This window comes from Hypomesus nipponensis, chromosome 14, assembly GCF_054491055.1.
Source record: "Hypomesus nipponensis isolate SF chromosome 14, ASM5449105v1, whole genome shotgun sequence".
Lineage (NCBI taxonomy): Eukaryota > Metazoa > Chordata > Actinopteri > Osmeriformes > Osmeridae > Hypomesus > Hypomesus nipponensis.
In genome coordinates, this window is record NC_140374.1 from 8,838,528 (window position 1) to 8,910,616 (window position 72,089).

Here is a 72,089-nt window from a genome sequence, read left to right on the forward strand (position 1 = left end):
AGAGACCTTTGTTCGGTCCGTCTTGAGTGGTTTGTATTGCCCCCCGTCTCACCCACATGTCCTTTTCCTGAGGACTGACTCTGTCCTGTGCTAACACTAGGGAAGACAACGTGGTAAGTGGGGCAGGGTCCTCAGCTACTTGTACGGGTCCCATTACTGCCCCTGTCCGTGTCGCTACCTGTCTGGCCGCCTCATCGGCTATATTGTTACCCTTGGCAATGAGAGTATCCGTCTTTTGGTGGGCCGGGCACTTAATAATGGCCAAGGCTGTCGGATTGTGCATAGCTTCTAATAGGTGCGAAATAGAGCTTCCGTGGCTGATGGTTGTTCCATCCGCTCGGCAGAAACCTCTCTGTTTCCATATGTTACCATACACGTGACACACACCATATGCATAAGCAGAGTCAGTATAAACATTGAGACTCTTACCCGACGCCAACTGACATGCAGCTGTAAGAGCCTTGATCTCAGCCAATTGGGCTGAACATGGTTGGTCCACCTTTACAGATTGGAGTATCTCAAACGTGGTGTCATCCTTAAGCTGCACCACGCTGTAACCTGCATGATTACCTACAGCATCCCTAAAGCAAGATCCATCCACAAACAACGTGAGGTCTGCTACGATGGGCTCATTGTGCAAGTCGTTGCGTGCACGCATGAATACATCAGTTACATGAACACAATCGTGTGGTGTCCCATCTACAGGTAATACCATCTTAGTCGCTGGGTTTACTATACCGCACCTTTGAATGGTAAGCTCTGGGGCAGACAGTATCACCTCGTAGCCAGTCCGTCTGGCCTGTGTTAACACAAACCGGGGACTTGTGAGTAAGGCATACAGTTGATGGGACGTATATAATGTGACTGGGTGTCCCATAGTTAGTGATGATGCCTTCTTGAAAGCAAAGACAGCAGCTGCCAGTCCCTGATAGCAGGGTGGAAGTCCTGCCTCCACATTATCCAGTTTTGTACTGTAATAGGCTAACGGTTGTTTCCCAATGGGCGTGTCCTGCAACAACACAGCAGTTGCATATCCAGACCGTTCTGCAACATATAGGTGAAATGGTTTCGAGTAATCCGGATTGCCAAGGGCGGGGGCGGATTGCATGTCACTTTTTAGGGCCAAGAAAGCGCCCTCCGCCTCTTCGGTCCCCTGCAGAGCCGCAGCATTACTGGTCTGCCCCGCAGCCCTAATAAGAGCCCTCAGAGGCGCTGATTTGAGGGCATAGTCGCAAATCCATGGTCTACTGTATCCCGCCATTCCCAACAAGGTGAGCATTTGCCCTACCGTCTGAGGTTTCGGAGCTTTGGCTATGGCTTCTATCTGTGACAGAGCTATCTGCCTCTTATCCCCACTAAGCCGTCTCCCCAGATAATCAACTGTCGTCTGACAGAACTGCAACTTATCTTTACTGACCTTATGACCTCCTTCTGCCAGCTGTTCTAACACCGTGACAGAGTCTCTCTCACACTGCTCTTTTGAACTACTGCAAATAAGGATATCATCTACATATTGCAAGACGGTACTAGTGACGTGCAGGTTCTGCAGGTCCTGGGCCAACACTCGATTAAACACAGCTGGGCTGTCCAGGAATCCCTGGGGTAACCGAGTATAAGTCATTTGTTTGCCTTCAAAGGTGAAAGCGAACAGGTACTGTGAATCAGCGTGTAGGGGGACTGAGAAAAAGGCAGAGCACAGATCGATGACAGTGTACCATTTGGTACCTGGGGGTATGTTAGAAAGTAGTGTATGTGGATCGGGAACAATAGCCTTTGGAACGTCCACAATGGAGTTAATAGCCCGCAGATCATGTACTAACCGATAATCATTAGAATGTGGCTTCTTTATTGGAAAGATGGGTGTATTACAGGAACTTTTTGTCTCTATTAAGACTCCCGCATCCACTAAACCCCTTATCGTGGGTCTAATCCCGTCTATGGCGTGTTGTCGGAGTGGGTACTGTCTCTGGTATGGTAATCTTGCTCCCTTCTTCACTTTTATGTGTATGGGGTCTGCTGCCTGTATAAAACCCACATCCGTCTTATGTTTTGACCACAGGGATGGGGGCACCTGTCCTAACACATCTTCATGTTCCGACAATGGGCATTGATGTGATGTTGTCTTTACATTCACAACCACCATCTCAGCTGTCCCTACGTTGTAATTTCTTGCTGAAATTCTATGGAACCGGGCATCAGGTGATATGTGTAAGTACTTATTATTGGTGGGCCTCCAGTCTAACACTTGTAAAGCTGCTTTTATCATTGGTCCTAACTCACTAGATCGATGTCCTTCGTTTGTCATCAATGGGACATGGGGGGCAGAGTCCTGTACATGATGCCATTCTCGTAATTCTGGTGGGAGTGTTATGGCTGCGGCTGCTCCTTCAGGGCCTACAAAGATATCCTGGCTGATGATGGAGTATTGTTTTTTATTGATCAGCTCCATCCAGCAGTCGGCATAGTCTGTGTAGTTTTGATGTTCGTCATATAGAAGAGTGCAGTGGAGCGGCATCTGTTGTGGTCTTGGTTTCCCTACTAATGCTTGGACCCACGGTTCCCATTCTTCCCATAATTGGATTAGTGAAGATTCTTGTGGGGCCAATTGTAGCCAGTACGCTAGCGGTGGAGTCCGGCTGTGGTGATCTTGTGCTGTTACATTCATTAATGGACTTAAACCATTTTGGAGTTCCTTTCCAACCATCACTGGCATCATCTGGTTTACTGAGGGACCTTCATGGAACTCTATTTGCAGGCCACGTTGAGTACACACAATGTTGGCTTTTAGTATGCAGAGAATGTCTCTTCCTAATAGATTGATGGGAGTGTGTGCGGAGTACAGTAGAGGCGCTACAATAGTTTTTCCTTCAATTTGCATTGTGAGTGGCTCCGTAAGTGGTATTACTTGTGTTTTCCCAGAAAAGCCTACAGTTCGGATGGATGAACTGGAGAGGGGGAGATTGAAGCCGTTTTTTCCAATGCATGAATACGTCGCTCCTGTGTCTACCATGAAGGCATGTTCTCGTCCTTGCACTGTAACTGGTATGGTGGGTTCTTCTCGTGGTTGTAGTGAGATAACTGGCGACATTATTGTTTCCCCCTCAGGCTTCTCCGGGCACCTCTATTGCCAGTCTGCTGCTGGCCCCCAAGACTGTGATGGACAGTCTCTTTTGATATGTCCTGGTTGTTTACATCCCCAGCACACATTAGCTTGTTGATTGTCAATGCGATTGGGGTAGGACTGCGCTTGTTCGTTCTGATTGGGGTTGGACTGCGCATGTCCGTACTGATTGGGGTTGGACTGTGCTAGTCCATACTGCTGTGGGGGTGGGCCTTGTCCATACTGCTGGGGATTGGACTGTGCTTGTCTATACTGGTTGGGGTTGGACTGAGCTTGTCCGTACTGCTGTGGGGGTGGGCCTTGTCCTCCTCCCCCCTGGGTGTTCCCACCTCGCTGCGTAGGTCCTCCTTTTCCCTTCCAGGATCGATAGTTGCCATCTGGGGGTCCAATATGCACATGGATTGGTGGCAGAGCTGTAGGGTTAACTGTTGCTGCCTGTACTGGTCCTGTTGGAGCAGCTGGCTTGGGTGGTGGATGGAACATCACTGGGGCCTGGAGGGTCGGGTTCTCGGGAGCCTGGGGTGGTGTTGTTATAACCGGGGCTTGTGTCTTGGCTTTGTCTTTTTTTAGTTTACACAGTTCTCCCAGCTGCAGTTGCGCTAGCTTGTTGACAAGTTGCTTGTTCTGTTCTTCCGCCTCCCGCTTATCTTTCCTGCTATTTTCAACGTGATGGACAATGTGTTCTGAGAACAGTGGCCAGTCCATTTTCATCAGACCCACCACACCGTCCAGACACTTCTGTACTTCCAGTGGCATTGCCTTCTTCACCATTAGCATAAACAGTCTCTGTGTGGTGTTGTTCGTGTTCCAGGCACTCCCTGTCTCATCTCTCCATCTGCGTTGGAAAACATGCAGAAACTTGGATGGACACTCGTCGTCTTTCAGCATTTCGCCATCCAGCTTGGAGGGATCCATCTTCTCTGGGTAGTGTTTCCTTAGCTCTGCCCATACTTGGTTGCGATGACCTCCGAACCCTACGCCGTCCACTTGGTTTCCGGACACCACTATTGGCAGTTGTGCACTCTGGAAGATTTCTTCTGTTATTTGTTTTCCGGCGGTATGCATCAGTAGAGCCTTTATATCTCCCAGAGCCAGAGTCACCCCTGCTGTGCTCTCTTCCAGTGCTGTTATCCATTTATTTGCTCCATCCGTGAGTGTGGGCAGTCTCCCTGCTAGGCCGATCATGTCCATGAATGACCATGGCACGTACATGGGATTTTGTCCAGCTCCTTTCACCACCAGAGGACACAGTGAGGTTGGCGCGTCTAGGTCTTCTATTCCCCCTTCGGCTGGGTGGTCCATTTGGCTGGATCTTCTCCCCAGTCTTCCTCCATCTCTCACCCAGCGCCGCTGTTGCTCTTCCTGTGGGCGTCGTCTGGGCAGTGGACTGTCGACTGAAGCCTTCTCCACTTCCGCAGCTCTTCTGTCTTGTGGAGTTATTGTCCCTTCCAGACTTAAGTGCATTGCCCCTCTGTCGCTGTTCTGTTGCCATGCACTGCGGGGATCCTTGTTTGGTCTGTCATACGGCGTTGGCCTGGGCGTGGGTGTTTTTTCTCCGTGGACTCGTAATTTTGTCGTCAGGTTGGTTATTTCGTCATCCATCCTACGTAGTGCCTGCTCCCAGTGTTCACATGTCCGTGTGAGGTGGGCCCACTCCTCCGATGGTTGCCCTTTGCTTTTTTGTTTGGGCCGTGCCCCTGATGAGAGATGTATTGATTCTATTTTTGGAGGTGTTTGATAAATTTCCTCGCCCTCCTCCTGTCGGATGTCTCGATGGTCACGTTGTCTCAGTGATTCAGCTCTCTTAAGTTGGCTCCATTTCCGCCCCTCTTGATCGGATTCTTTTATTGCCTCTTCCAGGTAATTCAGTTTATCAGCCAGGTGCGCCACTTCTGCTTTGGCTGCCGCTTTCTCTTGGTACTCCCGTCTGTCTCGACTGTCCTGGGACCGTTCGCTATCACATGTTGTTTTCCCCTCCTCTTGTCCCATGTCAGTTTTGACCAGCTGTCCTGACTTGACTGGTAGTTCAGGCGCTTTCCTAATGTGGATTTCAGGTGCTTTGTTCAGACTGAAAGTGAAATCTCCCTGTAGTTGCCCTGTTACTTTTCCTTCCTCAGGGCCCATGTTCAGGAGTGGATACTGTCCCATTCTGAATGGATTCATGTTGTCAGGATATGGGGGCGGCTCCGAAGGCCATGCTGGTGCGGTGGGGTCCTGACCCTGTACTCTCTCTGTCCCTGTCTCCTTTGCTGTAGCCAAGTCATCTGTTTTTTCTTTTTCATCACTTCGTATTTTCCACATTGTTCTGGCCATCTGCTGGCGCTTTTGTCCATGCATTTTAAACCAGCTTAACACCATTCTTTCCCTCGTCCTCCTGCCTAATCTCTTGTCACCGTGGTCTTCAGATTTATGGTGTTTGATGTTGACCTCCATCTCCTCACAACACGCCCAATCAAAGGATCCACCTTCCGGCCAAAGTGCGTTGCGAACATGCCATTTTTTCATTAGTTGTTGAATTAATTTTTTGTCCTCTGGGTGGCGCTTTATTATTATCTCCATTGGGACCTTCGACTGGCTGTCTAAGGCCCTCCCTCTACTTTTACCGTGAGTGATCCCCATGAAGATTTGTTGTGCTCTGTTGGCCAAGGACCCGGGAAACTCTGGTTGGTCGTCCGTTTCCCTGATTTTATTTATCTCTATCAAATAGCTCATTGGCTGTCCTAGTTGGTGTTCTGTGGCTCAGTTGGAATCTTACACCAGCTCCTCAGATATATCTTATCTTGGAGGTCTGGTAATATGATCCCTGTTCAACCTACTGGGAATAACAGTGATACTGAGTGATGGATGTGCGGCTAACTCGTCCCGTTGTTACCCTCCCGACACTGTAAAGCGGATATCACCAGTATAATTGCCCCTGTGGTCTGCTCTAAGAGCTGGGCCAGACTGTTACAGTCACACAAACAATGCAATGCTTGTTGCTCAAGACACGTCTGAGAAAAACCGTCTTCTGGGCCAAGATTTTATAATCAAGCTTTAAATGTATTTGGTGGGCTTTTCACCCCTTTTATGTTAATCAATCAATGTGTAAGAATGGAACGCCGTCTATATCCCGGAACTCCCGAGTCTTGGATGCTTTTAGTAATACTTCTTGCAAATGCTGTTCTGTGTAACTCACACCAGTCCCTCTGACTTCAGACTGACGTTAAAGTTTCACACAGACCTCTGGTGTTTCCTCCCAGCTTTATTATCTGAATGTGATTTATTTGCAAATGGCACACTGCTCTTCCTGCCACGCAGTAAATCAAATACAACTCAGTGTGAAACTTCAAAAAGCGGAAGGACGGGTAGCAAGAGTCTAAGTGTGTATCTGTGTGAGGGGTGTGTGTGTAGGTGTCTATGTATGAATATATATGTGAGTGTGTGAATACGAAAGGGTGTGTGTGTTGTATGCGTGTGTGTTGTGTGTGTGTGTGTGTGTATGTGAGAGAGCGAGAGAGTGTGAGTAGGTGTGTTGTGTGTGTGTGCGTGTGAGGGGTGTCTGGATGAGTATGTGTGTATGCGTATGTGTGTATGTGAGATCAAGAGAGTGTGAGTGTGTGTATCTGTGTGTGCGTGTGAGTGTGTGGGTGTGGATGTGTATGTGTGAGTGTATGAGGGAGGGAGAGGAGTGTGTGTGGTGAGGGGTGTGTGGACGTGCGTGTGAGTGTGTGTATTTGTGTGCGCGTGTGAGTGTGTGTGTGTGTGGATGTGTGTGTATGGGTGTGTGTGGTGAGGGGTGAGTGTGCGTGAGAGCGTGTGAATGTGTGTGGATGCGTGAGTGTGTATGTCGTGTGAGGGGTGTGTATGAGTGTATGCAGGGGAGGGGGTGGGAGAAGAGAGAGGTAAGAGGAGGGAGGAAAGAGGGAGAGGCTCAACTTGAGCTGGGGAGAGCAAAATGGGCGTTGCCACTTGCTTGGTGGCAAAAGAGAGGGAGAGAGACAGAGAGCGGAGGGGTCCCTTCGCAATGAGTGAAACTTACGCAGACGGGAGTTGTCCGTCGAAGTTCAGACAACCTTCCCACACAACTATCTCTGTTTTCAACTGTTCCAGAGAACCACCACTTATATGTCCCACAACTTAAACTCTCAAACTCATGAAACAGAGTTCTCCGTCGGCTCTCACAATCCCATTCCCTGTCTTTATCTATAACTTTGTGATGTTCAGTCTGGGGCAGAGATGGAGTGGCTTTTTAACCGATTTTCTCCCTGTAAACCCCACTCTGTCTCCTGTTTAGAGTGCCCTGGTGATTTGCAGTCTGCTTTCTTACTAGACGAACGGACTCCGCAGATCCACATAGATTGACAGGCTTTTCTCTCTAAATTACACTTCTTCGGGTTAACTAATTTAACCCGCGGGGCAGCTTGCAGTTTTAAACTAATATTTATACTTTGGGTCGGAAACAAACACTTGGAAAAAGATATCAGCCTATTTTCTACGTTTTCCGTGTTATAACACTTACATTCTAGCAGCAATATATAAGAAATATGCTGTTCCGTCTTTTAGTACAAATAACACTTTTATTTTAGTTTTCTGAAAATTCACCAAATGCTCTATGGTTTGCTGTTACTTTAAATAAATAAACTACAATTACTAAATCCTTACGGAATAACGTGGAGTATAAAACAATATTCAACTCAATTTACATAAATCTGTAATTTAGTCTGTTCACCCGCTGCCCCGTCCGAGAAAACGGACAGCGTCTGTCTACCGGTCGTGTCTCCTTCGGGGAGTCTTCGAGCGGTACTCTTGAGTTGCCCCTCGTCAGCTCCAATCAATTTAAAATCAAGCCTCTACCTTCCCTTTTCCTGACAGCGGTCTACCTATTATAATGCTGTGCAAAGCGCAGGTCACTTTGTCTTTTCTCTCTATTTCAACAACCTGCGATACAACACGTTATATGACTTTTTGTCTAAAATCTACTCATGCAGTATATACAAGCGAATTTACAAGCATTGGTTCTGGCCAGTTTTATTATCTGTCGCCCCTCCAGCGACCCACGCAGTTATTTATTATTATTTATTTATTTACAAAGTACTCTCGTTCCCCCCAAGGGAAACCGCCGGCTCACTCCCAACTTAGACCAGTTGGGAGTCTCTCCCCCAACTTAGACCAGCTGAAGGGAGTCGCTCTCTTGGCTTAGACCAGCCAGGAGCTCTGCCAACTTAAACCAGTTGGGCGTCGCTCTCCCAATTTAGACCAGCTGGGAGGCGCTCTCCCAACTTAAACCAGCTGGGAGTCTCTCCCCCAACTTAGACCAGCTGAAGGGAGTCGCTCTCTTGGCTTAGACCAGCCAGGAGCTCTGCCAACTTAAACCAGTTGGGCGTCGCTCTCCCAATTTAGACCAACTGGGAGGCGCTCTCCCAACTTAAACCAGCTGGGAGTCTCTCCCCCAACTTAGACCAGCTGAAGGGAGTCGCTCTCTCGACTTAGACCAGCCGGGAGCCGCTCTCTCGACTTAGACCAGCCGGGAGCCACTTGTATTTATTTATCCCCAAGGATAAATGCCTCGCTTACTAGCGCGGAGGACTTCACACATTCGTTATTTACTTATCCCCAAGGATAACTGCCTCGCTTACTTGCGCGGAGGACTTCACACATTCGTTATTTACTTATCCCCAAGGATAAGTGCCTCGCTTACTAGCGCGGAGGACTTCACTCGTACTACAGTTTTACTACTATTATTCTAAACACACTAAAACAGAAGATACAATTTATTTAGGGCGACACGGGGTTCTCTCTCAACAGAGTCTCAAAAAAAATAACTCACAGCGTAGCGATTAATGCCAACGTCTCGCCGTCAAAGCAAGCCAAAGCAAACATCCCGCAAATACTAAGCATGCAATCAGCCAGCAAATGATAGACGTACGTTTCATGTTAGTCATTCATTCTTTCCGCACCATAGCAAAACATATAAGCAACAATTATTACAATTATTAAAAATCACAAATTATTGAAATACATAAAAATACATGTACGTTTGCATCAAACTGTGGTTGCAGTGCACTAATATATTTTATAAATCCAATTTAAAAGCTAGGTTCTTTTGAAAAAATGACACTATACCAGTATCGGGCCTGGGCGGACACACTCGGACACACATTCAAATCTAGCAGAGTAAATGGTCTGCTTACCTTGTAAATTTTGTGGCCAAGCGTGTTCCGAAGTGCGTCCTCCCGGGACCCGTTAGCTTAGCGTCGGTAAATTCCCTCCTGGCTGGCTCGCCAATTGTCGTAAATGATTTTTGCAAGTTCCCGTGTATAGTGAAAATAAATCAGAGTGTCGAAGTGAAGAAAATCCTAAGTCCGTACAAGTCAAAAATAAACTAAGTCCAAAGGTTGAAAATGATTCTAAGTGTTGACAAGTGGAAAATAAACTAAGTCCAAACGATGAAAATTATTCCAAGTGTTGACCCGTCAAAAATCAGGCTAAGTCCCAACGTTGAAAATTATTCTAAGTCCAAACCAGTCAAAAATCAGGCTAAGTCCAAACAGATGCACTGAAACTCAGAGTATTGATGCAAAAGTTTATTCCAACACAGGGTAAAAAAGGTATCCTAGTGAGTAAGCTCCGAAGAGCAGACTGGCAAGTTCTCTCCAAACATCCTCTTATATACTGTATTTTCTGCCTATTATTTGTGTCATTTTTTGCTATTGGTACAATACTGTTGGTCACAGATACATTATGCATCCTCACATTATTGGTACCTTTCTGTTGATGACCATTTCTACGCTTTGTCACCCAATTGGCCCCTATACTAGGGTTTCTGATTACAGAAGCTGGGTCACGTTGGCATCTCTGTCCTTACATAAATCTGACCATGTCCAGGCTCGTGTTGGGTGCACACACATCTTAGGCTGTTTTCTAGTTGGTATGGGATGCTCGTGCTTTATAAACATAGGAAACCCCTAGACACAGACCTAGGCCTGACCTGGGTGACAGCTTCAGACTTGGTTGGTAGTTTTCCTGCAGCTTGGCCATATGTGTACGTTCTAATTTACGGCTAGGCCTCTGCATTCCATGGAGTGGTACTTCCCTACCCTCCTCTGCTAAAACCAACGTTTCACACTTCTATTTGGTTTTACTCAGTCACAGCTTAGCAACAAATTTCCCATAATACAACTTAGAGTATAATATAAGGAATAACTGAGACATTCACTTTTCAATCGGATAGTTCCATAAATGTAACCCATCTCCATCATTTTCAGCAGGGTGACGTAATTTTCTTCATCAACTTCCTGGAAGGCCTGAACAGGCGGAACCAGAACCGGGCAGCGACCTCCATCACCACCAAGCGCATGGCGCTGTTGACGTATGCGGGGGACATGCTGGAGTCCGTCAACAGCAACAGCCTGAAGGTGTTTGGAAGGAAGTATGTCCCCTCCTTCATCCCGCCAAGAAAGTACACTGGTAAATCTCAGGGCAAATATGAATACAAATAATGATGTTGTTGAGAGCTCAGTATTTATGCATTATGGTAAGTTCCATATATGTTTTTTTAATACTAATTAGCATTGCATTGTTGTTCATGTTCAGGAGAGTTGCTTGGGATGAACTACCTGCTTAGGCAGACAGGGCAGCCCTTGCAGGACATGGACCCCGACTCTGAGGAGACAGACCAGCTGCTGGAGGACTACGCCACAGAGGAGGAACAGGCGGATGAAGGGTTTGAGGATGACGAACAGGACCTCACCATTGGTAGTGTTTCGGAAGACCTCCCGTCCACCGCCTGTGGTCCCCACCCTGCCACTCACCTCCTCCACCTTGCCACTCACCTCCTCCACCCTGCCACTCAACTCCTCCACCCTGCCTGTTGTCCCCACCCTACCACTCACCTCCTCCACCCTGCCTTTCACCACCCTGCCACTCACCTCCTCCACCCTGCCTTCCACCACCTTGTCTGTAACCACCTCAATCCTACCTGTCACCACCACCACTCTGCCTGTCACCCCCATGCCTGTAGCTACCACCCTGCCTCCCCCATAACCCAGCCTTGTGTCCCAGGCGCCTCCTCTCAGGTGCCTGAAGAACAGCTGGTATGTTAACCAGTAAGTAACTGTCATTCATAGAAACCAACAAGTTCAGTAGATAGGAAAGTGTGTGAATACAAGTGCAATTGATTATTAGGAACAACACACAGTAATTGACAGCAAACAAATAAAACACACAGCAGTCAATATAACAAACCTTTGCCATAAGTTGTTCAGCACTAAATGTGAAATTGTTGAATGTTTCAGGCTGTGGACGAGCATGGCATGCCAGGCATGGATCGGGTGGATAGACTGGCAGAGTGCTTAGTGGAGCTGAGGCATCAGACCAACATGACCCTCCATAACCAGCAGGTCAGCAAGACATGCATTGTACAACAGATATTTGTTTGTATATTTATAATATATAAACATATAATGTGTTTTCTTTCCTTCTTAGGTCAGCAACATTGTGGGGCTGTGGCAAGACCTGCTGGATTATGACAAGCAGAGGGTGGTATTTGCTGCGCGGCACCTGGACAAGCTCATCAAGGGGCGGTTCCACCACAAAAAAAAGTTGGAGTTCACGCCAGGTGTGGAGATTGTGGAGAGGTGTGTCCTGGTTCACCTGCTCAGTGGCCAGACTGCTGCCGCCTTGTGGAGGCCATCTTTGTCTGGCTCTCGGACATCCACAAGAGTCCCAGGAAGCAGGGGAACAGCTGCATGTCCAGGTGGACTCTGATCCTGCAGGACTACCGCAAGGTCCGGCAGCTCATCCTGGGCAATGGGGCCATCATGCAGGGCACCACCCTGCAGCTGGTTGAGGTGAACCAGTCGACCCTCTTCCAGTGGTACAACTGCAGGGTGAAGAGGCAGGATCTGGCTGTGTTGTAGCAGGACATCAACTTGCCAGGTCCTCTGTCTGTGGCTGCCGAGCCTCTCCTGCCTGCCAACAGGGTAGGCAAAGACCAAGAGGCGGGCAACATGTGCAGCCCCAGCACCACCTCCAGCGGTCCGACCCAGGCTGGCAGCCCAGAAGCAACTCTTCCCTGTGCCTTCAGCCACCCTTGGAGCCCCCACTCCCATCCCTATCATGCCCCGCCCTACCACCATTGTCCCTCGCCCTGCTGCCCACCCTACTGTGCTGTTTGTCTCCCGAGCCCCTGGTATGAGGCCACCCTCTGCCCCCTCTCCATTGATAGTCCCCCAATCCCTGCGTTTTGTCCTACCCTCTTCCTGCACCACCCACCTTCCCCAGCTTCGTCCTGCTCCTGGTCCAGCTCCCCGTGCCCACCAGAGGAGAGTGGAGGCCAACAAATGCTGGAGGTGGGGCCAGAACAGAACGGCAGAGACTGGCCACAGCCAGTATAAGGGGACTGTTTACCGCCCCTCTGCAGAGACTCTTTCCAGAGAGCAGTGGCTGGAGGAGCAAAAAAATAAATAATTCTTTGGGCCTTTGTATATAGTTTTCATTGTTTAGATATAGTTAATGCTTAGATTTCCCGTGTGTATATAGTTTTCATTGTTTAGATATAGTTTATGCTTAGATTTCCATTGTGTATATAGTTTTCATTGTGTAAATATTGTAATTTAGCATATCATTTGCCTGTATATATATAGTTTCAATTTATTGTTGTTGTTGTTCATTTTTCTATCTTTACAATTGTGGATAAATGTTTCTATTTATCAACTACTTGTTGCTCAGTCCGTCGTTATTTCCCAATCACTACTCTTTCTAACCATATACGGCAAGTCTACAAAAAGTAAGAGCAGCAAAAAGTGATTAACTTTACGCTTGCTTGTGCACATTGTTTTAAAATATTTAATATACGGATCATGCAAGTGTTGATATGGTAAGTGCAGAAACTAAAAACACAGAGCTTCAGATAAGAGCACACAAAACTCAGAAGCCACACAGTTTGAGAGATAGATAGATGGATGGATAGAGAGATAGATCTAATTAAAACTAACTAAAAAGAGAACTCCTGTGTAGAGTGAATAAAAATAAAGGCAAATAGTGTACAATAGATAACCATGTAAAATATAAATAATGCACTCCCTAGTGGATACAAATGTTTTTCAGATTACACTAAATTAGCAACGTATCCATCTATCTTAAATTGTTACATTTTGATAACATAAACACACTTCGAGACTCAAGTGGTTGTTTATTAGAAATAGTCAAAAGGTGCCGCAGACCTTTGTTTCCATTCAACGTCTTCCCCAAACACTGTAAAATTCGTAATTTCTGGTGTTTTTTCAAATTATCTTAAACCATAACGGGTTAAAAATGTTTTAACTATGAATGGGGACTTTCCACTTAACCCCTTTTCTCTCTTTTTCCTCTTTTTCTCCCTTTTTTCTCCCTTTTTCCTCAGTTTTTCTTCCCCCTCCCTTCTCCCCCTTCATCCCCCCTCAAACAGGCGATTGTTCCCCAGCTTTAGCGGAAAGAGTTGAAACAGTATCCTGCAAAGTGCGAGGTCACAGGTTCGAATCCAGGCACAGTCTGGTAAGCTGTTTCTTCTGTGGTAAGAGTTGTTAGATTCAGCCAAAGTTTAAACTACTCAAATTCAATCATATTTTGACATACCAAGATGAATTGTTGATGGTACTTCGTGATGTCCTCTTGAACCCAATAAGGTTTGAAAACCATCATTCAAAATGATATTTGATTTATTGACACAAAGATATCTAGGCAATGTGGACATTTACATAAATACACAAATTTCAGACATTTTGTATTCCATTTCTCATTCCATTTCACCCTATATAAAAATACACCTGCCCGCACACTATCCAAATCCATGTTGTTTACCTCCCTCCCAGCGCAAGTCACGCCAAAGCATGATTGCTGTAGCGGACGCATGAGGTTTAGATGTCGACCAAAAATTGCCGCCCTCAATCAAAACACATTGATCACAACACTCTTTCCAGAATTTTTGAAGACCACATTCCAGAACCACAGCCAATTTACAATCAAGTCAATCCTCATTGACAATAGGTCTAATGCATAGCCCATGATCAACTCCTTGCAAGCGTTAATGCACAATGGCCGACTAATTTCCCATTAAAGCACACAACATGCACTCTCAGGGTATCCAACAAGAATATTTTAAACAACAATATTACAAACATCTAACTGAACGAACGCAACAACTGAAATACCTTGCATAGCTGTTGTAACAAACTATTTTCCACAAGTCTTGACGTTTTTTGACATGCCGCACTGCATGCTGGGTACCCAAGAGCGCTGACGCTGATTATCCAGCTGTGCTCCGACTGCGTGATGTGACGAGATGCTAGTGACGCGCTAAGGTCTCGGAGTCTCCTGAAATGGAACGCGTCTTTCTGCCTTGAAGCTGCGTGCGCATCATCATCAAGACCCCATGTATATGTCAAGATAACATCCAAGCCAACAATTTCGCCTAATCTGACTGCAGCTTTGTATACCATATGTACCGTGTTATGGTTGTTTGAGTTAAACAACTTGCTTAATGAATTAAATGGCTGTTAAATGACAAATCCAACTATAAATGTATAAAAGAGAGAGTTCCAATCAAATCTGAATTATTTTTTAAACCAGGAGGTTTAAAAGACAACCCTTGCCAAAACTGACATGCACCAACTCAGAAAACTGAGTTTCAACATCCATTTACACATTTAGTCTCTATTTTTTACCCTACTCTTAAGGCATAACTATGTTTAACTTAATGTCTGCACCTCTCTGTCACCAGCTGTCTCTGGAGTGGGGGGTGGGGGTTTCACATGGTGTCTACACGTGTAAACAAGTTAAATGTTAGACTTTTTAAGACCTTTTAATACCACTGATGTCTGTTCAATATGAACAGTATGGTAAATTGACAACAATCGGTTAAGTTTAAGAACATTGACTAAATGTGTGTAATGCGAAAAGATAACACAAAAATGGAATTGCTGTCCTAAATTATTTTTTATTTCACAATGGTGGAGCAGAAACTAGCAATTCCATGAATCCCATGGAAACAAAGGCAAATGTGTGAGATGAACTGATGTGGAGCACAAATCATCCAAGAAGCAGTACTTCTCGAGTGTTTTTTATTCAGAGGACTAATCATTGGATTCAGGTCAAAAGTCTAAAACTTGAACTGGCTTTATTACTTAAGACACTAAAAGTCAGCAGCTTGGCATGCTGGGACATGGAAAGGCTTTAACATTTAGACTTTCATCAAAGTAAAAAATGCTGGTTTGTCCTTTTTCATCAATGTCCTCAAGAAAGCAGTGTGCAGAGATACTGTGTCTGTGGGGTGACTGTCTCTGGAGGGGCAAGCAGGGCCTGCAGGCAGGGGCAAGCAGGGCCTGCAGGCAGGGGCAAGCAGGGCCTGCAGGCAGGGGCAAGCAGGGCCTGCAGGCAGGGGCAAGCAGGGCCTGCAGGCAGGGGCAAGCAGGGCCTGCAGGCAGGGGCAAGCAGGGCCTGCAGGCAGGGGCAAGCAGGGCCTGCAGGCAGGGGCAAGCAGGGCCTGCAGGCAGGGGCAAGCAGGGCCTGCAGGCAGGGGCAAGCAGGGCCTGCAGGCAGGGCCTGCATGCAGGGGCAAGCAGGGCCTGCAGGCAGTCAGTCAGGGCAGGGCAGCTGGATGAAGCTGTCCTGGGGTCAGGGCTGAAGAAAAGCTGTCCTGATTCTGATTCTGTCCAGCTAGAGGGGGGTAGTCCAGCAAGGGATCAGTTTTTCTCTCAGCACCCTCTGTTGAACTCTGTTGAGCAGGCCTCTGCATGACCCTCCAGACCTGTAAAAGTGAAGAAAGGATCCATGTCAGTTGTGAAAAATGAAGCTTTTTACATATACACTTGACATAAACTACAGTTTTGACTGTGAAATGCAGTGGCATTACTTGAGCTTGAATCCAAATGTGTTGAACTGATGGAGACCCGGCCATGCAAAGTCACACCAAACATTTGGCTCGATTCCAGGCTCTGGCAAGAGTATTTAGCTCTAAACAGGTCAATATACACATCTGACCAAAGACCAGCTCAACCTTTACCTGTAAACAGTGATTCTGACTGTCAGAGACCTTTAAATAGGCTGACCGAGTGAAACTAGCCTGGCTAACATAGGTCGCTTTCTCAGGAAAATGACAAATGAAATAGGCTTGTTGTGAAGGATCCTATATACTGGCTATCTTCAGTAGACTCTTCTTCGTCTACAAAAAGCAGCCCTCCCTGACGTTTTAGGACTAGAATTTAGTGAATTACGATAAAAATTACAAGTCGATTGGATCTATGGTTCATGAGGAGAAGGGTTTTGAAGGTTGTACCAATTTGGACAGTACAGCAACATCTATCAAGGCGGACCTTATGGGTTCTTGAGGCTTTTTTGTTCCCCATGAGAAATAAGGCATGTATACCAATTTTCAGGCATTTTGGAATAATGGGGCGCTGGGGAAATCACGTAGACTTTGGGCGTGTTTTATAGCGCCACCTATGGGTGCACAAGGGCGACTAGCCGTGTGGGAGTAGTGAGGGACCTGTTGTATCATTGGGCCAAATTGTAAAAAATCGGGTCCCGGACTTTTTTAGCTATTGGGCCATTTAGCGGAGAAATATAATAATAATAGGAATACTAACAAAAACAATAGGTTCCCTCCTACTGGAGGAACCCTAACTAACAAAAACAATAGGTTTCCTCCTACCGGAGGAACCCTAATTACAATAGGTGCCAAAAGTGTTTCTGTAAAAAAAAAGAAGCTGTATCTCCTATAGCATGGCTTGTTCGATTCGGCCAAAGTTTAAACAGCTGTAATTCAATGATCTTTTGACATATAAAGGTGAAATTGCGCATTGGAACTTCAGAACGATGTTATCCTGTTTAACTAAACATATATGCAAATTTAAGACGGATTAAATGTAGCTGGATTCGAACCTACGACCTTATACTTTGCAGGTCACCGCTCCAGCTCATTGAACTATTCAGTTAACATGTTCAGTTACTGTGCAAAAAAGTAAGCTGTTTCTCCTGTGGTAAGTATTGTCAGATTCAGCCAAAGTTGAAACAGCTCTCATTCGATCATATTAACATACCAAGGTGAAATTGTTTATGGTACTTCAGAGATATGTCATCTTGAACCCTATTAAGTTTGAAAAACCATCAGTCAAAATTATATTTGATTTATTGACACAAAGAAATTGAGGTAAAGTGTACATTTACATAAATACACCTCTTTCAGCCATTTTTTATTCGATTCAATTGCCAATTGAGCCATTCCCAGGCATGGAATACACAAAGTTCAGTAACTGGATAATACAAAAAGCTGTTTCTCCAATGGCGAGCATTGTCAGATTTGGTCCAAGTTCAAATAGCTGTAATTCAGTCATATTTTGACATACATTTTGTCACCTTAAAGCCTATTAGGTTTGAAAACCCATCATTCAAAATGACATTTGATTTAGTGACAAAAAAATATTGAGGCAATGTGGACATTTACATAAATACACCCCTTTCAGCCATTTTGTATTTTAATCAATTGCTATACGTAACATTTTTAAATACGTCAATGATACATATCTGTAAACAAATTCTAGTTAATTAGACTTTTGGTTCAAGAGAAGAGGAATTTTGAAGGTTTTCCCAAATTATCACTGTACAAGAAAATCCATCAGGCGGACTGTTGTAAGTTTAGAGAAAAGCCTACCTGCATTAATCCCCTAGGGGGAGGTAACGTTGGGGTTAAAGGTATTAGACACGGTGTTAGAGAGACAAAGGGCAGAGAAGAAGTTTAGGCCGTGGCTATGCTATGTTGGTGGGCAGTGGACAATAAAGTAACGTTTAATCAAACCATCGTGTGGTCGTGAGGATATTACAATTGGCGACGAGGATCAAAGCGGGAATTGGTGGTGTTTCTGGGACACAAATTAGATGCCAGCGGTTTGCGTCCGCTGACAGACAAGATGGAGGCTGTCGCTGGAGCCCCTCAACCACAAAATGTCAGTGAGTTGAAAGCTTACCTGGGGTTGTTGAATTATTACCACAGATTCCTACCAAAACTCTCCATGCTGCTGGCCCCGCTACACACCTTGTTACGGAAAAGGGAAAATTGGTAATGGGGTTCGAGGGAGCAGAAGGTATTTGAGGAGTCAAAAGTGCTGCTGCAGTCCTGTAGTGTGTTAGTACATTATGATGGAAACAAACCTCTCATCTTGGCATGTGATGCCTCGCCCTACGGGGTGGGGGCAGTACTTTCCCATCAAATGACGGATGGTTCGGACAGACCCATAGGATTCGTGTCAAGGACCCTCAAACCTGCTGAGAAAATCTTGTGACGGATCATGAGCCGCTAATCTCACTATTCAGTGAGATGCGAGCCATACCACAGATGGCGTCGCCCTAGTTACAGAGATGGGCAGTCACACTGGCAGCGTATGAGTACACCATTGTGCCGAGGTGGAGGAGCAGGTGACGGCCTGTGGGACATGTCAGGAAAGTAGAAACATTCCGCCAGTGGCCCCATTACATCCGTGGGAAGTGCCAGACAAGCCATGGGAAAGAATCCATGTTGATTATGCAGGTCCGTGGAAAGGGAAAATGTTTCTGATTCAGGTGGACGCATACTCAAAGTGGATTGAAGGGCATGCGGTGAGTAGGTCCACATCGGCTGTCACGATTGAGTGCCTGAGACAGAGTTTTAGTCGACACGGCATACCCGAGGTTATGGTGTCGGATAATGGCAGTTGTTTCACCAGTGAAGAGTTCCAAGAATTCAAAGAGAAGAATGGGATAAGGCACATCACTACGGTACCATATCACCCCTCTTCTAATGGCTTGGCGGAGAGGGCAGTGCAAACCTTTAAGTCACTGGTTGAGAAGAGCACAGGGGACTCAATGGACACCAAAATCGCACGAGCACTGTTCAACTACCGTATAACCCCTCAATCCACCACGGGAAAATCACCAGCTGAGTTATTGTGGGGTATGAAGTTGAGGTCAACGCTAGACCTAATACACCCAGATTTCCAAGGCAAAGTGCACGGGAAGCAGGAGAAACAAAAGTATTACCATGACAGGCATGCCAGAGCAAGGATGCTTGAGGAAGGGGACTTGGTCTTCACACGTAACTACAGCTCAGGACCCACATGGATACCTGGTGCCGTAACAGAAAAGACTGGTCCTGTATCCTGCAAAGTCACACTCGGGAACAGACAAGTGGTGAGACGACACATTGACCAGGTGCGTGGCAGAAGTTCCCCAGCACCAAGGAAACCGGAGGCCTTACCTGAGGTTTCACAAGTGGAACCACCAATCGGACCTGAGACACCTTTCTGCGCTGATGATGATGGCATGGCTGCCGAAACAGCCGATGAACTGACAGAGCCATTTCCGGCAGAGGAACAACCAGCAGTGAGAAAGTCTCAGCGAGCAAGAAAGGCTCCTGATTACTTCTCTGCAAGCTGGTAAAAACAGACGTTGAATGGTTGGCATGGCTGTGATCAGTTTAGTAGTGAGTTCCACATACACAGGACAAGAATGCGTCCTGGAATCTCACTGGGATGAGGTAGTCCACCCAAATCCCTATCTGAAGCATGTTCTTTGTATGTATTATGTATTTGTTATGATATGATTATGATATGTATTTATTTGTATTTATGAGGATGGGGGTAACAGAAAATGATGTGTTCAGTTTGGGAGTTAGCTTCTACTAGTTCTCTGAGGGGAGGGAATGTTGTAAGTTAAGAGAAAAGCCTACCTGCATTAATCCCCTAGGGGAGGTAACGTTGGGGTTAAAGGTATAAGACACTGTGTTAGATAGACAAAGGGCAGAGAAGAAATTTAGGCCGTGGCTATGCTATGTTGGTGGGTAGTAGACAATAAAGAAACGTTAAATCAAACCATCGTGTGGTCGTGAGGATATTACACGGACCTTATGGGTCCTCAAGGCTTTTTTGTTCCCCATGAGAAACCTCCTGACGGAGGAACCCTAATAAAGATGTCAATAAATATTTCTTAATATTCTCTGTATGCATCTATACTATATGTGGAATGGAAAATTAACAAAGTAAAAATGGTTTTGTCTTTATATATTTAATTGTCCAAGTAAATATGACTTGTTTATCAAACTGCATTAATCAGAAATAAGTTAGAGTTAAATTGATCATAATTTAAGTGAACTGAAGTGAATTAAAACAGAAAATTGGAAAGAAAGAAGAAAACCCTTTCTGCAAAAGCCATTGGGTTTCCCCAAAGATCCCACAACATAGACACTTTGGCCAACCATAAGGAATCTGAACATTGGGCCCTTTGTTTGATATTTATGAATACATATGTTAGAATTTCAATAGTTTACAATATTGTTCATTTCATACAATCAAAGGCTTTTCACATTGTTTTCAGACCTAGGTTAATACTCACAGAAGTTCAAGACTTCAAGGACCAGTAGCCCTGGGTCCTGTACTCCGAATCAAGATTTGGCGTTAGCGAGGTAACTTCAGGTTCAACCCAAGGTTTTCTGTACTACGACGGTGGATTACTTGTTACTGGGTGTAGTAACTCCCGGAGGCTTCTTGTTACACATTTAAGGAACTTTATTTCTTTGTTGCCGAACACAGTATGCAGCACACTCAACATGGCCAACCGAGGCACATTTCTCACTGAACTTGTTCTGTGCTTAGTATAGGTTAACTCAACCATAACAACAGAGGGTTGCTGCCACCTAGTGGACCAGCGGATTAACATGTTTTAATTACTCAGCCCAGTTATCACATCCCTCCCTCCTTAAGCAGGTTATACAAACATTTGTTTTTAGGAACATTCTAACAACACAAACATCAGTTTAATTTCCTGTTTGATTAGGTGTCCATATTAAGGGCCACTTATCAACGAGTCTCTTTCTCTTAGTTCAATTTGAAGTCTTTAAGATAACTGGGCAACTTAGTTTCCCTTTTTGCCAGTCTCCTCACTGGAGTTTGGTTTGCCACAGCACTTTGGTCTGAACTTCCTACAACTTCTGTTGCTGCTGGCTCTTCCAACTGGTCACCACTGAGCGCAACCTCCTCAGCATCCAGCCATGCTTCACCTTTTGTGTTAGGCTGAGTTGACACAGTTTGTTGTTTTTCATTTCCTCTTCCTGGTCTCTGGTGGTGAGCATGGATCTGATCCACATGTCTCCTCACTATTCTCTCATCACCCAACATCACCTTGTATGACACTGGTCCCGTCTAGGGATGGGTATCGTTCATGTTTATCGATATCGATACCATTTTTGAGACTGCTTAACGATTCGAGTCTTTATCGATACCACTATCGATACTTTTCTATTTCTTAAGTAAAACAGATGTAAAATAGAACAAGGGGAACGTGATGCTCTCAGGAGGAGGCTGGCTAAAAGGAGCAAATAGGCACAATGGATCCTGACTGGCTATATCTAAATCTGTCCACAACCTGTGAGTAACTAGACCGTGATTGGTTGGTTGACGAAGTGACATTGTCAAGCTCATTGACTTTATGAAAAGTTGAACACGTTTCAACAAAATGCACCTGATATAGCTAAATGACCAGTTAACGAAACCCAAATAACATTACTTTTTTCTCGATACATAAGTCAACGTTACATTATATTACTTGGTCTCGATAGCGGTATCGATAAGCTTGGACCTTATTGATATTCGGGTTTTGAGAAATGTAGAACCGGGTCCTTACAGAACCGGTTCTCGATACCCATCCCTAGTCCCGTCACTGACTCAATGATTCCTGGCATCCACTTGGGTCCAAAACTGAAGTTCTGGGTCAGCACTGAATCTCCTGTTTAAAACCAGCGTTCTTTTGCCTTTTTGTCATGATCTTTTATTTGTCTTTCCTGTTTATTCTGCACTCTATTGTTTAGGTCTGGGTGTATGGAATCCAAAGTGCAACGTAGTTTCCTCACAAGAAGCAGCTCTGCTGGAGAAAGGCCTGTTGTAGTGTGAGGTGTCACTCTGTAGCTGAATAACACTCTGGCTACTTTAGCTGTCAGCGTGCCTTCTGGAAATTTTTTCATCATTCTCTTAAATGTTTGTACCCCTCTCTCTGCTAACCCGTTACTGGAGGCATGGTAGGGTGCAGAGGTCACATGACGGATTCCATTTTTACTTAGAAACACGTTGAACTTTGTGCTGATGAAACAAGTGCCATTATCAGACACCAACAACTCAGGCAGTCCATGGTTACTGAAACTGGTTCGCAGGCACTCAATTGTGGTGGCTGAAGTGGCAGAGTTCACTGGATACACGTCCATCCATTTTGAATGTGCATCTATGAGCACAAAAAACATTTTCCCCATGAACGGTCCGGCATAATCCACGTGAATACGACTCCAGGGCTTGTCAGGCCAATCCCAGGGGTGTAACGGAGCTGGTGCCGGGACGTTGCGATGCTCCTGACATGTTGTACAGGCCTTTACCGTATCCTCCACTTCTTCGTCCAGCTTCGGCCACCATACGTAACTCCTAGCCAATGCTCTCATCCTGGACACTCCCGGGTGGCATTGATTAAGTTGTCTCATGACACTTCCTTGGCCTGGTTTTGGCATAACCACTCTCGACCCCCATATCACACAGCCATTTTGAATACTAAGTTCAAGTTTCCTCACCTCATAAGGGGCAAACTCCTCCCCTCTGTCTTTTGCTGACCAGCCGTTGTGAACCATTTCTCGCACCTTCGACAGTACTGGATCTTTGTCTGTCCATGCTTTCACTTGATCAGCTGTCACCAGCGTGATGTCAGAGCTCTCCAGCATGAGAACCCTTCTCTTCCGACGTCTCCACTTGTATCTAGCAAAGGAAGGCGGCTGAGAGCGTCAGCATTGCTGTGATGTTTTCCTTCTTTATACACTATTGTGTATTCGTAGGCTCTCAGTGTTACAGCCCACCTTTGGATCCTGGGCGAGGCCATTTGTGGCACTGCTTTCATCTCATTGAACAGCGGCTTGTGATCTGCCACTATAGTGAATTTCCGTCCATAAATGTACTCGTGGAAGCGTTGTATTCCAAACATCACTGACAGACCTTCCTTATCCAGTTGTGACTAGTTCCTCTCTGCTGTGTTTAGTGTTCGTGAGGTAAAACCAATGGGTCTTTCAGTTCCATCTGGCATGTGGTGTGACAGAACGGCACCTACCCCGTATGGTGACGTGTCACATGACAGCACAATGTCCTTCTCTGGATCGTAATGCACAAGCACCTGAGCTGACTGCATGAGGTCTTTTGATGTGTTAAAGGCTGCTTGTTGCGCATCTCCCCACTGCCACTTTGTGTCTTTTTGTAACAGTTTGTGCACCGGAGCAAGGACGGTAAACAGATTTGGAAGGAACTTGTTGTAATAGTTAAATAGTCCCAGATATGCCTTTAACTTTGTCACATTTGAAGGTGAGGGTGCCTCTTTGATCGCTTCCACCTTCTCATGCATTGGGTGCAGTCCTGTTGCATCCACTTTGTGACCCAAAAATATCACTTCCTCACTCATGAACACACACTTGGTCCCCTTAAGCCGTAGACCAGCCTCCTGTAGCCGTTTCAGCACCATGGTCAGAGTCTGCAGGTGCTCTTTGTCGTCTTTTCCCGTCAGCAGAATGTCATCCAGGAAGATTGCCACACGAGGGATGCCCTGCAGTAGTCCCTCCATGGTACGTTGGAAAATAGCCGGACATGATGAAACTCCAAAAGGTAACACTTTGTATGTGAACAAGCCTTTGTGTGTATTTATAGTTACATACTTTTTTGCTTCCTCATCCAATGGAATCTGGTGGTAGGCGTGACTCAGATCTAACTGTGAATTTCTTTCCACCTGAAAGGATGGCAAACAAGTCCTCAATTCTGGGAATTGGATACTGCTCCAGTTTTGAGATCTGGTTCACTGTCAGTTTGTTGTCTCCGCATAGTCTTGCTGTGTCATCTGGTTTCAACACAGGGACCACCGGCGCTGCCCACTCAGCATATTTTACTGGTTCAATTATCTTCTCTGCAAGGAGACGGTCGAGTTCAGCCTCAACTCTCCCTTTCATGGCGTATGGGACGGGTCTGGCTTTAAAAAACCTGGGGGCTGCTTCCTTGTCCACGTATATTTTTGTTGGGGGGCCTCTGAATCTCCCTAGTTCGTCTTTGAAAACCTCCCCAAATTCCCCCAGTACCTCCTCCAAGGTCTCCTCTTTAACCTGGAGTATCTGTGGCTCTGGTCTCCACTGTGCCTTCTCTGGGATCTCTGTCTGAACATGGTGGATCTGGGGTTCTGGTCTCCACTGTAACCCTAGCCTCCTAATCCAGTACCTGCCTACTAGACTGGGGCCTGAACCTGCCACCACTACCAATGGTAAGTTCTCTACTAGCTGTTTATGCTGTACTTTAGCCACTGCTTCCCCCACAACATTTACTTTATGTCCGGTGTATGTTTTTAGCCTCACTCTACATGAGCGTAGCTCTGGCACCTCCTTCCCCCATAAGGTTTTGTACACAGAGTGGTTCACTACTGTTACCCCACACCCCGAGTCCATTTCAAATTGCTGTTTATCCCCATTAACAGTCAATGTCTGTATAAATGGCTCCTCTGCTGGTATGTCTAGTCCATCTATTTTGTACAGTGTGAACATGACTTCATCTTCGTCTATGTCGCCCTCCCCCTGGCTGACATAATGTGTTCCCTGGGTTTTCCCATACTTCCCTGCTGGTACTCCACCCCCTCTAGCCTGTGAAGTGCTAACAGAGCCTCCTGACCTACACACTTTTTGAATGTGGCCAATTTTACCACACGTATGACAGGTTTCCTTAATAAACCTACATTCCCAAGCCCTGTGCTGCTCACCTCCACATCTGTAACAAGCGTTATACTGGTGCTGCTGCTTAATGGGGAACTGCTTTGTAGACATTTTGTGCACTGCTAGAGGTGTCCTCATGTGTGAGGGTGTAGACTCCAGCGACTGTAAATCCTTAACATCCTTGCTGGCTGTCTCAATGGCTTGTGCCAGCTTCAGTGCTTTCTCAAATGTCAAATCCGGTTCTGACAGTCTGTCGCGTAGCATCTCCAACAACTTGTCTCCATAGCTGCAGTCCAGTGCTAACTTCCTTAACACAGCGATGTATTCCATTACTGTTTCCTCAAGTTTCCTCTGTCTGGAATTAAACTTGAACCGCTGCACAATCTCGCTGGTTTTGGGGTTGAAATGTTCCTTAAAAATGTTGACCAGTTCTGCAAACGTCTTGTCTCCTGGTTTGGCGGGACTGACAAGGTTCCTCACGAGGCTGTACGTCTGACTTCCCACTGAACTGAGAAATATAGCTTTCTGCCAACTTGCATCTGTGATTTCGTTAGCTTCAAAAAAATGGTGAAGAACCTCACAATATTCTTCCCACGTCTGTGTCTCATTGTCGGACGGAGCGGTGCTCCCTACCAAGGCCGCCGCCATGATTATTCTCGGGGTAATGTCTGACTTGGATTTGGATCCGCTCATGCTAACGTAGCAACTTTATAAAGTCTTACTGTTTCGCTTGCGTCCGTTGCATCCCCACGAGGCATCGGCTTTAGTTTATCCTCGTCGCCATTTATGTAGTAACTCCCGGAGGCTTCTTGTTACACATTTAAGGAACTTTATTTCTTTGTTGGCAAACACAGTATGCAGCACACCCAACATGGCCAACTGAGGCACATTTCTCACTGAACTTCTGTGCTTAGTATTCTGTTCTGTGCTTAGTATAGGTTAACTCAACCGTAACAACATAGGGTTGCTGCCACCTAGTGGACCAGCGGATTAACATGTTTTAATTACTCTGCCCAGTTATCACACCGGGGTAGATCGCCATGGTAACATATGCTGAACGGCTAACCTGGGGCCTGTACTACGAATCAAGATTTGGCGTTAGCGAGGTAACTTCAGGTTCAACCCAGGGTTTTCTGTACTACGACAGTGGATCACTTGTTAACGGGGTAGATCGCCATGGTAACACATGCTGAACGGCTAACCTGGTCGGGAGCAGGTTAAGTTGGAGATCAGAGATCAACCGGTATAAAAACCCCGCCCACTAACTCATTCTTGACGATAATGTTGTCACCGTTCATAGTAGATCCTGTGCAGCTTGGTGCGCTGATAGTGAGAGGTGCGTTCAGAAGAGCCAGAACATTTAGAGACCGACAAAACCCTTTTGCATTCCCTCATTAGTATCTTTCTGAAAGATATAGATTCTTAGCAGAGGGAATTACGTATATTGCCAGCTTCTTGAGCCGTATGTTGCCAATGCAACGCATTGGAGCTGTGCACTCAGTCCCACAGACTGAATGCATAGCGTTTCGGTGTTTCGCTATGGGTAGCTAGTTTTGTGTACTAGTAGCTAGTGTGGGTGATGCGGAGAACCTGAGCAAGAACACGGTCTGCCGCACAATTTTGAACGGATTTTATTTAATGGCTGTTGCCACTATATTCTGATTAATGGAGTGATGAAAAATAGATATCCAAAGTGCCCTTTGTAAAAACTTTGGACTCCTAATATGTTGACAAAATGAAAGATGGTTTTTCACTCAATGTTCTGATTTCTGTTCTGGAAATGTATGCAAAGAATATCATATTTTACAACGTCATCATTTGCTCATTTAAACATAGGCCTACATTTACAGGAAACTAGTAATGAAAACATTATTTGACCTACTATTAGTTATCAACTTGGGAGGTTTCATGTTGATACGTTATCCCTATTCAGTGTGTCTCCCCTTAACCCTTTTGTCCTTGGGTTGCTTTGACCCATTTTCTAATCATTTCCATATCAGAAATTGGGGTTTCTTTCAACCAAAACCTTTCAAACCAAAAAGAACAATGGCTATCTGTACAAAGCTCTTCACAAGTGATACATAAATGATCATTTCACTACTTTCATTGATTTTTGATGTTTCATTCACTTTTATAGCATTTTTCAAAAATAATAAATAGGACATTGAAAGAGAGAAGTGGTGAAACCCCCCACAAAAGATTCAAAAGGCACAACAAAAAAGCCACAAAAAGGTATAAAAATATCAAAACGTAGATAAAAGTTTGACAAATACATCCTCGTGTTTTCCCTCCCCTAGGAACAGGAAAAATATGTCAGTGTAACTAAGTTTAGTGTCGTTCATTCAGTCATGTACGATCTCTTCTCATATTCCAGTTTTTCTGTCTCCAGCCTTGTTTTTTTAATTAAAAGCCTCTTATAATCGAGCTCCAGGGTTCTTTTATACAGGGCCCTCACACTGTCTGCTCCAACCTGAAACAAATGAAGAACATTGTCCCTTTGCAAGGCACACTTGGAGAAAGTTGAAGGTGTCCATTTGACTACTGTGGTTTTTTGCTTATACCTTGTGTCTTTGTCTTGGCCTTGAAGTGGAGGCCCTAGGCTCAGGGGGAGGAAGAAGTTCCTCTTCCTGCAGAGTTCAACACCATAGAAATGTAATCAATTGAGTCATATTTGAAATGAGCACTTTAAGGACTTGTGTCTTATGTTGAGACCACCACAATTAGTAAGTCATTACAGACACTTCAATCACAGTCACACATTCACACACTCTCACCATCTGTGTTGCAAGTGGTAAATAAAACTCAAAGGTGTATCCCCAAAATGAGCAGGCAGACACAGTTTCCTGATCATCTAGGACCTCCACTTGAGAAAGTAAATGGTATATTTGATCCATATTCAGCAACCACATATGGCATACATACTGGCGTATGACTATTAGTTTCACTGTTACCTGTATGGCACAGTGGGACGACAGCGGGTGGTGGCGGCAACACCACTGTATTTCCTGTCACTGCAGAGAACAGTAATACATTTCACTCCTACAATATTCATAAATAATTCTTGAATGAACATGGTCACATAGATTACTTGAAACATACATATGCCTGGGCTTCCAACCTGCTGCCACCAGTTGCCTAATTTTTCTTCCTGTTGGCTGCAGGCAATTTCATTGTTCTATAGGCCTTTTGTAGCTATACAATATCCTACAAAAGGGACTAATTCAGGCAATTCAGCCTTGTACTTGTTGGCCTTAAAATATGTGCAAGTATTGCCTACTGCTACTTACCGTTTTGAATTATGGTTTTATATTTATTTAGCATTTGCTCCCACGATCGTTTGCCATTGCAGGGTTGCAACTAAAATAATACAGCAACGTTGTGGAATGCACCTGTAATTATGGTCACATCTTCAATAAGTCATGTAGCTTACGCATTTACAGCGTATGTTATTTTTTGCCAGCTTGGCAGCAGCGACTTTGTTGAATTTTGCCTGTATTATGTCTGTATTCCTGATATGCTTGTATTACAATATTTCACGCAGGAGGGGTAGACAAAGTTAGTAAGATTATTGTCTGCTTCTCCTGCGTGAAATATGCGGCTCTTGTTTTGTCCAAGTTTGCGATTGGACATACGATGCAAACACCGCCCCTTTATGTGAACGCGCACGTCTCTAGATTGGAAAGATCTGGGTTGAGTTAGAGAGTTAATAACCGCCGTCGTAGTACCGCTTAACGTGACTGCGATTGTTAGGCTTCGCGTAGCCGGGTAACTGAAAGTAATCCAGAGTATGTTGATCTTGATTCGTAGTACAGGCCCCTGGACTGACAGTCTTATCAACATTGTCATTTAAACTATACCGACATTAAGCTCAGTTTACTGAGGCTCACTGAAACACAGTTTTTTTTTTTACTTTGATGGAACATTTGGTTAGAATCACTAGTTGACTCAAGTTTAGAAGACAATTTTCCAGTTGAATCCTTAGACAAGGCTCTTTGAACCAAGTGATTTTTTAGCCAATCTGAAGATAATACATTTATCTTGTATTTCACAGTCTTACAATTTAACACTTGAATATTCGTATTTTCATTAGAGTTTGGGTTACTCCAAGTTACACATGTGAAAAACCCAGCTGAAACCCCATACTAATGACTCATAATGATACAAATATGTAATTTCTTCAAAGTTAATTAGTTCATATTCACCTTCTTAATAAAGTGACCAAAACTGCTTTCTTTCACCTGAGGAATATAGCAAAGGTACGACCATTCATAAACCAAAATGATGCAGAGAAGTTAATTCATGCTTTTATATCCAGCCGACTGGACTACTGTAACGCACTTTTTGCTGGTCTTCCCAAAAAAACACTGAAAGACTACAGCTCATTCAAAATTCTGCAGCTAGATTATTAAACCAAAACTAAAAGGAGAGAACACATTAGTCCTGTCCTAGCTACTTTACACTGGCTCCCTGTTACCTTCAGAATTTACTTTAAGGTCCTATTCCTCACATACAAAGCTCTACACGGACAAGGACCTGGATACGTTGCTAACTCTCTTATAAACTACACACCAGCTAGAACACTGCGATCATCAAATGCTATTATATTAGGGGTCGCCGGAAGCAGCCATAAGAAGATTGGTGATGCTGCCTTTGCCAATTACGCCCCAAAACTATGGAACAAATTACCCATAAATATCAGAGAAGCAAATACGCTAGACATTTTTAAAAGACAGCTTAAAACCTACCTTTTTACCAAAGCATTTAACTAATTTTTTATCTCAGAAGGGCTTTACAACTCGTAGTAGTTATATTATTGTTTTTATAGATTTGCTTTGTATTCCCGCAAAAATTGCGGCTTGTGTTTGACTTGTACTATTGCTTATGTGTTACATTTTATCCATTTTGTTGAGTTATTGTATTTTGTTATTCTGTAGTTTTTATTATTATTATTATAATTTTACTTCAGTTTAGTTTTTTTATTTTATTTCTATTTTTATTTTAATTGAGAAACCACAAAGACTGCAAGAGTCCATGTGTTTTGTTATATGTTTGGAAACTGCAAGTGCAGCTCAGATCTAAGACGGATTCGAGAGACCGCAGATAGAGTGCGGCTTGTCTGGGTTGTGATATGTGTGGAAACTGCAAGTGGCAGCTCGGATCTAAGACGGGTTCGAGAGCCCGCAGATAGAGTGCGGCTTGTCTGGGCTGTTTTGTGTGTGGAAACTGAACGAGGCAGCTCGGATCCAAGACGGATTAGAGAGACCGCAGATAGAGTGCGGCTTGTCTGGGTTGTTATGTGTGTGGAAACTGCAAGTGGCAGCTCGGATCTAAGACGGATTCGAGAGACCGCAGATAGAGTGCGGCTTGTCTGGGCTGTTATATGTTTGGAAACTGCAAGAGGCAGCTCGGATCCAAGACGGATTTGAGAAACCGCAGATAGAGTGCGGCTTGTCTGGGTTGTTTTGTGTGTGGAAACTGAACGAGGCAGCTCGGATCCAAGACGGATTCGAGAGACCGCAGATAGAGTACGGCTAGTCTGGTTTGTTATATGTTTTAGATCTATTACTTTTATCACTTGTATTATTGTTTTTGTTGATTTTATGTAAAGCACCTTGAGCTGCAATTCCTGTATGAAATGTGCTATATAAATAAAGTCTGACTTACTCACTTACTTCTGTTGATCCGTTGCGCCTAGAGATGGCTGCGTTGACGAGAGCTCCGCAAAAACCTAGCTTTTTGTCATTTTAGTGTTTGTTCATTGTTTTGTCAATGTTATATTGTTGTTTATTCAGTACGACCGGCAGACACTTCTGGACATTAAGTTGTCACTTGGCAAGGACTATTTGACAAACTTTAATTCCACTTTTTGGAGTGCGAGCTCGGACTGCAGCTGGCCCTTTGTTGTTCCGCCGCTAACTGTAAAAATCAGACCCTTCTATCTGCCTCGGGAATTCACTGCGGTTATCATAAGTGCAGTCTACATCCCCCCCCAGGCTGACAAGGCCGCTGCTTTGGATGAACTGTATGGGATTATCAATGGACTGGAAAATGTGCACCCAGAGGCAGCCTTCATTGTTGTTGGTGATTTCAACAGAGCCAACATGAAGAAAGTCCTGCCGAAGTACTCTCAGCACATTGACTTCTTCACACGTGGAGACCAGATTCTTGATCATTGTTATACAGCATTCAAGGGCAGTTACAAACCCCTCCCCCGCCCTGCTTTTGGGAAGGCTGATCACACCTCACATAAAAGCTTAAACAGGTCAGACCGGTTGAGAGGTCAGTTCACCTATGGAGTGACGAGAGTGTGGCGACCCTCCAGGCCTGCTTTGACACCACTGACTGGCTGATGTTCAAGGAGGCAGCTGATGGGGACATTAACGAATACACAGACACTGTTTCCAGCTACATCCAACACTTCATCGATGACGTTGTCCCCAAGAAGGTTGTCCGGTCTTTCCCCAATCAGAAGCCCTGGGTTGATGCCGCGGTCCGGGCCAAGCTGAGAGCCCGCACTGTCGCCTTTAACTCTGGGGACCCTGATGAGTACAGGAAGGCCAGATACGACCTTCTGAAGGCCATCAAAGCAGCGAAAAGGGCTTACAGGACCAAGGTGGAGTCCAGCTACCATGGCTCTGACCCCAGGCGCATGTGGAGTGGACTTAAAGCCATTACTGACTACAAAGGGAGAGGCTAATGAGACCCAGTCCTCTGTCCTGCTGCCAGACGAGCTGAATTCCTTCTACGCTCGCTTTGAGAGGGACAGTGACCCCCCTGCAGTGGAGCTACCTGAAGGCCAAGCCAGTGGTGTGCAGACAGTAACTGTAGCCGAGGTGAGGCTGTGCTTTAAGAAGATCAATCCTCGCAAGGCACCTGGCCCAGGCGGCATTTCAGGTAGGGCCCTCAGGGGCTACGCTGACCAGCTGGCTTCAGTAACATCTTCAACCTCTCCCTTAACATGTCTGTAATCCCCACCTGCCTCAAGAGGACCACCATTATCCCTGTGCCCAAGAACACCAAGGTCACATGTTTGAATGACTATCCCTCGATATCACTGACCTCTGTCATCATGAAGTGCTTCGAGCGGCTAGTCAAATCATTCATCTGCTCCTCGCTGCCCCCCACCCTGGACCCTATGCAGTTTGCATACCGGTCCAACAGGTCTACAGACGATGCCATCGCTCTGACTATGCACACCGCTCTCTCCCACCTGGATAAGGGGAATACGTATATGAGGATGCTGTTCATTGACTACAGCTCAGCATTCAACACCATCATCCCCTCCAGACTGGTCTCCACAAGCTTGTGGACCTGGGACTAAGCACCTCCCTCTGCAAGTGGATCTTCCACTTCCTGACGGGGAGGCCACAGGTGGTGAGAATCGGTGACCGCACCTCATCTGTACTGATCACCAACACAGGTACTCCCCAGGGCTGTGTGCTCAGCCCTCTCCTGTTCTCCTTGTTCACTCACGACTCTGCGGCAACGCACAGCTCCAACCTCCTTGTTAAGTTTGCTGACGACACAACCATTGTGGGCCTCATCTCTGACAGTGACGAGTCAACCTACAGAGAGGAGGTTGACACCCTGACATCATGGTGTCAGGACATAACCTCTCTCTCAACATCAGCAAGACGAAGGAGATGATTGTGGACTATAGGAGGTGGCAGGAGGAGGAGCATGCACCCCTACTCATCAATGGATCTGAAGTGGAGAAGGTCAGCTGCTTCAAGTTCCTCGGGGTGAATATCAGCAACGACCTGACCTGGTCTGGTCACACGGACAGGGTGGTCAAATAAGCCCGTAAGCGCCTCTTCTTCCTGAGGAGACTGAAGAAGTTTGGTATGGACTCAGTCATCCTCACTAACTTTTACAGATGCACTATAGAGAGCATTCTGGTTGTATTACAGTGTGGTATGGGAGCTGCACAGACAGGGACTGCAAGGCCCTACGAAGTGTGGTCCGTTCTGCTGAGTTCATCATCGGCAGAAAGCTCCCAGCCCTACAGGACACCTACCACACACGTTGCCTAAGGAAAGCCGGCAGGATTATAAGAGACTGTTCCCACCCATCCTTCAGTCTCTTTACCCCGTTGCCTTATGGCAGGCGTTACCGCAGCATCCGGTCGCGCACACGCAGACTGGACAACAGTTTCTAACCAAGGGCCATCAGGCTTCTGAATGGACACTGATATGGACATCGATTTACTGCACACTGGTCACTTATACACTGTCACTTTCAGCTACTGGATGCACTGTATATTTAGGAAGTTTCACTTATTTAAGCACAGCATAGATGTAAATTATGTCCTGTGTACTTTTATGTTATGTTATGCCAGGTGCTTGCGTTGTCTTGTCTTAAGAATTTCAGTGCCCAGTTTGACCTTGTGTTGTTCTGTGTACCTGACAAATAAAAGACTTGAACTTGAACTTCATGTAACAATTGACAAACAAAAACACATCTTCATCTTTCATATATCTGTTGAAACTGAGTGAAAAGGGCAGGATGACATGAATAAATAAATACAAGTAGTAAGACCAACAGTGATTTTTTTGTTGTGGTCAAAGAGAGATATTTTACAAAGGAGGTGATAACAATAGTTGCCTTTACAGCTGGTTTAGGGAGGAGCTTGATGCTGCACAAAGGTGGGGCTGTCACTGTGACAGTGATGACTGACTCATGACTGATATGCAGCAGTTTGTTTCCTTTCAGTTGTACAGCTGATCTCTCGCTTAAGAACCAACTGTAGTTAGTCTCTTCTGAACTGAACAATGCAAAGCAATGGATGCACAAATGGAGATGGGGGGGTAGGAGGACAGAGCTGGTCCTTACAAGAGAAAACAGGAAGTTATTGTTATAAAATGAAGTCTGACACTGCACTTGCTAAAAAGGTTTATAATTCACAATAATGAAATACCTTATTTTCTACTGCAGGGCAGATCAACATGTATGTCCAGTACAACTGAATACGGCTGCATGATGTTCTGCTTCTTTTATGTGTTTAGCCCTTTGCTGAGTGTCTTCACTGTGAAGTGGAACAAGTTAATATTACAATTTCATATACCACGGTCTAGGTGAATACTTGATTCTGATTGGCTGCAGGGGTGTCCATTATCGGGTGATAACGGACACCTACTGCGTCATTTCAGCAAAACTGTCTTTTCACCGTTCTAAATTATTCTGCTGGCAACATAATATATGAGCTTGTACAAAGTGTCTGAAATAAGTAACCATAACAACAGTGACTGAGTCAAAGCCTCCATTTACAACTTTGAAAGACTTTAAAGGGGCAATTGACTGCAAAACCGATTTTACCTTGTCATAGTTGAATAACGACAGTTCGGTGGGTAAAATGACCATACCGTGAATATCAAAGTCCATTGACACCTCTTTCCTATTCAAATCTCAAAAAAAAAATGTGGCTGTAAAATGCTAGCTTTTCAACAAAGCTACCGGTCCTACGTAGGACAGGGGACCGCCCTTTTTGGCTCTGGTCCGTATCTTTGTCACGCCCCCGAATTTACATCCAGACCAGCCCGAGGTAGCGTCTACAGCGTGAACAGTCCGACGCACAGCGGAGTCCATTATTAGGTGACATTGGACACCTCGTCGAGCATTATCCCTTACATATTAGATGTACTATTAGTGTTATTAAAACGATTGCATTGATACAACATTAATACATGAATGAAAACAAAATTAAAACAAAACATTGGGAATCACATATGAAATGAAATAAGAAAACAATACCTTATTATCTGTTGTGAAGAATCCTCGACACTGGCAGGGAGTCTCTGTGGTCCAGCAGTGATGTGTCCACTGTTGATGAACAGTTAAGATGGTGCTCCAGGCCAAGACCAGCACGGGTCCTTAAATATTACTCACAGGAGGACTGTGTCTCCTGTCCATCAGAAAGGAAACTTAACATTACAGAGGACACAGGAGAATTAAAATGAAATGAAGGGGGATGGTTGTTGTGTTAAAATATTGCTAAACATGGTTACCTGGAAAACTATATGGCCCATAATATAATCCAATACTGTGAACACTTAAAATGACAATAAAAATTCTTTTTTTTTTGCTGTTCTACTAACTAAATACAGTGCAACAGTATATTTTAACCAGATGATTAGGTTCTTTACATCAACAGTTACATGATCCCAGACTAACAACAATGTGGTATTGTTCAAAAATACATGATTCTCAGTGGATGTTGGTCTTACCTGACAATTCTAAGACCGTAGGTGACGAGTGGGGGTGTAAGGCTGCAGGAGAGACTTGATGTAGTCGGGTGCAGTCCCGTTCACTGCTCGATCCCAACACAAGCTCTTCTCCTGCCTGGCCCCCCAATGGTGGAACCAGCTCCCCACCTCCATCAGGGACACTGACTGTCTCCCCACCTTCAAGAAAAGGCTCAAGACGCACTTTTTCCGGGAGTACAACGGCACTTAAGAATGCTTGGCTGGGTCTGATGATAGTTTCCTCCAGGATCACAATGACTCTTATTGAGAGACTTGTTGCTCTTGTAGGTTAGTTGTCACAAAGTTAACTCTTGAACTCTTGTACTCACTGTGAAATATTTTACTGTTGATTGTTCTTCTACAGGTACAGTCTTGCACTTTTTGGGGTTCATGTTGTTTTAATTTGTAACTTGTATAACTGCATGCTCTTATGGGTCTTCCCTTTGGCACTTGTTTAGTTTTTCATTAGTATGCTTCATATTTTGGCTGCTTGCAATGTTTGGGACTACCTTGTTGCTATGATTAGTGACCTATGCTCTTTTGTAAAGCTCTCTCTTGGAATTTGCTTTAGATAAAAGCGTCTGCTAAATGCATAAATGTAAATGCATAAATGTAAGACCTGTTGGAGGAATGTTGACAGAAAACATGATTGTGACAAGTGATATTTTTTTAGTGTACTAGAATGAGACACATTGTAATTTGCACTACTTCACACATTTGTATCTGGTACTTATGTATTTTTGTATTGCATATTATGGCTCCTTTTCATTTTAATGGGGTGAGCTTGCCTTCGGCAAGCACAAACCATTGTTATCTCACATTGTGACAGTTTTAAATACATGAAAAATTTTGCTCCTTGATTTTTATGATTGAGCACTGTAAAAAAAAAAGTTGACATAACTCAAAATTCCAAGGCAACTGTCTTCACTACATTTTCGAGTTTGGAGTCAAACATAAACTATTGAGTTTTGAAATTAAACTAAAAAGTTTTGCCAACTTTTTGAGATAATTTACATTTCTTATTCAGAAAAACTTGAATTTCTGAGTTTTAGAAACAAAAAATTATGTTTTTTTAAAATTGTTGAGAAAACTCATTAAAGTGAATTACGATTAATAATTAAATATATTCAGTCGCAACCAAAAAAATTCATGCACCAAATGACGACAAATCGGGTCCACAGCTCACTTGAAATGTTTATTGTTTACCGTGAAACAGCATTAAACTTGACTAATAAGCCAAAAACAAGGCTACTTGAATGTAAAGCTGACATTGACCCTAGGCAAGATACAATGATGGCATAGTGAAAAACGGAATGCCAGATATCTGATTTTTTTCATATCAACTTACTCAATTATAAGATTTAGAAAACCTCCCAATGAACTACAATAAAATGTCTTAGTTGACTTAATCAAAGGGGACAGCCAAGTAGGGCTACTTGGAACACACATCAAATGGTGAAAAGCATGAACCCAGCTGTGCTTTAAAAGCAAGGTCTATCCAAAACCTGACTAAGATAACGTGAATGGAACAATACACTAAACATACCATAGATGGTAGTGGTCTTTCCAAAACCAGGCTTTAACATTATGAAAACATAACCAACATACACTTTGTATAGTATATAAGTATTCTGAATACACAGAGCAGATCACACTTAGGGCAGGTCTGGTTGATTGTTTTGGACCCTGGCCTTTTAAAACAACATCATTACTTTTAGCTCTGAGGGGTATTGTTCAGAAAAGGTGTATAACTGTTTAAATCTATTTAAACACTAGGCAGATTAAGGCAAGAATACTAAAGATTTACACTAAGAGCTACGTTTTGAGACTCCTGACACGCTGTGAGCAATCGATACACAGAACAAGTGCATAAATGTTCAAATATATGTTAACACTAGGCAGATTAAGACAAGAAAAGTGAAGAAGAAGATTTACAGTAAGAGCTTAGTTTTGAGACTCCTGACACGCTGTGAGCAATCAATAGAAAGTTCCATGAAGACTTTCTCGATCACTTCAAAAGTGTACTTTAGTTCTTTTGGGTACTTGATGTTCAGGGCATAGAGCAGGCTGAACAGGTAGGCAAATCCAGTGGGCAGGTCTGGAATATCTCTGAGAACAATGTTCTCTTCCAAGACAATGGAAATTCCCTGGACTCTGGGCAGTGAGGTGCCATTGTCTTCTAGAATCGTGAGGACAGCAACCTGGACACCTTTGGTCCGCCCATCTGGATCTGTTTCCTGGTGCGAAAATAGAGGTTGTGAATATTGAGCTACATTTGAGAGCAAAGTCATAAATGGTGACCCTCCCACTGTACTTACCAGGCATGTCTTGAAAATCATTTCTGAATCCTCTCGAAGAAACAGTGGTAGACCCTCCAGGGATGCACTCTTTCTGTGTAGCGCAATGTCAGACGTCTGAAAACCAGTAAACAAAAGAGCCATTTATGAGAAAATATGAGACATTCTGTGCATGAATCCTAATTCTTGGAGCAGGTAGACATCTCTATGGCGGACATATTTATGGATAAATATGTATTTCTTATTTTGGGACTGACAGCAGTGTTAAACACATCTGCATGGAATACAGAATAAGTCAAGTAATGCCCAAAGCAAAGCCGCAAACAGAATGAAAAGAGTTAACAAAACCTGTATCTTGCAAACAAGCTGTAGCACTCAGAAAACAATTAAAACGAAGATGAGTTAATTATCAGATAATTAAATGGAAGTGGAATATAGTCATTTGTGGATGATAAATATGTGAATTAACATTAGAGATTAATTTACCTGTTCATCAACCTTGTCCAGGAGGTTTTCCATCTTCAGACCAAAGGCTCCCTTCCTGGCACGGTACAGCTTCAGTAAACGAGGAGAGTACTTGTCTAAGGCTGCTCTGAAAGTCTCCAATAGGTCTTTGGTGGTGATGCGGTAGAACTCCTCACAAATCTGTTGATCACAAAAACAACTATGAAGACTTTGTCATTAATCTTGAGTACATATACTGCAAAAATCCTGCAATAAACAGGGTTCACATAATCCAATAACCTTGGAGTGAGCCTACATTTGCAAACAAAGCATAACTTCTGATGACACACAACTACCGGTAAGTACATTAAAACGTGAAATAAGGACACCATCCATAAAACATTATTCTTACTTGTTCTTCAGAAAAAAGAGCAGGCCATTTGTCCTGTATATCTGATAACATTGCCTGCACCTCGACGACCTCTTTTCTACTAAGGGAGAAAGTAAGGTCCATCTTCTGTCTGATGAATGTCATGTTTTTACTTCTCTTTTTCATTTCATCCACCAGGGCAAGTCTTAGGTCTTCAAGTGTATCATCATCTTGGTTTTCAGGATGATCAGGGACATAATTAACCTCCCCTCGCTTGGGTTTTTTAAGGAAAAGGTATGCTCTTCATCTTCTTCTCTCTGTCTTTTTTCGTTTACAGTGACCTCGCTGCAGCCAGCTTGACGCAGCTTTGATCTGTAGTTGCCAAGTTTGTACTTGATGCTTGTGGTCCACCCGGGGGCCAGGTTAAGGTCATCTGGGGCCCGGGGCAGAAGCCTCCCCGAGGACCCCCCCCCAAAAGTTTTTAAGTATATATTATTATTACTATCATTTGTATCAATACATATTAGAGAGAGAATGATTAGTGATTAAATTATGACAGACAAAAATATCAGTATGTGATACATTGTAATCAGTGGCAGCTGCTGGTCTTTCAAAGAGGGGAAGCTAATTTTCAGACTACATCCTAAAAATGTTTTATTGATTGGCTAGTTCACTGGCTAGTTCACCCCTACGACAAGCCTAGCCTACGAATTAATTAATGAACGAACGATCTAACAAAACAATATTAATCAAGGAGGAAATATGGAAATTAGGTTAAACAAGGAACGTGGTGTATAATTGTATGAAATGTATGATGAAAATTTGTTTGCAATTTCGCCAAGCAAATACCAGGAAATAGGTTGCTGCAGTTTGTCTTTCAACTACAGTTGCAAAATCCCCGATGGGTCTGAGCTTGAATAGCACGGCCCCAGATCACGGGCACTGTGCACTATATAGCGAAGGGAACAATGCTCATAAGACTTTATAAAGGATGCATGTATTAAAATTATGTATTGTGCTTATTAAATGTATGTCTTATGAACTTAGAAGTGTGCTGAGGCTTAAAACATTGTGTCTCACACATATTTTGTGTTGTTATCTCTCCATTTCAGAAGCAACCTTGAATGCGGGCTGAGAGAGAGCCCGAGCACGTGGGATGCATAAGGAAGAACAACTCCCTGATACACGAGAGAACAAGCTCAACCCTTTTTTGATATTTCTGTTTCAATTGCACTGTATAATATATGCTGGGGCAGGGACAGATAGCCAGTTGGACTTCGTGAACCAACCCTAACTCTGTTGCGGGTAGGGAAGCGTAGACAGCCCCAGAGCTCTGCACTTGTTGATTTCCAACTGCTGCATTAAAGCTGATATTATCGGACCTCTGGACTCCAGACCACTCTTTCTAGAACACAGACTTGTGTCATTGAATACCATCATTACATATTGGATTAGACACAAAGTTTTGAATCCTTCAACTGGTGACCCTGACGCTGAAAAGAGGGAGTCCGGAGGGTTCCGGCCCGACCGACAGATCGGGAGAGACCCATACACTGCGAGGAGGCAGACGTAATTGTCAGAGGCGCCTCAACATAAAAAAAGGTAAGCAGACACCTGTAATTCAAAGTACTGCTATTCGGAACTGAGAACCAAATTTAGACGATTACTATGTTCCATCGTACCTAGTCAAACCAACAGTGGTGGGAAATCAACGACTGTATGTTACTAAGGGTTGAGAGGCCTTGAGGTGAAATTCCTCAAAAAGGGTTAGAGTCCCACCGTTTTATGTGTTTTAAGGGTTTGAATCTGTGTACTGTTTTGTGTGCCAAAGGTGTTAGAGTCCCTAAACACTGTCTTTGTCAGGGGAGGTTAGAGTCCTCTCCCGGGGTTAAAGTCCCTAAACACTGTCTTTGTCAGGGGAGGTTAGAGTCCTCTCCCGGGGTTAGAGTCCATAAACACTGTCTTTGTCAGGGGAGGTTAGAGTCCTCTCCCGGGGTTAGAGTCCCTGAACGTGTAATATTTGTGTGGAGTCAGATTGTGTTGAACAAAAATAGAGAGGAGTGTGGTGTGTGTTATTTCTTTGACCAAGAAGTTAAAGAAATCCGAGGAGAGATGGAGAAAGGTGGGGGCTAAAGTCCCGTTACTTGAGATCTTACAAAGGTGATCCCAGAGGGTAGTTCTGCATAATTATGTGAGTATTAATGCTGAGAGATGTGTTTGTTTATATGAATTCCAAGTTTGGTGGTTAACAAATGCGTGATCAACATTTGTTCCTATTCCTAGCCAAACAGGGAGGTTTTTTGAAACCTTTCCGACCAGAACTTGTATTTATAAGCGGAGAAGCTGTGATGTGTGATGGTATTCAGTAAAAATGCAGATATTAAACCCCTGGTTTTTAAATTGGTTCTAATTTCACTAGAGTGAAATTAAGTGAAGAGATGGTAAACGCTAAACAGCTGTGTTGTTCAAAGAAAAAGGTTGTGCCAGCGCGCGTGGTTTGTTTGATTCTAGTTTGAGACGCACGCTAATAGATAGGTTGTCTATTTGAGTTGATTCATTGAGTAAAAACTCAGAGTAATTGAGAAAGTGAGAAGAGTATTACATTCAACCATATAGTAACTACAAAATATGAAAATTTAATATTTTCATTAGGGATCTATGGGTCCGCAAATGTCAATTCGAGATCCGTGCATTACGCATGCTGAGGGCAAAGGAGTATTCTATATTACATGCTTTGATAAGACTTTTGAGAAGTTAAGGACTAAGGTTTTGTGTCTTACGGGTTACATTGTTAAATTGCAGGTTTGAAAAAGACAAAGGGAGCATTTTGAGTTATATTTTCTTTTTGTCTTAAGGGCATTGTTTGGCTGACATGATTACAGAGCGTAATACTGACATGAGGGACGTAGGTCTAGGAGCAGTTTTTATCTAAACATCGATTTCATGAAACAAAATTATGATATAGTGTAAAGTAAAAACATTTTTAAGTTAACATTATTTTATTTTGGTTTGAGGAAATGTGAAAGATTGAGGAAGTGATAAGATGGTTACATTAAAGATTGGTTTAGACAGGATCATGGAAGGTTATGAAACAAGAACGTTTTGTGGATGTGAAGAGATGATTGGTTTAAACACTGATGTTTTGAAGAGGATATTATGAATATACTTTAAAGGTATATGGGAAAACATTTTCAGTAAAAATTGTAAAAATACATTTTTTAAGAGTTTTGATAAAGGTATTAGATGTAATTTGGTTGAAAATGAGCAAGAGAAAACACTAAATGTATTTTTATTTGGATTGTAATTGTAATTTGGTTTTAAGTTTTATTTGAGAGTTTTATCAGAACCTGGCATACTGGTTGGGATAAACAGTTAGGCTGTGATAATGTTGTATTAATAAATGGCATTAGTGCATGAAGAGGGTTATTATAACATTCAGTTCTGAACTAATTTGGGAAGACTCATGAAGTCTGATGAATTGTGGTTATGATGGTTTGAGCTAATTGACTCGTTTTGAACTGCAGCAAAACGAGTTATGAAGTTCTACCTATCTGACCTTTATAGAAAATATAGTTGAGAAAAATGTTTGATTCATAGCTACATTAAGAACATTGTTTGGTCTATATTTCATTCAAGAAACATACAGATTCAAATCTGGTTTGGCATAATGAAAATTGCTTTTATCATACATTTAATGAAAAGAGGTGTGATTTGGTAAAATGGAGAATCTGAATCAATGTTGGTCTTAAACTTAACTTTTAAAAGAAAGAAAACATTTTTTGAAGTGAAAGAAACAAGACTAAGTTGATTTTGTTTATATAAGGAAACAAAGAAACAAATGGTAAATTCTGGTAGGTTATGTAAATTCACAGGAGGAATTTATGTTACTAAGGAATCTGTTTCATTATGTGCTGATTTGAGCCATGGGATGAATCATGTCTCAAACAGGAGGGATGGAGATAACGAAAGGATGTTCATAGTATATTTACTACTATATATATATAGTATTTTTTTTTTTGCATACCCTATTTGAGCAAACATGATATGCATGACCTTTATTGAACTAAAGAAATGTGAAGGGGAAAATACTCCCAGCGTCCAAGGCCAGCACACTCCTCCATTCACCCCCAGAGACGCTGAGCATCCAGGGCGAGACATAATCGCAGCATTTGTCCAATGACCGTATCCAATCACCGTCATGCGAAGCCATTGCTGTCTTGCATGCTTTGATACCGACAACAATACGTGACGCTAAGAGAACGTGCACTTCATTACCGGTGGGTAAATGCATAACAAACAAAAACAATTTGTTCTGTTTTTTTTATCTTCCGTGCCGGGGGCCCCCTAGTGGCCGGGGCCCGGGGCAGCAGCCCCTCCTGCCCATTGCACAAACGCGGCCCTGGGTCCACCCACCATAACCTGCGCCAGTGCCAGGCTCCTTAAGACATGGGTGTTTTTTTCAGGGTAGGCTTTCAAGGCATACATAGTCTGTGCAAGCTTGTCCAGAATGTCCATCTTTACCTGCCTTGTTACATCGAGACTTTTCTCTGTCTTCTCATACACCTCATTACCCTTACGCAACTTTAACTCAACATCATATGAGAAAGATGGGATGGGAAAAGGAGAAGGCCACCGTGAGGTGCTTCGCATATGGCTGCTCATATATGCTGAAGGGCTGTACGAAGACCCTGGAGAGCTCATACTGGCTGTGTCTAGAGAGGAAATGGAAGAATTGGACTGGACGTCTGGTTGATCAAATTCAGGCATATCATGTTCCCGCAGAATGTGCAAGACAACTCGTTCTTCTGGCAATTCTGCCATGTCAACCAAGTTACAAAGTGCATTTCCAAAATCTAGATCTTCATATTGCAAGGAGAATCCACCTTCAAGTTGGAGCTTCTTTTGGAGTTCAGTTTGCAGATTCTCCACGGATTCTGGTCGCTGTGTTAGCTGGACTTTTCAAATGAGTTTTGGAGTTATCTGTACTCGCAATAACAAAGCCTGTGAAGACAGTGTAAAAAAACATCCTTACACTTCCAGAAAATACTTAAAATATATAATATATAATAATAATTCAACTTATACTCCAAAGGCCGTCAAAATATCAACATACTCCTGTTGACATACAAATGGAGCTTATCATTCAAATTTAAATGATACAGTGACAGGGTTTACCAACCATTTCAAGTCCTTTCAATGCAGCAGACAGGTCTTCGGGGTCACCAGCACCTTTCCTCCTACTGTGTTTGCAGTCAACGGGTGGTAATCATTCAAGGCCTCTGGATCCAGGATTTCTATATCTGTGTAGCTGCTTTCAACAAGTTCGTAAGACCTGTAATGTTCCATTGACCAGGATGAGAGCTTTCTACAGACAAATTACACTTTATCAAGGTTAACCACAATGCTCATTATCCTGTAGAAATCTGGTAGCCCACTGCAGTGACCAGCAGATATTATCATTCCCTTTACATACTGGGTGCCATATAATTAACTGTCTTTGGCCAGTGACAGTGTCTTGGTCCAGATATTTTGTCTTGATTGCTGTCCTCAGCCTTTCATCCAATGATGATGTTTTAACTATGTCGACATTGCCAGTGTATAGCTTTGGTTTAACTTGTTTGAGGTGTGGATTCTAGCTTAATTTCTGTTATTCTCTGCCCTCAGCGTGTTGGCAATCATAGCTGCACCATCATCGTGGCTTCCACACTGCCTCTTTTGTGGGACTCACACATTTTAAAATTTATTTCAGCTTTTAGTTTGCGGGTATTTTCTCATTTCTGTATTTTCAGCAATAAAAAAAAAAAGGTATTTCAAAAAACGTTCATCTCCTTAAGGAGATGTGTGTGTGGTTTTTGTTTGGGTAATTCTCACTTTTATACTTTTTTAAATATTAAGGTTTTTGTGCAAATTATTCTCCTTTTAAAAGTAATGGTCAATCCTTTCAAATCAATAAAAAAGCTTCCTCCACTTTCAAACTTAACTACTTCAGCATACTTTCAGCTAGAGACACCATTCAACCTTTAAAATGTTCACAAGACATTCAGCTTAAAACTTTCTACTAAATGTTCACTATTTTCAGCTTTTTTAGCATGGTCAGCTATCCCCATTCAGGTTTTCAGCATTCTCACTGCTGTTTCGCAGGAACAGCCTTTTCTAGTTATTATTATTGTTTATTTTCGCGCCCCTAAGGCTCAGTCAATATTTGGACTACATAGACAACGTCGATGTCAAAAGGTTCGTCTTGGTCTCGATTGCGTTGCTTCTATTTGGATTTACATTCCGTTGCACAGTTTAGTAGGTAACAAAGTTTTTGTGGGGACAAAGTGCCTTTTGTCGACGAAGGGTAAGCTGTGCTAGCTACGTCACCACGTCAACACATGTTAGCAACGACGCATGGATACAACGTGATAGACTTTCTATCTCGCAAATTGGAGCTTGGATTAGAGTGAAAAATACCACCCCCAAAAAATCACAACCATTTGGCTTTGTAGAGAAAGCGATTTTGAGTGGAACTGCAATCTCGCATTTTTGATTTAGGTTGTGACAGTCTTTGAAATTTGAGCGAGTGCAGGTCGCCCATGAGATCGCCTCGTCTTTTAGGCGGCAGCCATGCTAGAAAGCCTCTTAGTAGTATTTTAGTAGCTAATTTTATAGTTCAAATTTACACAAAAAAACTGAAAGAGGGAAATGTTATGACAATATGATTATTGTGAAAACAGCCAGGTGGTGACATTTCAATATAGATTGCTGTAAAAACTTTGATTTGTTTGCTACGTGAGAGCCTGTCAGCGTCCATTGACGATTGCGGCAGCAGCAAACAGTGTTGTCAACAGTGTTGACACTCATTCAACTGCGTGTAGCAGTCGATCTGCGTCTGATGAGTATTTTCTTAATTTCGTACCAGGGTCAATTCTACATCTAAATGGACAGCAGTGTTATGGCGATTGCGAAGAAAGCCAGCGGGTCAGCATAGTTTGTTATTTGTGTAAAACTTGAATTTGAGTGAGACAGCGTCTTGTTTTGACGTTAGCCACAGAGTCACAGACTGTTGGAAAAATTGAAGATGTAACATATTTATCCTGTATAGGATTGATTCTGTGTTCAGTATTACTTGGGTGCAAAGAAAGGCCTAACCCCAAATCTGAGCTGTGAGTAAACATTCAAGACCCTTATCTTGGGGCTGAAGACTAGAAGAGGTTGGGGGTTTGTTGGTTTTAATGAGATGCTGTGTGACAAGGACCAAGGTGGAGACGCAAGGTCTGGAGACCATCTGCTTGACACCTTTTGTGAAGGAGCTTTTACGACATCAGGAGATCCTGTTGTTGTGTTTCAATCAGGGTTGATGTCGTAAACACGCACGCACTCAAACACGCACGCACACACGCGCACCAGGTCTATGCAAGGGAGCCAATGAAGAAGAGCCATGGAACATTTGCATGCCTTTGTCTTAACCAATGACTGTAAAGAGTGGTTCTGCTTAAATAGCTAGCTAGCGCAATATGCTAGCAGACAAACTTGTAGCACAATGGCGTGTGATGTTTTTGTCTCCTTGTGGGCCGGCCGCAAGCAATAAACTTTCTTAAACTTGTTCATCGACTGACTGTGCAATGCTTGATAGATTAATATTTCTGACACAGACTCGGCTTGCCCACTGGCAGTGTAGTAGGCTACAGTACTGTCTTCAATGCCACAGCTATAGCTAAACTTTATTATGTCTTATTACACGGCTGTTCTTAATGCTGTAGAATGCTCCATTCACTTGAATGGGGGGTGAACAATTTTCTCATATTTGACCGTTGCTATGCATATTTGACCGCTATCAAGGGAAGTGGCCTTTTTGCCTCGGATTCACGTCTTTCGTAGCACTCCGCAAGTAGTCAGGTAACTTTTCAACCCCAGCGTACCCTAACTCTGTTGCTTAGCGACGTCAGCTGATTTGAAGCCTAAATAATGCTCAAAGTCTATTAAGTTCAATGTCTTTAGCGAAGTTGAGAGTTGCTATCTCAAGAGTTGAGATAGCCAATCACAGAGTTTGCTACATTGATTGACCTTATAGAATGTCATTTGATCTTGAGTTGAGTTTATATAGGGCAGTGCATGTGTGATGGTTCTCTATCACTCTTGCGAACGATTTGTGGCTAACGCACCCTTCGTAATGACTGATCACAAAGTGCTTTGTTTAATCTTAAGTTTGTACAAGCTAAATGGGGGAGTCAGGTGGCTGAGCGGTTAGGGAAACAGGCTACTAATCAGAAGGTTGCCAGTTTGATTCCCTGCCGTGCAAAATGACATTGTGTCCTTGGGCAAGGCACTTCACCCTACTTGCCTCGGGGAAAATGTCTCTGGACTTACTGTAAGTCGCTTTGGATAAGAGCGTCTGCTAAATAATAATAATAAATTCGATTGAAACCACCATTTTGACTATGTTCAAATCAACACAGTCCAGCTAGAATTTTCTTTCACAATCGGCATATATTTTCTTTTATCAAAATCAGTGAGGCAGTTCTTTCAATGTACATCAAGTTCTCAGGTTCCCCAGGTATTTTATTGCGGTGTCTCTGCCCAGCGCCCGAATGGTCAAATTGTAAACCAATCATTTGTACAACAGTCTTGCCAATTTAGACACGGGTAACTATTCTACATATCTTGCCTAATGAGCCGTTCACCAATCCATCCCCCACATCTATGTTTCTGGTGGGCATTATACAAACACCAATTGCAGTTTGTATTGTGTCAGGAAGATATCCTTTGTGACTTTTAAATGGCAAAGCTTGTCTCTGCATCTGGCCTGTTTGTAATCCTCTGCATCAATGTTTACAATTTCAGTATATAGAGGAGAAAGGATGGCTGAATTGTGTTGGTCCACCTCCTTGTTGGTAGGAAACATATGCAGTACATCCTTTCCCTCTGATAAAGCCTCCTTCTTTTGTTTAGTACGGATTCTGTTCAACACTTCTGCGAAAGCAACATCCTCTCTCTGTCCCATAATTTCTGTAAGAGTGATCATCTGAAAGTGATCTTGCCAGAAGTCAAGGATGTGCTCCTCAAATACACACAAAGGTATAGCCTTTCCAAGAGGTGGCAGCTGATAGAAGTCTCCCACTGCTAGTACAGAAATACTGTGGAAGAAATTTAGATTTCCTGTCTGCTTACATTATTCACTAATCAAGAGAACTAGTCATTGGATACTAGTTAGTATGTTCTCATGTAAGCTTGCTATTAATAAGAGTAGATTGTGTCTATGTGTCAGGGTTAATAGATGTTTGAGATCAGGAGAAAGTACTGGCTAAATGGTCCTTGTCATGACTACAAGGAGAGCTCCAACTATGTGTTGGGAGCTGTGAATCTCTTTCTCTGAGACTGTTGTAACGTCATTTCTGCCTGACTGTCACTATCTATGTTTACATTCTTGTGCCCTATAAAAGATGGTCCTCTGTCCTTCAGAGCGGAGAGAGACTTGATTGAGACCTAAGCCTGGTGTTGTGTTGTCATTTATTGTCAGAGGTCTGGTTTTCTCTCCCAATCTGCAGATTGATAAATACTTATTAAAATCCAGAACTCAACTGAACTTAGTCACTCCGTTTATGAAGAGACGGACAAAACACTTTCTTCATCAATACCCCCAAAGGGTTTCTTTCTCCCTTTGATTTGCTGTAGCCTCCAATTCACATAGGCAAAAAGAGGTTTTGAAACCATTGACACCTCATCAATGATGATTATCTCTGCGTTTGACAGTGTTGCTCTCACTTCATCTAAGCCAGTGGTTCCCAACCCTGGTCCTCAGGGACCCCCTGCCCTGCATGTATTAAATGCTTCCCTGCTCCAACACACCTGATTCAAATGAATGGGTCAATAACAGGCTTCTGCAGAGCTGGATAACAACCCATTCATTTGAATCAGGTGTGTTGGAGCAGGGAAACATCTAAAATATGCAGGACAGGGGGTCTCGAGGACCAGGGTTGGGAACCACTGATCTAAGCAATTTCAAAGTCCTTGGTATGGAGGCTTTAAAGATCGAGGTAGTTTAAGGATAGATCGCAGAGTTTTGCCTGAAATGTTGAAGTCTGCGGTGCCAGTAAAAGCAGTCAACAGAACTGTGGGCATTGACAGGTCACTTTCCTTACGGACTCGGGGGAGTTTGCAAAAGTATCTTTGATGCCTCTGTGTGGATGCACTTGATAAGGTGTGATTTGACAGTGCCAGCGCTACCCGTTACAAACTGATCAGGATTTTGACCACAAACGCATTTTGTGCACCAGTCTCGGACTGTATAGTATACACTGGCTTGTGTCTGTTTCAGGCTTTGGTACATCTTTCGCATTACTGCTGGGTTTATTTGAGGAACTTCCATTGCTGAGGAATTACCTCCTCTATCTGTGGAATTAGCGCTATATTCGGGAACATCATATTGTTCGTTATGTTTGTCAGGGTGTACTTCCTCCCGTTTTGCAATGCTTTCTAACCAAATCAACTCTGTTGCTGGAGCCAGTGTTGTCCACGCATCTTCAATGGGTCAATTTTGTTCAAACTCATCAATGGCCTTGTCTATTGCCGTGTTGGGCCTTTCGTACTCGGCCCTGCTCATGTTGACTATATCAAACAAACACAGACTGTAGATACTCTGTTCCTGGAAGCTGCACAGAGGCGCCAGTTAAAAATGATTCATACGCTAGGAAACATTCCGCTTTCAGCTGCAAGTCTGAGCGATAGGGAAGGTATAGTTTGCCGTAAAACTTTTCTGGATATGCTGGTGCATATCTGATGATTGCGGGTTTCCAGGGTGTTAGTTTTTGAATGGCTCCCATGTCAATTAGAAGTAGGGTTGCCAACTTCCTCAACCCCAAATGCGGGACACTCCCCCCCCCCGCTAATGTATGCAAATTCTGTGCCTGATGTGATGCTAGTTAGGGACGTCCATGGTTAATGTGAGCGCGCGTCGTGCGCCAGCGAATTTCTGGGGCTGATATCAGCGAAAAATCGTTTTTGGAGCTTGAAACAAACAAACATAGCAATTTGTCCAATTGGTAAAACGTTGTCTAGTGAAGGTAATTACGTTTACGTTTCTTAGCCTGGTTTTCCATCTTTATATTGTCTCAAATTAGCTTTCGATCTGTCAGTGTCACTGTTGTGTGTAAGCGGCACTAAGGGCTGCATACGTTCATTTGGAATTTTCCACCGGAGCTTTAGCTAGCTGGCTAACGTTGCGTTGTCTCTCCTGTGTTCAATGACTCAATTCATCAAGCTGTAGCTAACGTTAGCTAAGTATATGTCAACAGAGCTCCTGGGTAACTTAACTTAGATATACCAGAAAATATTAAAATGATTGAAACCATCATTCACCAAATTCAGTCAGGTAAATCACCGAGGCCAGGAGTGCTTTCAGCTTCTGATGGTCGTCTGCACTGGTGATGCAAGGCCCTACGCGTTAATATTTCCATGCACTCGCGCTCCCTTCTGACACGCGCACCTGTTCGCAGTTCACTGAATATGAATACCGTCCGGCGAGGCTGTGATTGGAAAACGGGACTGGAGGTGTCCCGGACGGGACAAATCAAAATCACCCATAAATCGGGATGTCCCGGACAAATCAGGACGGTTGGCAACCCTATTTAGAAGGGACAATACATTTTTACCGTTCCTTTGTCTTGATTAGATAATCCTGTAGGTTAAAGCAAACTCTGCCATGCCCATGGTTTCAAATTCGATGCCTTCCGTCCTGGCTTTGTATTTATCTGTCAACCCCAACATCCACACATCCTCAGAATCAGGTGTTTTGTTATGTAGACTGGTCATCAAAAGACTCATTTTTAGCGCATTGTCATCTGTCGGTATGAACACAACACTTACACATCTTAAGCTTCAAACTGCATACGCAGGCAACGGCCTCTTGAGCACTGACCTCTCTGTTTTTCTCTCTGTATGCCTGCATTATCTGTTTCATTTCTTCACGGTCAGTTGTGTCGGCTTGACTAGTGTCTTTCATTATTGTTTTGAAGTATTCACTCATCTCATGTTCAGTCCTTGAAATGTAGGATAGAATGTACATGACACAGCAGTAGGGATTTAATATGTATTGGATGTCCATGTTGGCATTCCATGCTCTTAGCAAGTGTGGATTATATCCTTTGGATCACACTTCATGACAACCACGCTGGAGTTGGTCAGTGACTCTACACATTGTTCGTATTTGTCATATCTCAAGTTGCACTGTGCGAGCAGCTGTGCACTGTTTACAAATGATTCAGCAAATCCCACACTGGTTTTAACTTCATTTTGGCATTGTCTGGGGTCATGACCAATTCAGCTTCACCACTTGCTTCTCTGACATCCATTGACAACGGTCGGGTGATCATGGTTCTCTTCACAGGAAGTTTAGGAAATCCAAACCTACAGTGTTTATCTTTTTTACAAGACTTTGGAGTGATTTTGCTGTGAGTCTGTACTTCTGTAACCATTTTGTAAAGTTCTGGATCAGTGTTAGGGTTCGGCAGCTGACATGTTATGTGACTATTGACAAATTCACACACCTCCTGATCAGAGTTCTCCTCAAATACCGGTGCATTTTGGATCCATACCAACATATGAATATGAGGACTCCCTCTTGCTTGGTACTCAACATGGTAAAAATAATCAAACAAGTGTCCCAGGGGCTGTGCAGGTGACATGAGCAGGTCTCTCATTAAAGCCTCAACACATTTTTCAAAAATGCACATGTTTGTCACTGGGTTGCTTCTCAGTGTGTCGCATTTTGTGGCCCAGTCTAGTTCTGAAAAGTTAACTTGTTCACCTTGCTGTGCCTTTATTGCTGTTATCGCTTCTGGCCATCTCATTTCTGTTGCACTAAACGTACAGAAAAAGGTTGGCGTTCCCAGTTGCCTGAGCATAGCAAAAATATATTTGGGGGTTTTATCCCAATATGCTGGAGTCCTTCTCAGTGGCATCATGAATCTGGTTGCATCTTTGTTTTGCACCTATCTGAACCTCGCATTTGTCTTGCAGCAATCTGTTGCATATTCTGCGTCCATCTCTGCTTCTTACTCTCCCTTTGACGAGCTGTATGCTCATACTGAAAGAAGCCATGTTAATCTCTGTCACAAACTGTGCAAAAAAAAAGTTATTTGTGTTCCTGGTAAAACGATTAACACAGAAGTAATCCGAGCAAGACGAAGACGTGGGCCAAGGAGATGAGCTGAAAGGATTATTGCTACAAAGATCACAAAATGAACACAAAATTATTATGCGTTACTGGAATTTGTAATTTCGGTCTTGATGGCATTTTTTGTGTCGGTATGGAATTCCGGCCTTGTATAATATTTAAATTAGCTGTTACCTCATGAACAAACACATAAATTTTGTTATCACAAAATCTTTGTTTTCGCTGTTTGACTTTGGTGGCTGATCCACGATAGAAAGAGTGAAGGAGGCCCATTCAATTGCAGTTTAAATGCTCGCAATTTGCGGAAAGATGCTGATTACCCAATGAACTGCAAGTTTGGTAAATACAATTTGAACTGAAGTATCACAGTGTGCGCTTTCTGCGGGTTGGCCGTGGCGCTGATAACGATATGCTTGCAAATGTACATACATGAGGGTCTCAGTCATTTTTGAATTCGTCATTGTGGAGGCTTCAGGTAACAACCTGTGCTGAAGGTTTTGGGAGATTGACCTTATATAGGGGGCACCTGGCGGTGGATACATTTTGGCTTTCAGTGATTGGCTACGTGTACGCAACAGAGCCCCCTGGCTTCGCCAGCAACATTCTGTCTCCCATTCATTTTCAATGGACGTCCCGTGACAAGGCAATGCAAGTCAGGCAAACAGGTCACCTAGCAAGAGAAGCGACCCCTATTCTATGCGTTTATTATTAGGGCATTTGTAGACCAGCAACAACACTATGTTGCTGGTCAAAACTAAACTAGCAAGCATAACACAGTTAGCAAAACAAGGAAGCATATTCATGTGCTAGTCCCAGCTCCACACCCAGTCACAAGCAAGGAACGAATAGGCAAAAATGCATTTATTGTTGTTTTTTTTTTAGTTTTAGTGGTTTATAAGTTTGACAAACTTTATTAAAAAAAACTTTAAAATAACAATCAGTTAGAAAATATATTGATTAGTAAGTATAGGTCTTATCTATTTCCTTTTATTGCACCGAACAACACCCATTCAACAAAACACTTTAGAAACTAAAACATGAATGCAGAAAAAATGCAACACATTGTGGAAGCTATTAAACATATTGTTGGTCTAGTCTACGCCAACAAAAAATGAAATTACTTAGGCCTAAAAATGCAATGTTGAGGAACAGAAATAGGCATTGTAACGGCTCTAAATGTCCTGTCCTTGTAAGAAAGTGTGCACACATAACTTTATTTGCACACCTGCCTTTTTATTTATTTATATGAAAATACAAATTGTGACACTCCCATGATCAAAACTGTGACAACAATAAACAACACTTTGTTTTGTAGTGTCATTGTTTGTTACTGCCGACCACCGTTGATTTGATGAACTGGTGGCACCACTAAGCCATTTCTATGCCTTCGTCTTTTAAAGGTGCTTCAGATTGAAGTTCTTTGCTTTTCTTTGTAGCACTTTCAGATTTCTTCCTGTAAAAACAATTGTTATGACTGAACTTGATATGCTAGAGTAGAACAAATGGAAAAACTATATTTCATTATTAAATGTATTGTTTTGTCCTCTCTAAGAAATGAACTAAAACACACATTAAACAGTGTAGTGGTTCTTACTTGCTCTTCATAGTTAAGACAATCACAAAGAGGAGGATGATTGCGCCGACGAGACCAAACACAATTCCGAGAATCAATGCTGAAGAAATAACATTTTCTTTAACAAAACCATTAAAAAAATTAAAACCTTAATCCTAATAGGCCAGTAATCTTAAATCCCAACTCACCAATTGGTGTGTCCGTTTCTAAATCCTCATCAGTATCCCCGTAATCTTTTGACAGATAATGCAACACATGACAAATGACAAATGTACTAGTTAAGAAGATATTTTAATTGTATGAAGGTTGTTTGACCTTACCTTTGATACCAGCACATGTAGCGTTGCATCTGAACGGATCTAAGTATCTGTTTCCATTCCCAACACAGCCAGTATAAAAGAATGACTTGCATTTTTCATGGATGGGGTCATAGTAGAAACGCAAATAGCTGCCATAGCATTCACCAGTAGCCTTCGGAAAGTGACAAGATATTGTTTCTAAAGAAGGAATAATTAATGTAATATTAATGTTTTTTCTCTCTCAGAATTTCACGACTTGAGATGTTACATTTGTTCACCACATGGTGGCAGATTGTAATGCAAAAGTTTCCCAAAGGTAATAACACTAAAACATTTATTACAAGACATTGAATGTGGAAATAATACACACTAGCCTAGTACATGAATATGCCATACCAGTTGCTAATAAGGAACTGGGGGGAGGAACTATCTATCTAAACTGATACAATTGTTTCTGAGAATGTACTTTGAACTAGCTCTTCAGGAAAAATATGACACCCCCTCTGAGAGGTAAATTGCCCAAACTTCAACTCAGCATTTTTTACCCCTCTTTTGCTCTCTCAATTTTATTTGCTGAGCTGTGTTGTATTTTGTTATTTTTTAAAACAAGCCAACCTGTCACTGCAGCTAGGAGAACATACTATAAGTGTGTACTGCTATATAAGATGTATTGTCAGTCTTTGCCAGCCTCCCTTCATACATTCATGAGGCCATAAAACCTCATCCTGCGGATATAGGCCAAAGTCCTTGGTTTATGACTGTCATAAACGGACATTTCTGTGCTAAAATGATCTGAATAGCATGTCCACAGCACCTCCTTGTAGACATAGTTAATGGGGACAGGCCAATTTTGCTTTTGTATATTGCATGACTTTTCAGCATTAGTTTACTAATAATTTTGTTATCTCACCATCTATAGGGTACACACCCTCTGCGTTAGCAGAGCAGTTCCTCATGCACTCCCTCTCATTTCCAAATCGATTGCCATTCCCTCCTACTCCTGTGTATCTGAAAGGATAGCACTTGTCCCTGGTGGCATTATAATACAAAACAATCTGGATTTCTGTGTCTGTGCCTGTGCCCTCATCCTTGGGAATGGTACAGAAATCTGTTGGATCAAAGAAAGATACTGTCAAATCAGGGAGGAACATAACTTCACAGTATTGAATATACATACTGTATAATGGGAGATGTACTCTTTATACTATTTGTATCCTAAATAAATGCTACAGTTACAGCATGAGGACTCAACTCTACCTATATTAAAGACCAAAATATTTGTCAGAGGAACACACATTACAATACACAATGTTCTATGATTTTCTATGATGATCTAGCAGTATCTCTCCTTTAACTAATGTCTAACTAGCTCTGTCACCAAGAGGCCCACTCCCTTACTCTATACCTGTAGTAAACGTGTAATTCATGGCAAGGCTTCAGCACACACCCCTTTACAGATTTCAGTTGACATGTTTTCTTTTTCAAAATACATAAAATCCAGATCCCATAATTCCTGAAAACAAATTTCCCTTCCATGTTTGGGTATTTCTGTATTTTTATTCTGTGTTGGAGAGGCCACCCTGGATGTAGTTTAATTTCAGTTAAATAATGTTTAGCTAAAGATTGGTTATTGGGTCCTTTTAAGGAAATATCTCATAATAATACATTTTATATGATTTTGGCTTTGACAGTGCCTGTTTCATCTGTGTTCTGAACATCTGCATGTCAGCTGGAGAATTAAAAGCTTTAGGGAGTTTTAAATGCAGGTATCACATGACAATGTGTCAATTTGACTGTATTCTATTGAAAGAATCAGTTACAAAATATGATAAATAGATATGTCAGGGAAAATGTGTCACTCCCTATTTGATTCAGGTTTCAGGTCCACTTTCTACACCAAAATGATGTCCATGTTTTATCAGGCCCGACAATGTGAAACCTTTAACCGTCAATGAAACTGTCTTGTTGTCAGAGTGATACAAGGATCATAAAAGGTATGAACCTTTGCACTCTATTGAAATAATCACAATATAAATGATAATTACATATTGGGACAGTATTTATGTATTAAATATTAGATTTAAATATCAGTTTTTCAAGTTGAATTCCACCTCCCTCTTTGTAATGTAAATGCCAAGAAGGAAGACCCTGAGCATACATTTTTCCATATTCAGGCATGTGTCAAAATTTAAGAATGAAACATTAGAATTACTTTTTTTCCCTGCTACATTTAGAAATCATCCAAGCAGGTATATCTTAGAAGAATCTTAGAAATTAGCCAAGCATAGTTCTTAATGAAAAAAAGACAAATGTGACCATAAATTATAATTTTGTTTGCATGACAAAAATGTGGTGATATCTTTAAATAATATATGATTTCCACTTACCTGGCATACACTGAACAAAGAAGAATAAGGCAAAAGCAACACCAAAAACTAGAACTTGTCTCATCTTGCGTCTGTTGTCTGTGCTTCCTTCAGCAGAATGAATGAGGGGTTGTAAACTACAATAGGAGTGGGTGAGTCCTCATTGTTGACCTTTGTACTCATGTTTTCTGTACAATCAGGTTGGATACTAAAGTTATTCACAGTAACAGATTAAAGTACAGGCGAAAGACTGATGACAGCTGCTAAGGGGGTCAGATGGCTGAGCGGTTAGGGAGTTGGGCTGTTAATCAGAAGGTTTATGGTTTGATTCCCGGCCGTACAAAATGACGTTGTGTCCTTGGGCAAGGCACGTCACCCTACTTGCCTCCGGGAGAATGTCCCCTGTACTTACTGTAAGTCGCTCTGGATAAGAGCGTCTGCTAAATGACTAAAAGTAAATGTACTGAATCCATGTGGTAATTGTCAATTTTCTGCAAACTCTAAACTCGGTGCTAATTATTTTAAAGGATTTCTGATGTTGTCATACTCACATACTTTATCTCTTGTACCTAAAAGAACCAAACCTCTTGGAAAGTAAAACAATGTCCCTTCACACTTATAGAAGCAATTTCAATGCATTTACTATATTTGGCCTGTAACTTCTGGCTGAATGGTTTTCTTGATGTTTTAACTGTTATAACATGTTTCTGTGGCTGTTTATACATGGTAAAGGTGTTCTGTGAAGATGTTTAGCCATTGATTCCGTTTTTGAGACTTTCATTTTTTTAATGCTTTAAAAGACAACCTTTGCCTAAACTGACATGCACCAACTCAGAGAACTGAGTGTCTACATCCATTTACATCTATTTTTTTTTACATTTAGTCTCTATTTTTTACTCTAAACTTAAGGCATAACTATGTTTAACTTAATGTCTGCACCTCTCTATCACCAACTGTCTCTGGAGTGGGGGGGTGGGGGCTTCACAGGGTGTCTACAGGTGTAAACAAGTTAAATTTAAGACTTTTTAAGACCTTTTACTAACACTTCCAATTGAAATTAAAGACCAAATGTACGATGGAAATACAAATCAAAAGTGGAAATATACAGTAATCTTCCCAAACACTGATATCTGTTCAATATGAACAGTATGGTAAAATGACAACAATCGGTTGAGTTTAAGAACATTAACTAAATGTGTGTAATGTGAAAGGATAACACAAAAATGTAATTGCTGTCTGAAATTATATTTTTTATTACACAATGGTGGAGCAGAAACTAGCAATTCCATGAATCCCATGGAAACAAAGGCAAATGTGTGAGATGTACTGATGTGGAGCACAAATCATCCAAGAAGCAGTACTTCTCTTGAGTGGTTTTTATTCAGATGACTAATCATTGGATTCAGGTCAAAAGTCTATAACTTGAACTGGTTTCATTACTTAAGACACTTAAAGTCAGCAGCTTGGCATGCTGGGATATGGAAAGGATTAAACATTTAGACTTTCATCAAAGTAAAAAAATGCTGGTTTGCCCTTTTTCATCAATGTCCTCAAAAAAGCAGTCTGCAGAGCTACTGTGTCTGTGGGGTGACTGTGTCTCTGGAGGGGCAAGCAGGGCCTGCAGGCAGGGGCAAGCAGGGCCTGCAGGCAGGGGCAAGCAGGACCTGCAGGCAGGGGCAAGCAGGACCTGCAGGCAGGGGCAAGCAGGGCCTGCAGGCAGGGGCAAGCAGGGCCTGCAGGCAGGGGCAAGCAGGGTCTGCAGGCAGGCAGTCAGGGCAGGCCAGCTGGATGAAGCTGTCCTGGGGTCAGGGCTGTCCTGATTCTGATTCTGTCCAGCTAGAGGGGGGTAGTCCAGCAAGGGATCAGTTTTTCTCTCAGCATCCTCTGTTGAGCAGGCCTCTGCATGACCCTCCAGACCTGTAAAAGTGAGGAAAGGATCCATGTCAGTTGTGAAAAATTTAGCTTTTTACATCTACACTTGACATAAACTACAGTTTTGACTGTGAAATACAGTGGCATTACTTGAACTTGAATCCAAATGTGTTGAACTGATGGAGACCCAAAGTCACAAAGTCACTCAAAACATTTGGCTCGATTCCAGGCTCTGGCAAGAGTATTTAGCTCTAAACTGGTCAATATACACATAACCAAAGACCAGCTCGACCTCTGCCTGTAAACAATGATTCTGACTGTCAGAGACCTTTAAATAGGCTGACTGAGTGAAACTAGCCTGGCTAATGTAGGTCGCTTTCTCAGGAAAATGACAAATGAAATGTTTTGTTGAAGGATCCTATATACTGGCTATCTTCAGTAGACTCTTGTCTACAAAAAGCAGCCCTCCCTGAGGAGGACTAGAATTTAGGACTAGGACTAGAATTTAGTGAATTACGATATTGTTTACACACTGCCAGTGAGTGAGCGAGCCGAGTCTGTCATTGAGGCCAAGTCAAAACAATGTACCCTCGGGATGCAGTCTCACTCCACTTGCAAGTTTTCCACAAATCACAAAAATAATCGGAGCTTCTGGCTACAAGCACAATTCCTACATCTCCTAAAGGCTTCCCTCCTCGAGGTTTGGTAACAAACACATTTTTGGTGTCGACCGAACTGTAAAATGGTGAACTTATGAACATGACGCGACCAAAACATGGCCCGCCGCCTAAGCCTATGCGGTCCCCCTGGCGCATAGGCTTATTACAAAGACTTTCTCGCCCCAATTCTAAATTCTGAGCCGACAGGTCTGTGGGGAATTGCTTGTTCTCCTAAAAGTTGCCCTCCTCTACCGTTTTGATGAATTCACCGAGATGCTACATGACTCAGTAATTACACAGAGGGAAAAAGCTAGCTACTTTTCGAGTTCTGTTTTCCGTCACTTCAAACTCACAATCTAAAGGTCTCAAAGTGCTCAAACCTTCAACATAATTCAAGAGTAGTGTACTTTCACGAACCCAATCATTGATTCTAGCTTGAAATGTGTAAAAATAGGACTTACCGAACGTGGCTGCCTCCAACAAGGCTTTCAGGTGATTCCAGTTGATAACAACAATGGCCGCCAAAAAATAATTTATAAATGTAATGGCGAGCTGCGATTGGAAGCGAAATGAGGGTGAGGGTGGGGGTAGTCATATATTGACATACCAAGGTGAAGTTGTTTTTGTTTCTAGAGATTGATGTCGTCTTGAACCCTATTAGGTTTGAAATACTATCAGTCAAAATTATATTTGATTTATTAACAAAAGAAATATTGAGCCATTTTGTATTGCATTTCTTATTAAATTTGACCCTTTATAAAAACATGTATTATACACATCTGTAGCAAATTTCAAGTTGATAGGATCTATGGTTAATGAGGAGAAGGGTTTTGAAGGTTGTACCAAATTTGGACAGTACAGCAAAATCTATCATGGCGGACCTTATGGATTCTTGAGGCTTTTTTGTTCCCCATGAGAAATAAGGCATGTATACCAATCTTCAGGCATTTTGGAGTAATGGGGTGCTGGGGAAATCACGTAGACTTTGGGTGTGTTTTATGGCGCACATGGGCCACTAGCCGTGTGGGAGTAGTGAAGGACCTGTTGTATTATTGGGCCAAATTGTAAAAAATCGGGTCCCGGACTTTTTAAGCTGTTGGGCCATTTAGCGGAGAAATATAATAATAATAGGAATACTAACAAAAACAAAAGGTTTCCTCCTACCGGAGGAACCCTAATAAAACTAACAAAAACAATAGGTGCTTGGCCCCTAATAATAATAATACTACCAATTACAATAGGTACCTCGCAGCTTCGCTGCTTGGCCCCTAGTAATACTACCAATTACAATAGGTGCCTCGCTGCTTGGCCCCTAATAAATGGAGAGGGTACTTTGTAGGGAGAGGGGAAATTGTAGGGTGTGCTTGCTTGCGCTGGTTGCAGGGGTCCGTATTTAAATGACATTTTACAACTGATATTTCTGTATATTTTATCAAAAAATGCATAGCCTACTTATTGTTAATAAAGATTACATAGATAGGCTTGAGCCCCCCCAAAACTTTCATTAGACCCCCAAAATGTTTTATATATATATATATATATATTTACAAAAATCTTTTTACATTTTTTTTTTCTTTCATATTTTAAATCTAAATATGTTCATTTCTCTACCTAAAACCCACTAAAGGACACTATTTAAAAGGATATTTTCAAAAATAATCTTCTGGGGGCCCTAGTTTTGCTGGGTCACAGGACAAATAATAGGTTTTATCTAGGGGCTTAGCCCCCCAAAAGTGGGAACCTAGATTCGCCCCTGCAACTCGAAATACTAACAGTGCATTCGCACTGCAGCGACGCGATGCGCGCAACAGCATGTTTTCCATTCATTTTCTATGGAGCCCGGCGAATCACTTGCGTGGTGCATTGTGGGTAGCGACGCGATCGAGTTGAGATTTTCTAAACTTTATGCAAATGAGGAGCGATTTTGGCTAGCGATGGCCAATCACAGTGTTTTCTTGTTTCTTGTAACGTAGCAACCATGGTAAACATTTCTAGCTTTCAGTTTTTAAGATGGAGGAGAAGCTAATCGGCTGTGTGGCTGCATATCCAGTCCTGTATAATGTCCCTGTATTTGTACAAGACATTAATAAAAAGAATGAGTACAGTAGTAGCCCGGCTGTAACTCCCTGGTCGTATCGACAGATTAGCAGAGACGTTGAGTAATATAATACGTTTTTACCCATGTCACGTGTATGTTTATTAAACAGTTTTGTATTTTGTATATAAGTTGTATTTTGATTGATGTTGCGAGTACGTAAACCCAAGTCTGCACACTTGGCCATGACAACTACAACAGTGACTTAAGATAACTACATTCTACATTGATCTGTTTGAAACGCCCCCCAGCGTGGTGAACTGTGGGAAAGCGAGCGATGGCAAGCGATTTGCGTAGACGCAATGCGAGCAACAACATGTTTTCCAGTCATTTTCTATGGAGACAGGTGAATCTCTTGCGTGGTGCATTGTGGGTAGCAACGCGACGCGACAGAGTTGAGATTTTCTCAACTTTATGCAAATGAGGAGCGATTTTCGCTAGCCATGGCCAATCGGAGTGTTTTCTTGTTTCTCGTAACGTAGCAACCATGGTAAACATTTCAAGCTTTCTAGGTTTCAAGGTGGAGGAGAAACTAATCGTTTGTGTGGCTGGTAACCCATGTCCTGTTAGCCCGACGTTGTCATACTCATAATTCTAGTCAGAATATGAGTCTGAAAACTCTCCGTTGGGATGTGACTATGGGGCGTATTTCAACCGAACTCATAAAACAAAAACCTCTTCGCTCAATTGGATAGACCTACAACCAATCAGAGCAACGTAATATGTTGTTTGTTGAAAACGAATTCAACCCAAGGGCTCTTTTGTGACGTTGTTGATTACGTTACTGTTGATCATCTGTCCATCATCGTATAAAGCCCGCCCTGGCAATTTCATTGGTCCGCCCAGATCCTGGTTTTATATATATTATTGATCCCAATACGAGACCCTCCAGACCCAACTTCCCGACCAAATTTTTTTGTGGGCGGGGCGAAGTTGGGCTGGCAGCCAGGCTAATGTCCTGTACGATACATAGCTGTGTTCGTACAGAGATGTAAAACAATTTTAAACGATGCATGGCGCAAGGTTGCCAAACTTGTTGGTGCTTGTACTTTCTAATTCAGTCTAGTGACATTACGTAACTTCATTCTGTAGTAACTAGCTAGCTCGCTAGCCCAGCTGGAACTCCTTATCGTATCGACAGATTAGCAGAGACTTTGAGTAATATAATAAAACGTTTTTTACACATGTCAACGTGTATGTCTGCTAAACAGTTTTGTATTTTGTACACAAGTTGTATTTTGATCGATGTTGCGAGTACGTAAACCCAAGTCTGCACACTTGGCCATTACAACACACACTACAACAGTGACTTTAGAGAACTACATTCTACATGGATCTACATGAAAGGCGAGCGATGGCCAGCGATTCGCGTTGCTGCAGTGTGAACGCAGAGTGAAGAGTGGAATGAAATAGTTGTCTTCTCATCTCCCCTGCAAGTGGGAAAGGTACGGTGGCTCTGAAGTGCAAATCAAATCCCCTAATATGAGTACATCCCCCAAATGAAAACACTCCCCCTGAATACGAGTCAACTCCCCCTGTGTTGCCTTGTTAATCAGTTGTATGTTTCCTGTGTTGGCACCTCCTACTGGTGAGTTTGTGTAGTGGAGATTCAGGTCATGTGACCAGAAGTACATAAGCGACAGTGGCGACAAGTGCAAAGCCTGGCCGATACCTTTTGGGACAGATGGCGCAAACAGTACTTGTCTACCCTGCAAGCAAGAAGGAAATGGACGTCTGACAAACCGAACATCACTCCAGGTTCGGTGGTTCTCATGAGGGATAGCCAGTCTAAAAGAAACGATTGGCCTATGGGAGTCATATCTCAGGTGTTCTCCAGCAAGGACGGAAGAGTCCGTAAAGTCGAGGTGAAGATCTACAGACAAGATGGACCGAAGCTGTATCTCAGGCCTGTGACTGAAGTGGTTCTGCTGTTCTCTCCAGAGGAACAGGCTTGATCGATTTCCTCCCTTAGAGGTGGTTTGTGGAAATGTTATGGTATCTAGGGATACCAGACGGGGAGTGTGTTGCCTTGTTAATCAGTTGTATGTTTCCTGTGTTGGCACCTCCTACTGGTGAGTTTGTGTAGTGGAGATTCAGGTCATGTGACCAGAAGTTACATCATCAGTTACTATGAGGCAGTCCTCCTTCTTATATATGAGAGAGAGGAAGCACATGTTCATATCTGTTATCATCCAGGCGTTCACGTCCGAGAGAGAGAATCGTTGGTATGTGTTATCAATCTTTTGGGTCATCTGTTATTTATATTGAGTTATATTTTGTAGATCGAAGCATGTTTAAGGTGTTTATTAACGGACACGGGAGGTGGTGTTTTCACGTGTCACATTGTTTAGCAATATCTTAACACTTTGGATTTAATATAGATACAATTTATGTTTGGTGTATTACTACATATTATTTGTCACGTATTAGCATACATACGAACGTGTATGTGGACATATTTATTTACACTGTATTTTCTTTGTAGTTTTACTCCTATCAATGACTACAATAAAGAACTCCAACTGGAAGCCTCTGTTTACGTGGTGGTGATTGGGACAGAGTTATCCACCTGTATATCCATGCAAGGCATGTGGAGAGGACAGGATACCCCCCAAATCTGATGACTTGTTCACCTCCTCCTAATACAAAAACACTCCCCCAAATGGAAAACGACATTACATTAACTCAAAAACACATTACAGTAACTCTGAACGGAAAGGGTAGGTATTAAACTTCAGCGCTGATTGGATGCAGGCTAACTAACAAGAAATAAGAAATTGATCGACAGAAGTACAAAATGCAATAGCCTGACAGAGTTGCGTGCACCATGACATTTGTTTGGCTATCGAAGAATGTAGTAAATCGTAGGATAGCCTACTTATGAAAAAGTATTGCGTGTTAAATGTAAAAATCGATAGCCAAACAACTATCCTGGTCCACGTTACTCTGTCATTGTGGCATTTTGTTCTAGTTGTGGACAATTAGTTTTTTCTTCTGAAAAGTCCTGCTTCCCTCAACTGCGTTTTTAGCGTGCGCATAGTACTTATTTTAATATTGTGAAACGTTAAAAGCATATCTAAGATTATTTAATAGGAATGACCCTGATTAAAATAAAGAGTATAGTGTCATGACTCTGAATTGTTAACACAAATGTTTCTTCTTTCCTTCCAACTAAAACGACCAAGTTCATGATAATGAACTATCGATGTTTACACGCAATTTATGCTTTTGCACAAGTAGCCTATGCTACATGCTTCGATAACCAAACAAAAGTCTTAATGCACCTAACTCTGTCATTTTGTACTTCTGTCGATCAGTTTCTTATTTCTTGTTTGTTAGCCTACTGCATCCAATCAGCGCTGAAGTGTAGTACCTACCCTTTCCGTTCACAGTTAATGTAATGTGTTTTGAGTTATTGTAATGTTGTTTTCCATTTGGGGGAGCGTGTTTTTGTATTGGGGGGAGGTGAACAAGTCATCCGATTTGGGGGGAGTTGACTCAAATTCGGGGGGAGTGTTTTCATTTGGGGGATGTACTCATATTAGGGGGTTTGATTTGCACTTCAGGGCCACCGTAGAAAGGTGATCAGCAACCTCATAGTTGAATTAAAACAAAAACATTTGGCAGACCGATGTAAAAATTGACCTAATCTGTATGACTTAAATGTCATTGTAAGTTTTTCCCTTCTCGTGATATTTTCAGGCATTTAGCCTACTCATATTGCATTCATTAATAAAGAACCCCCTTTGAAGCTTATTTTAACAACGACGTTAACAGCAGTAGCCATCTCAGATGGAATCGCGATTCAAATAGTAGGCCTACCATCTGCGAACTGAAAATATGCCCCCAAAAACGTAAATAAGCTTTACATTTATTTAGGGGAAAATCACTCATTCATACAAATTTCAGTGGTAGCTATCATGGTCAGTAACAAGGCAAAATGCGATATAGACCTGCTGTGTGGAGAAGCAGCCCCGGTAAATTGTAGGCTACTACTACTACTAGACTTGTCTTGGTAGCGATTGCGTTGATTGAATTCGATTTAACGTTGTACGGTCTAGGCTGAAATGACTTATTTTCATGAACAGATTGACAAGGTTTGGGCTGTGGCAATGGAGTTCAGGTTAGTAGTAACTAGTCAGATAGGTTAACCTATTGAAAGACTTTTGATTGAAGTAAGGGGTAGTGCCGAACATGTGCCGCCGTTTGACATCCTACAAACTGTTAACAGCTGTGGAGATTTTAGCTAGTCTTCTAGACTAGGCTACAGTACAGCGTTGCAGTGAGTTACACTGGTTTGAAACCACAGGTAATGATAATTTCACCAACAAATTGTTTAGTTGTAATCTAATGTCATAATAAATCCTACAACGAAAATGTATTTGTGAGTAATGTTTATTTTAACGATCGAAAACAGATGCATCATAGAGGGCAGTAGTATGTGTTGCCTGGGCAACAGAGGCTAATGTCATGATGCTAATGCTTCAGTGAAATTGTAGACTACCGTTTCTGAAAGTAGATGTACTTCCTTAATAATATTACCTTATATTGTACATTACACATCACAATTGTGTGTCATATAACAAAGTAAAATGAGCAAATAGTTATCACTAGTGATGTTACGCTCGATACCGTGCTCACGAAGCGGTATCGACCTTTCAAAACAATTGGTACCGATACAAACGTGTCGAGCGTGGCTTCAAATGGGCAAAAAAGAGGGTGATCAGAGTCGAAGTGTTGAAGTGACGTCCGAAGCATCGGACGTCACACGAGCAGCTGAGACAAACGGCGTTTTATTCAAAGGCTTAAAAGACATCAAAAATCACTAATATTCGTAGGTTATAGAGAGGAGACATAGGCCTATCTACGGACGCTATAGAATACATTCATTGACAGAGCCAGAGATACAGATAGATTGCCAGAGCTAGATAGACAGAGATAGATACAGATGAGATCGTACACAAGCACATAGCCTACATATTTCCCTAGTTTTACCATCCTTTAAATGTGGCCATCCCTTTCCCAGTTGCAAAAACATGTTAAAAACCTTAACCGCTAGCTTACATTATCATATGATAATGTATTCATTTAGCATATACTTCGACTAAAACAGGGTGAGCGGATGCAATCTCACAATGTCTGAGTGAGAGACTGCGCACTTACCACGAAGCCATACTCAGTTGAACACTGTGTAATTCATGTTATAAGAACCTACAAATAAATGTAAAGTAGCAAAGACATTAAGTTGTTTATAATGAAACAGGATATATGATAACATTTTTGACACTTGCAAATCGAAACATTTGTCACACAACCTTTATTTATCAAGTTGTCAATGACTATTGTGAGACTGACGTCTCGAGGACTTGACGTCACTTGATTCCTTCCTTCGCTCGATACAGTCGCCATATCATAAACTGACCAGCAGATGTCCCTATGGAGAAGATGTATCGAACGCTTCAAAAAAGCGATACTTTTTGTATTGTGTCAAATAGCTCATTGCTTCGTTCAAAGCTTTGTTTCCCCCATCACTAGTTATCACCCAGGCCTCTTTGCTTGTGGCGTTTCTGCAGCTGCCTTGCTGTAAAGAAGTTAGCCTGGCCATCTCCCAGAAGTTAATGAGCTGCTAAACTTATGTTCTGCTAGAGGTAGTCACACGAGTTTTCGTGACGTTAGTGGCGTCAGTGACTGTGGCTAGCAAGTTAGCTTCACTTTTCACCACAAAAACGTAATTTCTACTAAACCGTGCAACGGAACGTAAATCCCAATACAAGCAACTAAATCCCTACCAAGACGAAACTTTTGACACCTAGGTTGCCTATGTAGTCCAAATATTGACAAAGTTTTAGGGGTGGGAAAAAAATAAAAAATAAATAATAATATATATGTGAGATAACAATGGTTGTGCCCTTGCCGAAGGCAAAGCATACCCAATAATAATAATACGACCAATTACAATAGGTCCCTCGCAGCTTCGCTGCTTGGCCCCTAATAATAATACTACCAATTACAATAGGTGCCTCGCAGCTTCGCTGCTTGGGCCCTAAATATAGCTGCAAACAGCGATGCGGGTTCCTCCGCAAAATGGCAAAATATTATAAACATGTACACTGCAGAAGATCGAGACTTGGACAACAAGAGAGCAAAACGACTTCATGTTTGGCCAATAACAATTCCAGACTCTCAGTCAATGCACAACTAACTAAAGTCATGTGGGCAACTGGGCTAGGGAAGCGTTCATATTCAGCTCCTTGCAAGAATAGCTGGTGACGGTTTAGCAGCCGATTCTCTGGTCCCATTAAACTCCACAACATACACAAACAGGGTGACCAACAAGATTATATTAACTAACCAACAATAACATTACAGATATCTAACTGAACGAACACAACAACTGAAATCCCTCGCAAGGCTGTTGTAACCAAACTATTTTCCACAAGTCTTTGCGTTTTTGGACATGCCACACTGCATGCTGGGTACCCAAGGGTGCTGACGCTGATTATCTAGCTGTGCTCCGACTGCGTGATATGAGTATTAGTTTTTTGTCAGCTTTGGGACAAAGTTTAAGAAACAGTTGACGGGGGAACAAGATGGCGCTGTAGAGTGAACAGCATTGTAACCCAGCTCGAGTGGCATTTATCAGAGTTTATATTTAATCTATCATGTCTGGACAGTAAGAGTACAGGGGAGGTACTCTAACATTATTTTCGCCAAAATTCAGAAAGCATGAAAAAAGCGTTGAAGAAAGTGGTAAAGACTACTCCTGAAGGAACTGGTGTTAGCGGTGAACTAGCTAGCCCAGGGATGGAGCCAAATATTATTCAAGCTTTGGACAACATCACTGACAAACTCACTATGGTGATCGACACAAAAGTTTCCAGTCTTAGAGGCCATTAAAGAGCAAGCAATTGCAGCACGCATAGGAGAAAAAAAAAAACTAATTTCTGATGTCGAGGACACAACTATAGCCTCAGAAGCTAGGATAGCATCCCTTGAAAAACAAGTGCGCGACATGTTTGAGCACATCAATGATCTTGACAACCAAGGTCGTAGATGCAATGTGCGTGTGGAAACGTGGATACCAGAACACCTCCAAATGACTGTGAAAGATGGTCGTTTAAAGCTTGACAGGGTCATTGGCACCGAAACCCAGTCAGAACCAGCGGCCAAGACCATTTATACTGAAGTTACACAACTTTCAAGACAAACAGCGGGTAATGGATTTGGCACGGAGGTTCAGATCTCGAGATCAAGATGATGCTACAGCCAGAAAGCCCAAAGTTTCCTTCTTCAATGACTCCTGTGGTTTGGCGGCGTAAGGCATTTGATGACAAGAAGACCCGACTAAGGAAAATGAACGTGACCTATGCATTGCTCTATCCGGCTACTTTAAGGGTGACAGTCGATGGTAAGCAGAAGAGATTCGACTCTCCGAAAGATGCCGCATTACTCGCACAGTCATTAGAAGAAGGATGCAAAGGTATGCCAGACTGAAGACTGGACTCTGATTTTTGAAGATTAATGCGGTATGTTACTTCCTGTTTGAAAATATTTCACACAGGCTAAGGCACTCTGTTCTATTTGTGAGGATTTAGGATTTGTTGATGTTTGGAGAACAATTCACACTTCTGATAAAGCTTATACTTTCTTTTCTGCACCTCATGGCTCTCACAGTAGGATTGACTACTTTTTCTTGTCAGGTCTCGCGATGCGCAGGGTTTTGTCTTGCTCTATTGGTAGTATTTTGATTTCGGATGTGTAAATAGTGAAGTGAAGTTCTGGAGACTGAACACATCAATCTTGAAAGATCATACATTTGTTACTCATTTTACCACTGAATTTCAGTACTTTATCTCCATTAACACTTGATCTACAGACAACCCGGCCTTACTATGGGAAACTGCTAAAGCATATGCTAGGGGTTGATTATTTCCTTTTCAGCAAGTAAAAAAAGAGAAAAGCAGAATCTGTTAATGGCTGAACTTTGTAACGGTGGCGACCCCAGGTAGTGAATGTTCGGGCGCCAGGCAGGCCCGGACTCCTGCCAATTAACTATGGGTGTGTTACCGCCGTCAGCAATTAAAGAAAACACAACGAATGCAAATACGGAAGAACAGCTCAGAAACTCAATGCAAATGTACGTGGTACTCTTTACTAAACGACAAGCACACAATCAAAATTATAATTCCCCCCTTGAACCCACGTCAAGGAAACGAAACAAACAAACATTATCAACTTAAACGCCTGTAACCACGACACTCAATCCCCGATAATAAAACAAACAAACGATGCAGTGAACAGTCAGTCTGTGGGGTGTAAGGGTGCGTGTGTGAGGGTGCGTTGATGGGGTGGCGGAGCGGCTTGAGAGTCGCACAGTAGTTGAGCAAGGTGTTACTCCAGTCTCCACTCACGGACACGCGTTAGACGCCACGGACTTGCCCTGGTCCCCAGAAAGGTAGGACGGCAGGTCGGCGATTCTGGTAGACGTTCACCGTTTGGTTCTCCGGCGGTTCACGTTCACGTTCACCATTTGGTTCTCCGTGTCGCGTCGGGTGGACTTCACCGGACCACGGACTCCAGCACTTTGGGTCGGTGAGCAACCGTCGAGATTTTGGTATCCTGCTTTTCTGGGTAACTCCTCTAGGCTCCGTCTGTGTTCATTTCTCTCACCCTGGCCGTTCATTCGGAGCACCCCCATATGCGCAGGGACACTCTCACGTTTACGTGATTGGAGAACGCATTCCTGACACTGCATCGGTACAGCTGTGGCATTAATTAGGCACTCTGCCACACTCCCTCTTCCATGGAAGGACAACCCATGGTTGGTAAAGCGCCACCTAATCCAACCCAAGGAAGTCCTCCTCATCAGAGTCCTCCCAGAAGATGTCGTACAGTTTTTGTTTTTCTTGCTTGTCTATCTCGGCTGCAGTTGGATAACAAGCCTTGATATTGTTCACATGTACATTGCACCGACCTTCTCCAGTGTCTTCTTTTACCACTTCGAAGTTCACCGGGCCCAGCTGCCGCAAAACCCTGTACGGTCCTTTCCACTTCGGAGCCAGCTTCGCAGAAAAGTGTTTTGCTTTGGAAGATTGAGGATGGTTGCGCACCCATACCCTGTCTTTCGGCAAGAATGTAACATCTTTTCGGTGTTTGTTATAGTTTCTCAGCTGTCTCGCCTTTGCTTTCTTACGCTGAGGTCTGCCTTACTTTGAAGATCATTGATGTGTTGTACTACATCATATCCGGCAGCATCGGGGGAAAGATTTTGACCCTTCAGTAGTTTATCCATGGGGCTCCGGAGTTTCCGCCCAAGGTGTAGCTCGGCTGGAGATACCCCCGTGGTCTCATGGACGGCTGAATTCAAGGCGAATCGGAATTCAGGTAAGTACTGATCCCATTTTCTGTGGTTTTCCTCAATGTAGGATGAAATCATGCATTTCAAGTTGCGGTTCACCCTCTCAGTGAGGTTCGTCTGAGGATGGTAGGCTGTTGTCAGTTTTGGGGTTACTGTCCAGTTCCTACAAAGTTCTGTGAACAAGTTGGAAACAAACTGGGATCCTCTGTCCGAAAGGATGAAGTCTGGGACTCCCCAGCGAGTGAGGATTTCTTTCCGGAACAAGCGAGCAATGACTGGTGCGGAAGCTGTGCGCATGGGGAAAATTTCCACCCAGCGAGTATAGTAATCCACAAGCACAAGAAGGTGTTCGTTTCTTTCTGGGCTGCAGGGCAAAGGCCCCATGATGTCGATCCCCAGCATTTCATTTGGATAGCTCACTTCTGTCTGTTGGAGCATTCCACTAGGTTTTTTGTTTTCTCCTTTGCAAGTCTGGCAAACCACGCACGCACGGACATAACTCCTCACTTCCTCCCACATTTTAGGCCAGAAAGCCACATCATGGATTCGTTTGTACGTCTTGAACATACCTTGATGGCCACACAAAGGGGAGTCATGATACGCTTGTAAGAGAGACGGTAAGAGCGTCTTAGGCACCCAAACTCGAAAATGGCATTTGTTGTCAGCCAGGGGAATTCTCCTGTACAGTATGTCTTCGATCACAGTGTACTTTTCTCCCGAGTCTTTGCAGCCTTCCGCCAGGTCTTGCATGGCCTTCTGTATTCCAGGGTCAGTGTGCTGTTCTTCCCACAAGGTGGTGTTTGAGAACGGAAAATCATCGGACTCCTTTTTACTTGTAGCCAGCATGCAGACCGACCCAGCAGGACTCCTTGAAAGAGCATCGGGTGCAACGTTGAGTTTTCCCTTCCGGTACTCAATCAAAAAGCTGAACTTCTGAAGGCGAAGTGCCCATCGTAGAAGACGGCTTGAAGTTTTTGTGCTGTTCAGCACCCACTGTAGAGAGGCGTGATCAGTCACTACAGTGAACAGTTTTGAGTCCAAGTAGTGCTGCCATTTTTCTAGCGCCCAGACAACTGCCAGAAATTATTTTTCAGTCGCCGAGTAGTTCCGTTCGGGTTTATTCAAGGTTCGGCTAGCAAAAGCGAGCACTTCCTCATGCCCGATTCCCTTCTTCTGGGCCAGGATTGCACCAAGTCCTACGTCACTGGCGTCAGTGTAGACGAAAAAGGGAAGGTTCAGATCAGGGTGTCCCAGGATGGGAGGAGAGGTGAGGTGTTTCTTCAAAACGTCAAAGGACTTCTGACACTCATCGCTCCACTGGAATTGCGTCCTTTTCTTTTAAGGGCATTCAGGGGGTCCGCCACTTGTGAAAACCCGGGTACGAATCGATGGTACCAGCCCGCTAAACCCAGGAAGCGCTGGACCTCTTTGATGTTGTTTGGGGTTGGGTAGGCTTTGATGGCGTCAACCTTCACTGGATCTGCGGCGATACCCTTGGCAGAGACCACGTGTCCCAGATATTTTATTTCGTGCAGACAGAACTTGGATTTTTTCAGGTTTACGGTGAGTCCAGCAGCACGAAGTTTTTCGAGCACCGCCTGTAGGTCTCGGAAATGGCGTTGCACAGAAGGTGAGTATACAACAATGTCGTCCAGGTAGACTAAACATACTTTCCCTCTCAGGTCAGCCAGGACTAGTTCCATCAAACGTTGAAAACTTGCAGGGGCGTTTTTAAGACCAAAAGGCATGACTTTAAAGTGGAAGAGACCAGCGTGTGTCACAAAAGCAGTTTTGGATATGCTGGAGGCATCCATGGTGACTTGCCAATAGCCACTATTGAGGTCTAAGGTTGAAAAAACAGAACAGCCCGCCAGTGACTCCAACAGCTCATTGATGTTCGGCAATGGATAAGCATCGGTTTCTGTTACAGCGTTAAGTTTCCTGTAGTCTACACAGAATCTGAGCCCTCCATCTTTTTTGGGTACCATAACGACTGGAGAGGCCCATCCGGAGTAAGATGGCTCTATTATTCCTCCATCAAGCATTTCCTTCAGATGTTGTTCTATAACACGCTGTTTCTCCCAAGACATCCTGTACGGTTTCTGCCTCAACGGTACTTCAGTGTTGGTGTGTATGTGGTGTTGCAAAACGCCGGTTCTCCCTGGAGTCAAACAGCACAGATCAGGTTTGGATTCCAAGAGTTGTCGAAGGCTTGCCTTTTCCCATTCTCCCACGTCAGCGTTTGCTACAGCCAGATCAATGTAACCTTGAGCCGTTAAGACAACAGGCTGAGGGGGTAAGTATGGGGGAGGAATAGAGGACAATAGTGTGAGTGTGGGCAGTACACTGTAGTTCAGTGTTTGGTCAACGCTCTGCTGGAACAGGAATGTCTCTGGTCTGCCCTTAAAACTGTACTGACCGTCGGCAGCATGAATCTGAAGTCCACTGCAAAACAGGTAGTCTAGACCAAGGACTACCCTGTAAGCCAGT

The 72,089-nt window shown here is 43.1% G+C and overlaps 2 protein-coding genes and 1 long non-coding RNA gene across 5 annotated transcripts; all 3 read right to left on the reverse strand.

The window, feature by feature from the left end:
* Nucleotides 1–13,779: 13,779 nt before the first annotated feature.
* Nucleotides 13,780–20,835, reverse strand: LOC146258501 (uncharacterized). The gene is made up of 2 exons (XR_014729811.1): nucleotides 20,498–20,835; nucleotides 13,780–15,884 (listed from the first exon to the last, which is right to left on the reverse strand). It is a non-coding gene; the product is annotated as an uncharacterized LOC146258501 (long non-coding RNA).
* Nucleotides 20,836–36,363: 15,528 nt separating this feature from the next.
* Nucleotides 36,364–38,700, reverse strand: LOC146258502 (uncharacterized). 2 transcript variants are annotated; one of them, XM_084672827.1, is made up of 4 exons: nucleotides 38,264–38,700; nucleotides 37,894–38,052; nucleotides 37,429–37,524; nucleotides 36,364–37,347 (listed from the first exon to the last, which is right to left on the reverse strand). In XM_084672827.1, exons 1-4 carry the CDS (start codon nucleotides 38,405–38,407, stop codon nucleotides 37,042–37,044), a joined length of 705 nt encoding a protein of 234 aa, XP_084528953.1. In that variant the 5' UTR covers nucleotides 38,408–38,700; the 3' UTR covers nucleotides 36,364–37,041. The 2 variants fall into 2 exon arrangements, with proteins under 2 accessions (XP_084528953.1, XP_084528952.1); XM_084672826.1 differs by having other exon boundaries at nucleotides 36,364–37,524.
* A 13,523-nt stretch (nucleotides 38,701–52,223) lies between these two features.
* LOC146258503 (boophilin-H2) lies at nucleotides 52,224–55,714 on the reverse strand. Of its 2 annotated transcripts, XM_084673189.1 has the most exons (6): nucleotides 55,637–55,714; nucleotides 54,160–54,357; nucleotides 53,271–53,447; nucleotides 53,139–53,183; nucleotides 52,972–53,050; nucleotides 52,224–52,830 (listed from the first exon to the last, which is right to left on the reverse strand). In XM_084673189.1, the coding sequence occupies exons 1-6, from the start codon at nucleotides 55,698–55,700 to the stop codon at nucleotides 52,746–52,748; spliced, it is 648 nt and encodes a 215-aa protein (XP_084529315.1). In that variant the 5' UTR covers nucleotides 55,701–55,714; the 3' UTR covers nucleotides 52,224–52,745. The 2 variants fall into 2 exon arrangements, with proteins under 2 accessions (XP_084529315.1, XP_084529314.1); XM_084673188.1 differs by lacking the exon at nucleotides 55,637–55,714 and having other exon boundaries at nucleotides 54,160–55,481.
* Nucleotides 55,715–72,089: the final 16,375 nt, after the last annotated feature.

What these genes read in the sequence shown, in the direction of transcription:
- LOC146258502 (XM_084672826.1), bottom strand. Translation starts at nt 38,407, where the DNA reads ATGAAAAAGAGAAGTAAAAACATGACATTCATCAGACAGAAGATGGAC. An exon ending in CTCTTTTTTCTGAAGAACAA is followed by an intron (nt 38,053 to 38,263) that starts GTAAGAATAATG and finishes TGTGATCAACAG; the next exon opens with ATTTGTGAGGAGTTCTACCG. An exon ending in TGGACAAGGTTGATGAACAG is followed by an intron (nt 37,525 to 37,893) that starts GTAAATTAATCT and finishes ACTGGTTTTCAG; the next exon opens with ACGTCTGACATTGCGCTACA.
- LOC146258503 (XM_084673188.1), bottom strand. Translation starts at nt 54,424, where the DNA reads ATGTATATTCAATACTGTGAAGTTATGTTCCTCCCTGATTTGACAGTA. An exon ending in TACATGTGCTGGTATCAAAG is followed by an intron (nt 53,184 to 53,270) that starts GTAAGGTCAAAC and finishes ATCTGTCAAAAG; the next exon opens with ATTACGGGGATACTGATGAG. An exon ending in GTCTTAACTATGAAGAGCAA is followed by an intron (nt 52,831 to 52,971) that starts GTAAGAACCACT and finishes TTGTTTTTACAG; the next exon opens with GAAGAAATCTGAAAGTGCTA.